Genomic DNA, 72,089 nt, shown 5'->3' with positions numbered 1-72,089 from the left:
CCTAGAATGTGCATTTACCCTTTGACCCTGAAATCTTACTTTTATGAATTTATCCCTTGTATGTACTTACAAGGGGTATGAAATTATGTTATATAAGACTGTATTCAATGCAGTATTGTCTTTACTAACCTAAACTTGGGGAAACCATAAGTAAACATCCATAAAGGACTAGCTAACTGAAAGAGAGCACATCCATATACCATGCAGTTGTTGAAAAAAATAGAACATTATTTAGCTTAGTGTTGAACTATACAGTCTGGAGCTACACTGCATGGATCCAAATCTTTGTTCTTCCTCTTTTAGCCACATTAAACTTTGGTAAGTTTTTAAAAGTTTATATTCTCTGGTCTCCTCATATATAAAATGAGGATAACAACTGCTTCATTGGGGTAAAATGAGAATCAATTTAATAGGTTTAAAGCATTTGAAACAATGGCATGACAAGCACTCCATAACATTTGCTCTTATATTATTTCACAGAAAATACTTCCAGTACACTTTGAAAGGAAAAAAAATAAGGTCCACAATACTGTTTGATACTTAAACATTTATATAAGAGAAGAAGTGTTTGGAACACAGGTATACGCTTGCATATGAATGATGTACCTCTGGAAGGGTATAGAAGAGACTTGCAGAAGAGTGGTAGTCTTAGGGGAGGAATTCTGAGTGGTTCCACAATAGGGATGGGAGAAACCCTTTGTATATTTTTTAACTTTTCAATTTTATATCAAGAGTATATATACATTACCTGTTCAATTGCTTCCCCTTTATTAAAGGAAAGAAGAGAAAAAGAAATGAAACCAGATTTGCAGTTCTGCAGTTCTGACTTTGTGGCCCTCCTCTACCATGCAGTTCAAGCTATGTAATTGTGCACAATGAAAATGTGGAGTTCTTTATTCAAAATCAGGAAAATTTTGTCTCACTTTCTTCCTCAGTTGATCTCTGAACCTGTCATAGTGTTTCTATTTGCTGTTGAATGCTGTTCTCTTTCAGAAAGGGACATCAATAAGGCTAGCAAAGGTGCTCACAGGTGTCCAGGAGCTCTGCCCTACAAGTTAGAATCTCAGACCTGCCCTTCCCTGTTCCTATACCAAGACCCTACCCAGAAGAGGAAATACAGCAATAGTTACATAGGAGGGCAGAAGAGGGGCATTCTGGGGGTGAGTAGGCAGCAGAGAACTTGTCTCAGGGAGGCAAGGAAGTGGCAGAAGCTAGAATACATATCACGAATTATAGACACTCAGGACATACTGCACTATTCCATCAGACCTGACCTACAAAATACAAATTCATTGACAAATAAGTAAGAATTTGAAGATGATAGGATTAACTCACAAGACCAAGGCCCCATTTTGAATATGGGCCCTGTAGGACTACAGGGGTTACAGATCTATGAAGCTTTCCCTGCTACCCCATACTACCTATGTACCATCATTTAACTTCTCTGGGACCTCAGTTTTCTCATCAGTAATGTAGAGAATGAAAAAAAAACTCATGGTTTTTGTGAGTGCTTATTATAGTAACTGGCACAGTGCAAGAAATCAGTACATGTTAAATATAATTATTAAATGATTAATGAGACTAATTGATAGTGTATTATCAATTAACTAGTAAATATGTATATACATGAAAATAGTACAAAGGTGATAAAATGAACACATATAAATATCACTATACAATGGAGCAAAACAGATTAAGTAGGGTTATTCCTCCTACAGTTTTGGAGGAAGGGTCATATGCCTGCCCTAAAGCCCAATAAGCTACTTGCTCACCCATCTAAAGATAATATTAGCAAGTTCAGAACAAAGTATCTGACTGTTAAAAATCCAATTTGGAAAAAGTGGTTCACAAAAGAGAGATCAATTACCTGAGTTCCCATGGAAATCAAATACTTCAGGGAGTACCATCTCCCGTAGTAAGTGCAAGATAAGACTTTCTTGATGAGACAGGCCTGGATGTTGGCAGTGTTAGAATATCAGGGTGCTGCAAGAATCAAATAGTGCTCAGAAGTTACTTGGAAGGCAAAATTCACTTCTGCAGAAGGTTGTGTCACCGTCCAGAGTTAGTCAAGCTAGCACACTGGCTGAGAAGTCTGCCCTAATGTAGCACTGCCCCTTGCTCTAGGAGGAGTTTGGGTTACAATCTACTCGACTGACTAATTTAAATTGGGGAGGGCAAGGGCAAGGGCTATAGTTACAACTGGATCACCTACTACACTATTACATTATGATTGGAAGAATGAGGATAAAGGGAGATGTGTTGGGGAGGCACAAAATGGCTACCTTTTTACCACATGGTTTTGTAACTTAAAAATAGCTCCAACTATTTGGGTGCTCTAGTGCATGCCTGTAATATCAACGGCTCTGGAGGCTGAGGTAGGAGGATTGCAAGTTCAAGTCAGCCTCAGCGCTTATGATTACCTAAGCAATTTAGTGAGATGCTCTCTCAAAATTTTTAAAAAGGACAGTACTGGGGATGTGGCTCAGTGATAAAGTACCCCAGGTTCAATCCCTAGTACAAAAAAAAAAAAAAAAAGCTCCATCTAACTACACACTGTGAAACTTAAGTTTTAGATTACATCAACAGTTTTTTCATTACATATTAGGAAATTAAGACTACAGGTTTAAGTTCAACCAGAAAAGAGAACATTAATCTTAGAGTGGGAAAGGTTGGAGCCTTTTCTGTGTTACTGGCCTCTTTGCACCAGATCTCTATGCTGCCTGCACACATCACCCCTTGGGGATGGGCATTTTCATGATTCCATGAAGCACTAATGCCTATAGGTTCAAGCGTTTCCATGTCACCAGCCCAAACATCACCATTTTTTCTCCCGCTGTCCTTCCTTCCTCGTGAGGTTGGGAGCTCTTCTTTTCTTTTATCGAAGTATCATTATACTTGTACCTTCTCTTTTCATTGGAGTCATCCCAGGCTATGCTATGTTTTCTCTCACCATTAGTAGGGTGGCAGAGACGGGGCAGTAGCTGGAGAGGAATGTGGGCACCCAGGAGAAATTATACATGCTTGTGACCTGATGGGAATTGTTCATATATAGCATACGGCAGCAATTCAGGGCTAGGTTTTCTTGATGTAATGAGCCAGACTTCCAAATCTTAATCTTTATAAACACAGTGTTGGGAAAGTAAATCCACCATGGGCCCTGAACATCCCTTCATGTTTTTGCTAGGTAGGCCAAGAATTCAAAGACCCAATCAGTCCTTTTTTTAAAATATTTTTGTAGTTTCAGGTAGACACAAAACCTTTATTTATTTTTATGCGGCCTGAGGATCAAACCTAACGCCTCACATGTGCTAGGCAAGCACTCTACCACTGAACTACAACCCCAGCCCCCCACACTCTTTAACCAGGGGAATTCTCAGGTCTCTCTGTAGTGAGCAACCCTGAGGATTGAGGTAACAGCTCCCACAAATAGCAGGATTGCTTCTGCTCATTCTAAAGGCATTAGCTCTCCCCAAGCTCAGTATCCCAACCTTCTGCATGTGAAAGCATCCAGGTAAGTTCACCCTAATTTTCCCAGCGGGTTTAGAGGACATGTACATCCTGTAAAGTAACAAGTTCTAGCAACAACTTTTGGGCTATATTTTTTTTCCAGTAGTGAAGATTGAACCCAGGGCCTCACACATGCTAGGTAAGAGGTCTACCACTGAGCTTATCCCCAGCCCTTTGACAACAATTTTACTGCAAGAAAAAAAAGCCCATTGTTTCTGACCCAGACGTCATGTGTTCTATCAGAGTCCATCAATGTATGGCAAAAGAACTTGAAAATTAACAAATAAAGGAAAAAATCTGATCCTCTACCATCCTTGACACATGAATTGAAGTGCATCATTTCTCTTTGCTATCAGGATGAAGTTGGTTTCCAGAAAATGATCTTTCAGGCCCTGCACAACCCAACTCTGCCTTCCTCTTCAGGTTCTTGCATCACTCTTCTCCAAATTCTCTACTCTTGAGTCATATGAGGGAAAATTTACTTCTGACATTTGGTACAGGCCTTACACAACTAGGCTTCCATGTTGTTAATATTATGAACTATTACTCACAGTGAGGCCAAGTATTTCCCTTGGTAATCATAAATACCAGAATCAGCTAACCAAAACCCCAAATACTAGATTCTTTCTAATGTGGTCTTTCTGAAACATTCCACTATTCCTCATATCATGCATTCTCTTCACTACAATGAGTAATAAGCCCAATTAACTATTTTTGTATTCTGGTGCTCTTAAACTGTGGGGTATTGACACAGATATAGGCCATTCTTCTTTCAATTTATCAAGAATGCTGAATTCTTTCTTTTTTTGCCACATAGACATTGCAAATATTTACCACATAACAAGCACTGTGCTAGATCCAGAGAATTTATTGGTAATATCAGGCATGATACAATATTTCCTTTTGCTCATAGGTAAGAAGATAATCTAAATTAATCAGTAAGACATTAATAAAAATATACTTCTGTATGGAGTGCTCTGATGATAAGAAGCACATTTCTATGTGGATCACAATAAGAGGACTATATGCTAGACTTTGTAGAAGGAAGAACTGAGTGTCAATAGAGCTGAAATCTGAAGGACTATGGCACATACACTAATTGTAATGGTCAGTCAGTCTTGACAGAAGGCACAGCATGTACAAGGTCCAGTGGTCACAGTTATTGCAACAGACTTGAGGAACTGAATATATTTTATATGACTAAATTAAAAAGCACAAGGAGATGAGTGGTGTGATGCGGGCAGGCAATGAAAGATAATGAATGTCAGGCAGTCTCATTACTTGGTCTATAACCAGATGACCTGCACTTGACCCTCAGCCACTTAATAGATATATGGACAGCAGCAAGTATAGAACCTCTTTGGGTCTTACCTGTAGACAGCAGTGGTAGTATGATGATAAATAGCTGACTTAATAGGGCTATGCAAGAATTCAGTGACAGTGCCTGAAAAGCACAAAGGACAATAAAACTGATTACAAAAGATTGCAATGATTCATCGAATGCTAGCAATTATTTGATGAGGGTGAAAGTGAAAGGATGGCAGGGCTGAGATCAAGGCAAGATACCAGCAGAGGCAAGATTCCAGATTAAACAGACACTCATTCTCTATGGTCAATGTTCCACTTGTACAACTCTGAGCATGAGTATCCTTTAAATTCTGCATACTAAGTGCCTCCCCTTGTCCCAAACAGGCCCTGACCTTTAGGGAAGAGGACAGGAGAAGTTAATAGTTTTGATTTTACTTGTAACAGCAAGAAAAGACTTTTTAGACATGGAAACAGAGGGTACTACTCTGTATGTGTGTGTATGTTTGTACATGTGGGCATGCATACATCTGTTTAAGCATACATGTGTGTGCATTTTGTGTGTGACATTCTCTAACACTTGTTTTCAAAATATCCCTTAGAAATATGGACAGGGGCTGGGGTTGTAGCTCAGTGGTAGAGCACTTGCCTAGCACATGTGAGGTACTGGGTTCCATCTTCAGCACCACATAAAAATAAATAAAAATGAAGGTATTGTGTCCATCTACAACTAAAAGAAAAGAAAAAAAAGAAATATGTGGACTGCAGAGAAGTCCCATTGAATGTGGTTAATGGCAGTAGGAACAGTTGAAAATGAAATACAGAGTATGCCATGATGAAAATCTGGATACAGAAGCTGAGTGGGGATGGAAAAACAAACAACATGATAAATAACCAGAAGCAAAACCAATGGTCCTTGCTATGAATAGCACAAAAAAGGGAAGAGAGGAAAGAGGTGACACAGGCAATTTCCAGAGGAATACAGTATGTAAGTTCAGAGACTGTGATGAAATTGAGTGGTATGATAACATGAAAAGGAACTAAATTTGAGAGGAAAGGCATAGCTTTGTCCTTGCTCAGGTAGCATTCAAGGTGCCATTCAAATATTCAACTGAACATACTGGATAAAAACTGTGTTATTATGTTGTGGAGACCTGTGAAATGGTGTGGACTGAGGGGAATAAAGTATTTATGATTCATATGTTCTTCCTAACAAAGTCTTCTGGATACACTCTAAGATTCTTCATGGCATGCATTTTCCTTCCCTGCAACTAGTAAAACCCTAATTATTTTAACATTTTGTGTATTCTGATTCTCTTAAACTGCAGGGTATTAAAAAAGACATAGGACAAGATGTATGCCATTTGTTTACAATAAAAAAGATATATGTAATTAAGAGGAGGTATAAAAAGGTTGACGTAGAAAGAGCATGATGATGGCCAGCCTTAGCACCAAACTCAAGAAACTCAAATATTTCAAGTGTGGAGGAGGATGATGTAACAACAGGATTGGATGAATGGCCAGAAAAGTAAGGACATCAAGAGAATAGTGTCACAGAAGTCAAAAGGTAAGACAGTTTCCAGAAGGAAAGAGTGCTGCATGCCATCAGGGAGGAGGAAGAGCAAATAATTAAAGACCAGACAGTTTTGCACTGCGTTTGGCAATGCAGAGTTCAGTGCTGGCGATTTTAGGGTAATGAAAGCCTTCAGAGGGAGTGATGGAATGACAGTCAGTGGCAGGATGAGAGGTAAGAAGGAGGTGACAAAGGGCCACAGAGGACCTAAACTTCCCTCATGTCATCTGGCTCCGAATGGAGGGGCAGAGAGAAGACTCTCAGTAGGGGTTCCCAAGCTACACCAAGGGCAGGTTACAAAGGAATCATGTTTAAATTTTCAAGGTCTACTTAAGCATTTCCACGGGTGCCAGCCATTGCGCTGAACACTCATATACACCGTGACATCCGATCTTCACATCAATCCAGAGGCGTAAGTGGACATGCTCCCCATGCCACCTGGGAGCTTAAGTGGCTTGCCCGAAGCCGGGCACACTACAGCCAGGTGGCAAGTGAGGCAGTACCCTTGGGGGGGGGGGGCGGTGGTACCAGTGACAGCAGAGCCTGTGCAGGGAACCCCTGCGGGAGTCTGTCACGTTGGCCTTGACTTTTGGGCTGACCCTTCCATTCCGCCTGGGTCTCCTCTACCTTCGCTAAGCAAAGACCTCCGGCAGACGCAAAGGAACACCGACCAAAGGCCGACCTCCCGCATCCTAGAGGGACCCGGGAAGCTCCTGAAGGAGGCGGGGAGGAGGGCAGCGCTTTCCGGCGGTGCCCCGAGCTTTCTCTCCCGCCCTGCGGGAGAAATTGAGCGCCGACGCCTGCGGCCTCATTCAGGCTTGCGTTTGCAGGGGGACCGCGGGCGCGCGCCCGAAGCTTCCTCTGGCCGCCGTGCCTAACGCCTGCGGGGCGGCTCGCCAGCTGAGCTCGGGGACACGCTACACGCCCGCGGGAGTGCGGAGTCCCGCGCCCACGGCCCACGTCAAAGGGAGGAGCACGGGGAAACAGGGACCCCACCCTCCGGTCCCCAGCCCCCACCCAGCCCCGCCTTTTAGAGTCCGGGACAGAAGTGGTTCCGACCTGCTGGGGGCCTAGGTTCAAAGGTGGCTTCTGGGGGCGGGGTCGCGCCTCCTCCGTTCAGCCGCCACTAGGTGACGCTGGCTAGGCCCTGAGGACCTACAGGGAGCGCGGTCTGCCGGCCTCAGGTTATCTTACAGCCTCGAGGGGCACAGGGGCATCAATCTACTGATGACTTTGCTGTTCGGGCTTGACCTCCAACACATACAAAAGACCTCAGTGTAAAACTGAGGAAAGCAGTCGATAACGACGGGATTCTATGTTTAATTTGTAATAAAAGTGAGATTTGCTGAGTGATTACAGTGTTGTTAAGCACTGTTCTAAACTGAGGGCGGCGGGGGCACACACGTCTGTAATCCCCTCTACTGGGGAGACTGAGACAGGAGGATTGCAAGTTCGAGGCCAGCATTGGCAACTGAAGCAGGTCCCTGTCTCAAAATTTAATACAATAAATAAATGAATAGAGCTGGCGGTGTAGCACAGTGGCAGATGGGTCCAGGGTTCAATACCCAGTACTGCACAAACAGCACAGTGTACTACGCGTTTTCCATCTATTCATTGAGGGTTGCGCGTGACCTAAGGAAAGGCCCCTACAGACTCCAGAAGGTTAAGAGTTTGAGGGAGAGGAAAGAACTCCCTGAGAACATGTTATTTCTAATAATGTTGTAAGAACAACTACCATAATGTCTACACTCTTTACAAGGTGTATGTGTACCATACAGAGTTGTCAGCTGTGGCACAAAGTTATACAGTACATCTCCAGAAGTTCTTCCTCTGCTTAATTGAAACCTATGCCTGCCAACTAAGGAGACTTGTCCTTTCCCCTTGCCCCTAAGCCCCAGGCACCCACCACTCTTCTGTCTGATTCTATGAGTTTTCTATCTGAGATGACTTCCTATGTGAATCATGCAGTATTGCACCCCACACCTCAGGCGAGTGGCTAATTGCAGTACAATTCACAACAGCCAAAATGTACAAACAACCTAAATATTCATGGGCGGATGAACCGATAAAGAAAACGGGGCATCTACATGCAATTGTTTCCACCTTTAGAGAATGGAACTCTATACTGAGCTACCATATGGGTGAAACTAAAAAAGAACTGTTAGTGAAGTGAGCCAGGCACAAAAGGGCATGTATCATACTATTCCACATACAAGAAGATATGTAGAATCCAAAACTCACAGAAAGAGGATAGAATACAGGGGACTGAAGCCTGTGAGGAGGAGCAGGAAATAAGTTATGGTTCAATGGGCACACCAGGTCTGTTACTAAGAAAAATTGTTGGAAATTAATAGTGGCGAGACATCTGTACAATAATTTGAAGGTACATCTCTACCATGGAACTGTGTATTTAAAAGGGATTAACAGTCAATTTCATGTTATGTATATTTAAAATCCATCAAAATGTATCCAACCCAGAAAAATGAGAAACCACACTTCATTTACGTATGAATTATCAAAATGTATAAGCGCATTCTACTGTCATGTACAACTAATTAGAACAAATAAAAAATTGTAAAAAACAAAAAAAAAGTAACCAAGAGAAGAAAAGGTCAGAAAATTGTGCGGCATTTATCCTGGCTCTTGCTCTACACCCTCCCTGCCTTGGTGGAGCTCTAGAGTGGAGCAGTAGGTATCAGCAAGATGCACAGACTTGATAACTGATGCTAGGTGGATTGGAGCAGACCTTATTGACCAGTTAACTGCATTCATAGCCTTTACCTTTCTCTGAGCTCCCCCAAGAGCTCATGGAAATGCTCCACTCTATTGGGTCCAACGTGGAACTCACTCCAGGAAATAAAAAAGGGGATGCAATCTTCTAGAACACACTATTAGGCAGTAACAAATAAAAAAGAAACCTATAGCTGCCTGATGCTAAAGTTTGCAGTTGAGAGAAACAAAGGGCAGTGTAAATCCCAGGGTGAGGGGACAAGGTGAGAGGAGAGTTCTTTAGGACAGGAGAGCAGAGGAAAGCACCTCTGGGTGTTCAGGGATTTAAAAGGCGAGTGACATAACCCAGGAGGAGGCTTGCTCAGGAAACTTCCGAGAAGACCCTTGGATTTCCCTAAGGTTGACCCCTGTTCAGAGTACAAGCAGGAAGTGAGAGTATGGCAGATTTTTCTCAAAGTGCTATTTAAGTGTTGAAGGAATGCACCACCACACAGCCAATCCACAAAAGACTGACAGAAGAATTTTGTTGTGCCTTGGTTTGATTTTAGCTCCTGACACACAAGGAAATGGCTGCCAAAACACAAGCAAAGTGACAGCGACTTAAGTGACCACACACGATGAGACATGCAAGCTCTCACAAAAGAGTTGGCCAACGTATTGAAACACATGAAGGGCTGCTCCTCTGAGAAATGAAGAAAAGCCAATCTTTGGGGAGGGAGAGAATCTGATTCTCAATGTTACCGTTCAGTATATTCAGAGAGCATTTTCAACTTTGAGGACAAATTAAGAAAGCATCCCAGGAAACAGGAAAATGTGGCCCATTGGCAAGAAAACGATAAACTGAGAAAGGGATCTTCCATATTCCAGGGAAGAGAGTGTTCCATAGTTTTCATGCCCTTAATGAATTAGGTGATATGAGTGAAGTAGGGAGCTCTGGGTCGTGCTCTTTGTCTCGTGAATTGGAAGGATGAAATCCACAGACACAAGGGTGGGGGCACAGTATGGGGATTTATTAGAGTAATAGAAAGCAGAGCTCCAAAAGAGGGAGGGGTCCCAAGACAGGGATATCAAAGTGTGGCTACCACCTAGGGTTTATATAGATCTACAGGATCTGCCCAATCCTGGGTAAGGCATTCAGTGTCCATGAGGTATTCATGCACTTTTAGTCCAACCAAAATATCAGTCAGACATTTATCCTTCTTGGAGAGGCATGGACCCCAGTCACATAGGTCCTCATTTTAAAATAGACTGTTTATAAGTTTATAGCAAATAATTGCAGGTACTGTTTTGTGATCTCCTGCTGAGGAAGTTACCCAGGGGCCCATCTCCCTATCATTCCAGCCTTATCTCTTATTCCTGACGCCATGAGGACAGAATATTCCCTTTTGCTTTCTTGTCATGAGCACTGGGGTAATGCTAGGGAGAGCCTCTCATGGAACCTGCAGAGTAAAAGACTAGTATTGGATGAACAGGGAAAGAAGAGTGACCAGCGTAGCAAGCTGAAAGTGTCATTGGTGGTGTTCTGATAGTAATATGGGAAGGAGGGAAGAGGCTTTGACCTTTTTATTATCTATTTCATTTAGTGTGTTCACCTCGTTCTTAGAGCATGTTTTAGTGCTCATGGAAAAAGTAGGTTTGGAGCAGGAGAAGTTGACTACATGGGAGCAGAAAAGAGAAAAAAAATTCACAGTAGAAGGTGGCTGATAAGATAGCGGGGATGACATCCAAACACTGACTGAAAGGTGTTCCCTTAAACGTCAAGAGTGATATTTCTATCATAACTGGAAGGAAGATGACAGTCACAGATGCAGCTGCAGGCAGGTTTTATACTGGTGCTAGGAAACGTTGGAGTCCCCCGAGGACCGACATTTTCTCAGCAAGCTCTTAGGTATCACCAGCTTCCCAGAGACCAAAAAAAAAAAAAAAAAAAAAAAAAAAAAAAAAAGGTGTTTGAGGGTTTGTAAAGATTTAAAACTGACTGGTCATTAGAGCAAGTTGGAAGCGAGCCTTTTGGGAAAATACACTAAATGTCCTAGCCCCCTTCGAGGGCTTGGTCCAGATGGATGACATAGAGGGTAGTAGAGGCTCTTGTCTCTATACCCCCTTGATTTGTGACTAGTAGCCTGCTGCTTTTTGAAGCAGTACCCTGTGTCCATCCACATCCCACAGAGGAAGTTCTGAGTTGGATGAGTGAGGGATGTTTCTTGCAGAAAGGAAGAGGGGCCTGCACACACTTACAGGGCAGGACAGGACGCTGAGATGAGATCTGTGGAAAGAGCCAGGATGTCGAAGTGCAAGCTTAGCTGGACATTTTGGTGCTCAGGAATTGGCTCCAGACCTACAATCTGTACTTGGGAGGCATCTCAATACCTGAAGTAGATGAAGCCTCGAATTGAAATGAATGAATTCTGGGCTAGGAAGTAGAGCACGGAAAGTGTGGCCACAAATGGGACCCAGGGAAGACTAGCATTCACGTGAACAGGGAAGAGGAATCCTGGAAGCAGAGGGAGGAAGCAATCTAAGAGGAAGAGTAAAGTCACTGGAGAAAGGGCAGCATCACAGGCACAGAGGAAGGAGGGAGGGTGATGCCAGAGGGAGCTGAAGTCAGATGAGAACTGAGAGAAGAGTCCCCTGGGATTCATTAATTAGGGACATCCTTGTTACCTTACTGATACCTGTATCAGTTGGGACAGCTTGGGGCCCTTAGGGAATGAGGCCAGACAGACTTTAATTGAAAACTGTGAAGAAAAGGCTCTGCTGCATCCTTGCAGATTAAAGGAGGGAGAGGGTTTGGTACACAGACGGAGAAGGCAAAAGTTAAATAGGATGGGGGTTCCCGAGTACCTTTTTAGAAGGAGCCATTAAAAAGGAAGGAAGAGAAAGTTCAGGAGAGAGAGAATCAACGTTTTACCTTTCATCTCCTTGTGAAAAGAGCCCCTCAGGGAGATAGGCTCATGCCTGTTGCCTTGGGGGAAAGTTGGGCAGGATGGGCGCTCTGAAAGTGAGAAGTTCAGACTCCTGCCCGTGGTCGCACAGCTACAAAGTGGGAGAGCCAGGGCTTGAGCCCAGGTATCACTCCAGTGTGGCGACACCTGCCACTTACCATGATGCTGTGTCCCAAACAGGTCAATCATTGTCCTTTCTTAAGGAAAAGCAAATCCCAGAGCTTCAGTACATTTTTAGACATTTATTCTTTTCAGAATCCCATTCACAACAACCGCAAAAAAGTGTTGTGAAGTTGACCATTTGCAACGAGGATTAATGGCTGTTACTCACAGATTGTTTCACACTCCTCAATGCATTTTGTTTACCCGACATCACTGCACAGTTTACATACTTATCTGTGCTTGAGAATGAGGGATCCGGCGTTCATTCTGGTCACAGCTCTTGCCATCTACACCAAACGAACTGAGGTGTCTCTTATCCTGCTCCTATGGTCCAGGTTGCCAGCATTTCTCAATATCTCAAGTCATCAGTAGGTGTGAATGTTCCCTATGTCCATTCGGACATTAATGGATGTGAGTAGACATTCAGGGCACATATGTCCATGAAATCCAAATTAAATGGCACCTTTAGAAACACACCATGTTGAAATAGAATCCACATAAAATAACATTCACGCATGTCATTTGTACATTTCTTTCAGGTTTGGTAACGTACTCCCAGAGATATGCCACCATCACCAAGATTTCACTGTGGAATGTTAAACTCCTCAAAAGAGAGCCCCTACCCTCGAGCATCTATCTTCTGTTTACACTCCTTGCCCAGGCAAACTCAAATTATTCCTTCTGAGTGAAAGAAGCCAGGCTCAGCGAATCGAATTTAAACCTTTTCTCTCAAATGTGCAACCTAGAGAGAGATTGAGGCAAAAGGAATAATAGTTAAAAAAAAACCAGAATCATGAAATAGAAGGGAGAAGAAGAGAGTAGAGGAAGGGGATTGGGAGGGAAGGAGGGGAGGGCACGGGGCATGTACTGGGATAGCAAACTCATGAATCCATGCTATGTCCAGGGCTGTCGTGTAGCTCAGTAGCAGAGTGCTTTCGTAACATGGTCAGGCCCTGATTCTCATGCCCAGCCCGCTAAAATCCATAACCAACTAAATAATGCTCTGACCTGCTATCATTGTACTATAATGAATCCCACGTAATGTAACAATTAAAATGATAACAAGAGAAGGGAGAACTGTAGAGTAGAACAAGCAGAATAGAGAGAGAGAGGAGTGGAGAGAAAGGGAAAGTCCTCGGGAATGGGATTTATCAGATTATGTCATGTGCATGTTTGAATGCAGCATAATGAATCCCACTATGATGTATAATTATAATGCTGCAGTAAACGTATTTTTAAAATTTCTGACTCTACAAGTTTACCTGTTCTGTACATCACATTAAAGTGGAATCTTATCATGTGGTCTTTTGGTGTTGGCTTCTACTTGCATTAAAAATTTGTTTTGGCACCTTTGGTGCTTCATTCCTCTTGATTAGAAGGCAATCTTCAATTAAATGGTCATACCCCATTATGTCTACCCAGTCATCATCTCACAGGCACATGGGCCACTTCAAAACTTTGGCCTTTGTGAATATGATGCTCTCAACATTTGTGGACACAGTTTTGTTTGGACATATTTTCATTTCCTTTTGGTGGATACTTAAGATTTGACTTTGGGCCGGTTTCCCACTGAGTCACACGGAAACTCTCAGGTACTGAGGAAAAGCCAAACTACCCAAAGAGGCTGCACTATTTCAAAAATCTCCCAAAGCAATCTCTCTGGAGTCCCCTTCTCCAATACTTGCTGTCAATTTTTCTTGTCTGATTTTTTTTTCCATGTTGTCATCCAGGTTGTGCGAAGGAGCAGCACACTGTGGTTTAGATGTGGATTTCCATAATACATAGGTCTGTGAGTGTCTCCTCAGGTGTTTACAGGCCATTTGTACAAGTCTTTTGGCCGAAAGTCCCATCATGTGTTTTGCCCACTTTCAAATCAGAGATTTATTTTTCCTCGTGCTATTGAGTTACAGACGGTCTTTGTATGATTGGGATGTAACTCTCACTGAATACCTGACTTTGCAATAGTTCCATGAGTTCTTATTTACTTCTTTCATGTGGCCTTTGAAGGGCAAAGCCTTGCAATTTTGGTAAGAGCCTGTGCATCTATTATTCTCCTTCTATTGTTCGTGTCCTGGTATCGGATATAAAATGCCTTGGCCTAAAATAACATCAGGATTTAGTTTACATTGAGCCTTGGCTCTGACAGCCTATTCTACTCTTCATGCTCTCCCAAATGTACAGAGCTTGAGAGGACCAAGAGCCATGTGTCAGGTGGGTGGGTTTGACGTCATCCCTGTCTCTCACGATAACAGACATTAGGTGAGGCACCTCACTACTTTCTTTTGTTGCTTTGCTTGGAAGAGTAAATCTATTACTCTTTCCTTCCACTGAAGCCAGAAATAGAATCTCCTAGACATGGAATTCTATCTTTCTAGGATATGGATCTTCCATAGTTAGCAAGATATTCCTCAGACTCAGAGAGAGGAACTCGGAAGTAGAATTGGGATCAGAGTGTTTCTAGACAAATCTCTCCTAATACCCAAGGTGATAGATAGGGTGAGGAAAGGCAGTCAGTGCTTTTCTGTGGGACACTGATGTGCCTGGATCAGAGACCTGAAACACTCTCCACAGAGATGAGAATTCTAACTGACAATTACTCTATGCTGTTTTCATGAAGAAGTGACGAGTTTTGCTCTTCCGTGGAGGTCATTGATCCACTTGGAGTTAATTTTTGATGGAGTGAGAAAAAGGGATCCAGTTCATTCTTGTGGACGTGTGTATCCATTTGATTCTTATTGTGGTTTCTAATGTATTTATTTATTCAAATTGCCATTAAAAATGTATATATATGTATATATCAAATATATCTAGGAGTGTGCACCCATTTCATGTATATGTAAATGGTGAAAGCCTAAATCTAGGTAATGAGCATAAAAAACACCTCACATGTAATTATTAGTGGTTTCACATACTTAAAATGTACTATCTCAAGATTTTTTTAAATCAATATATGGTTATTCATTTTAGTCACCGTGAGATACAACTGTTTCTCCTGGGCTTATTCCTACATTCAACCTGAAGCTTTGCGTCACACGCCTCATAACACTCTCACCTTTATTCTATGAAGTCCACTTTTTTAAGATGCCAAACGTGAGTGAGGTGGCGTGGTATTTGCCTTTCTCTGCTGGCTCCCTTCACTTCATATCAGATCCTCCAACTTCTCTTTAAGTCCAACTAGTACCATCCCCTTCCCTTCACAAGCTGAGGAGACCACCAGGCTCTGCCTGGGTTCCCCCTGCTCCAGGTGAGCTGAGGCAGTCATGTTGCTCAATTGGTTTACTTCTCCTCTCAGACAGGTCACCCCATCCACTGCTTTATGTCCATCAACTTGGAAATCATTCTTTCATGTGTGTTGTACACTTACTTCTGTTGATGAACATAAAAAGGTAACTCTCACTTTTCCTTCCATTATAGCTCCAAAGACCAGGGCCTGGAAGAGGACTAGGATCTTCATAAAATACAGATCTTCCACTTGTAGCAAGGTCTTAGAGTGAGTCAGGAATAGAAAATTGGAAGTAGACTCTGGATCAGAGGGTTTTCAGAGAAAGTTTTCATAACCCCAGGAGGATAGGCTGAGGATCGAAGCCTGTTTTTTCCCATAGGACACTATGGTGCCTGGAGTGAGACCCAAAACACTTACCACAAAGGTGAGGATCCATCAGACATTGGGTACTTGCTCCCTGGGGCTGTTGGTGACAGGAAAGTGCCACGTTCTGTTGATGAGGGATTCTCCAGAGGTCACAAGTCTTCGCTTTGGGTTTCTCCAGCTGGGAAATTCTGCCCATTCTAGCCGTGTCCAGATCCCTCTCACGTCCACCTGTGAGCATGGTGCCACAGTCAGTTTCAACTTCTACAGCCTGATCCACGAAACCAATGTCACTCACTAAAGTCCATTATTGTAGGTGAGAGACACTGATGACATCAGCTCACCCAACTTTAACCTTGTCCTGGTCAGCATGCATTATACATTAGGGAGAGCACTAAGACTGTAATAGGATTTCAGAGCCACATCCTAGGTTTTGCCTGTGGAATCTCTAAATCTGTGTCCTACAGAGAAAAATCCCAATTTCTTTCCAGGTGTCGTAGGTCACATGTAGGGGGCAATGCCTTGACTTACATTCTTCTCGATCCAGCAGAAATGACAGGGTCTACTTACATTGGGTCCAAAGATCTTGCAATACTAATATAAGTTATCTTAATGGTGACAAATGGTTCATGCTGACCACTTGAAGCACCACAGAATGGAGTTCTTTGACCTGTATCACTTCACTTAAAATTCTGCCCTAGTTAGGAGCTATATCATTCTCTGATTCCTTTACAAAAGGGGAAATCACGGCCCAGAGTGTTTTTTTTTTTATTGTAAACAAATGGGATACATGTTGTTTCTCTGTCTGTACATGGCGTAAGGCATACCATTTGTGTAATCATAAATTTACATAGGGTAATGTTGTTTGATTCATTCTGCCATTTTTTTCCCTTCTCCCCCCACCCCTCCCACCCCTCCCCTCCATCTATACAGTCCTTCCTTCCTCCATTCCTGCCCCCTCCCTAAACCCAACTCCAACCCCCAACATTAACCCTTCCCACCTCCCATTATGTGTCATCATCCACTTATTAGCGATATCATTCGGCCTTGGTTTTTTGAGATTGGCTTATCTCACTTAGCATGATATTCTCCAATTCATCCATTTGCCTGCAAATGCCATAATTTATATCATTCTTTATGGCTGAGTAATATTCCATTGTATATAGTATCCACATTTTCTTTATCCATTCATCAATTGAAGGACATCTAGGTTGGTTCCACAATCTGGCTATTGTGAATTGAGCAGCTATGAACATTGATGTGGCTGTATCTCTGTAATATGCTGATTTTAAGTCCTTTGGGTATAGGCCAAGGAGTGGGGATAGCTGGTCAAATGGTGGTTCCATTCCAAGTTTTCTAAGGAATCTCCACACTGCTTTCCAGAGTGGCTGCACTAATTTGCAGCCCCACCAGGAATGTAAGAGTGTACCTTTCTCCCCACATCCTCGCCAGCACTTGTTTGTTGCTTGTATTCTTGATAATCGCCATTCTAATTGGGGTGAGATGGAATCTTAGGGTGGTTTTGATTTGCATTTCTCTATTACTAGAGATGTTGAACATTTTTCCATATGTTTGGTTGATTGCTTGTATATCTTCTTCTGTGAAGTGTCTATTCATTTCTTTAGCCCATTTGTCAATTGGATTATTTACATTCTTGGTGTAGAGTTTTTTGAGTTCTTTATAGATTCTGGAGATTAGCGCTCTATCTGAAGTATGATTGGCAAAGATTTCTCCCACTCTGTAGGCTCTTTCTTTGCATTGCTGATAGTTTCCTTTGCTGAGAGAAAGCTTTTAGTTTGAATCTATCCCAGTTATTGAATCTTGCTTTTATTTCTTGTGCTTTCTTTCTTATGGGAGTCCTGTTGAGGAGTCTGGTCCTAAGCCGACATGTTGAAGCTCTGGACCTACTTTTTCTTCTATAAGATGTAAGGTCTCTGGTCTGATTCCGAGGTCCTTGATCCAGTTTGAGTTTAGTTTCGTGCATGGTGAGAGATATGGGTTTAGTTTTCATTCTGTTGCATATGGATTTCCATTCTCCCAGCACCATTTGTTGAAGAGGCTATCTTTTCTCCATTGCATATTTTTTGGCCCCTTTGTCTAGTATGAGAAAATTGTATTTATTTGGGTTTGTGTCCGGGTCCTCTATTCTGTACCATTGATCCACCTTTCTATTATGGTACCAACACCATGCCGTTTTGTTACTATTGCTTTGTAGTAGAGTTGAAGATCTGGTATTGCGATCCCCCTGCTTCACTCTTTCTGCCAAGGATTGCTTTAGCTATTCTGGGTTTTTATTCTTCCAGATGAATTTCATAATTGCTTGCTCTATTTCTGTAAGGTACATCATTGGATTTTTAATTGGAAATTGCATTGACTCTGTATAGCACTTTTGGTAGTATGGCCATTTTGACAATATTAATGTCTGTCCTATCCAAGAACATGGGAGATCTTTCCATCTTCTAAGGTTTTCTTGAATTTCTTTCTTTAGTGTTCTGTAGTTCTATTGTAGAGGTCTTTCACCTCTTTTGGAGATTGATTCCCAAATACTTTATTTTTTTGAAGCTATTGTGAATGGGGTAGTTTCCTAATTTCTCTTCTGAAGATTCATCGCTTATGTATAAAATGCCTTAGATTTATGTGCATTGATCTTATATCCCGCTACTTTACTGAATTCACTTATGAGATCTAAAAGTTTTCTGGTGGAATTTCCTGGTTCCTCTAAGATATACCATCATATCAGCAGCAAATAGGGATAGTTTGAGTTCTTCTTTTCCTATTCGTATCCCTTTAATTTCTTTGGTCTGTCTAATTGCTCTGGCTAGAGTTCAAGGACGATATTGAATAGAAGTGGTGAAAGAGGGCATCCCTGCCTTGTTCCAGTTTTTAGAGGGAATGCTTTCAGTTTTTCAACCATTTAGAATGATATTAGCCATGGGTTTAGCGTAGATGGCCTTTACAATGTTAAGGAATGTTCCCACTATCCCTATTTTTCTAGTGTTTTGAGCATGAAGGGGTGGCTGTATTTTATCAAAATGCTTTTTCTGCATCTATCGAAATAATCATGTGATTCTTGACTTTAAATCTATTGATAGGGTGAATTACATTTTTGATTTACTGATGTTGAACCACCTTGCATCCGTGGGATGAAACCCACTTGATCATGGTGCACCATCTTTTTAATATGTTTTTGTATGCGATTTGCTAAAATTTTGTTGAGAATTTTGCGTCGATGTTCATTAAGGATATGGGTCTGAAATTTTCTTTCCTTGATGTGTCTCTGTCTGGTTTAGGAATCAGGGTAATATTGGCTTCATAGAATTAGTTTGGGAGGGTTCCCTCCTCTTCTATTTTCTGGAAATACTTTGAGAAGTATTGGAATGAGCTCTTCTTAAAAGTTTTGTAGAACTCGGCTGAGAACCCATCTGGTCCTGGACTTTTCTTTGTTGGAAGGCTTTTGATGACTTCTTCTATTTCATTACTTGAAAGTGGTCTATTTAAATTGTGTATGTCCTCCTCGTTCAGTTTAGGCAATTCATATGTCTCTAGAAACCTGTTGATGTCTTCGAAATTTTCTATTTTGTTGGAGTATAGAGTTTCAAATAACTTCTAATTATGTTGTTGTATTTCAGTCGTGTCTGTTGTGATATTCCTTGTTCATAGTCCGATTTAGTGATTTGGGTTTCTCTCGTCTTCTCTTGTTGAGTGTGGCTAAGAGGTTTATCAATTTTGTTTATTTTTCGAAGAATCAACTATTTAGTTTGTCAATTTTTTGTATTGTTCTTTTGTTTCAATTTCGTTGATTTCAGCTCTCAGTTTAACTATTTCCTGTCTTCTACTACTTTTGGTGTTGGTCTGTTCTTCTTTTTCTAGGGCTTTGAGCTGTAGTGTTAGGTCAGTTATTTTTTGAGTTTTACTTCTTTTATTAAAATGCGCTCCATGAAATAAATCTTCCTCTAAGTAACTCGCTTTCATAGTGTCCCAGAGATTTTGATATGATGTTTCTTTGTTCTCGTTTACCTCTAAGAATTTTTATTTCCTTCCTAATATCTTCTGTTATCCATTCATCATATAGTAGGCATATTGTTTAATCTCCAGGTGTTGGAGTAGTTTTCTGTTTTTTACTCTTTCATTAATTTGTACTTCAATCCATTATGATCTGATAGAATACAAGGTAGTGTCTCTATCTTCTTGTATTTGCTGACATTAGCTTTGTGGCTAATATATCGGGCTATTTTAGAGAAGGATCCATGTGCTGCTGAGAAGAAGTGTATTCGCTCTTGGTTGGATGGTATATTCTATAAATGTCTGTTAAGTCTAACTTATTGATTGTGTTATTGAATCTGTGGTTTCTTTGTTCAATTTTTGTTTGGAAGATCTGTCCAGTGGTGAAAGAGGCGTGTTAAAATCACCTAGTATTATTGTGTTATGGTCTATTGGTTTCTAAAATTGAGAAGGAGTTTGTTTAACATACATGGATGAGCCATTGTTTGGGGGCATAGATGTTTATGATTGGTTATATCTTGCTGATTTATCGGCCCTTAAGCAGTATGAAATATCCTTCTTTAGCCCTTCTGACTAACATTGGCTTGAAGTCCACATTATCTGAAAATGAGGATGGATACTCAGCTTTTTGCTGAGGTCCATGTGCATGGTATGTTTTTTCCCCATCCTTTCACCTTTAGTCTATGGGTATCTCTTTCTATGAGGTGAGTCTCTTGCAGGCAACATATTGTTGGATACTTTCTTTTAATCCAATCTGCCAGTCTATGTCTTTTGATTGATGAATTCAGGCCATTACATTCAGGGTTATTATTGAGATATGATTTGCATTCCCAGTCATTTGGTTCATATTTAAAATTTTTGACACATCTTGTTCCTCCTGTTATTTGACAGTTCCTTTAGGATAATTCCTCCCTTTGCTGATTGGCTTCTTTGTTTTCGTTATCTCTTCTCATGAATATTTTGCGAGAATGTTCTGTAATGCTGGCTTTCTTTTGTAAATTCTTTAGCGTTTGTTATCATGGATGATTTTATTTCATAGTCAAATTTGAAGGTAAGTTTTGCTGGGTATAAGATTCTTGGTTGGCATCCATTTTCTTTCAGAGCTTGAAAAATGTTGTTCCAGGCCCTTCTAGCTTTTAGGGTCTGGATTGAAAAATCTGCTGATATCCGTATTGGCTTCCCCCTGAATGTAATTTGGTTCTTTCTCTCACAGCCTTTAAAATTCTGTCTTTTATTTGTATGTTAGGTATTTTCATTATAATGTGCCTTGGTGTGGGTCTGTTGTAATTTTGTGTATTTGGAGTCCTATAAGCCTCTTGGACTTGATTTTCCATTTCATTCTTCAGATTTGGGAATTTTCGATATATTTCTTCAATAGATTGTTCATTCCTTTGTTTGTTTCTCTAAGCCTTCCTCAATCCCAATAATTCTCAAATTTGGCCTTTTCATGATATCCCATAGTTCTTGGAGATTCTGTTCATGATTTCTCACCATCTTCTCTGTTGTTCAACTTTGTTTTCGAGGTTAATATTTTGTCTTCAATATCTGAAGTTCTGTCTTCCAGCTGTTCTATCCTATTGGTTATGCTTTCTATGGAGTTCTTAATTTGGTTTATTGTTTCCTTCATTTCAAGGATTCTGTTTGGTTTTTTTTCAATATCTCTAACTCTTTATTGAAATGATCTTTTGCTTCCTGAATTTGCTCTGTTAACTGTCGATTGGTTGCGATCGTTCAATGCCTGCATTTGCTCTTTCATCTCATCGTTGCTTCCCTAATCATTTTAATTATGTACATTCTGAACTCCCTTTCTGACATTTCTTCTGCCATGCTGTCATTGGATTTTATTGATGTAACATCTAGATTTGTTTGGGGCATTTTCTTCCCTGTTTTCTCATATTGTTCAGGAATCAGTGGGTCATTAAGATATTGCAGATTTCCTCTATCAACTTATAATGTCCCTGAAGATTGCTAGTATATCCCCTCTTATCCTTCAGTAGCCTGAAGTCTTGGAGGAGGTGATAATAGCAGAGCTCCACGAAGAAGCTGCCTCTCTAGGGGTGGTGACCCTCAGGTGGCGTATATTCCTGCTAGTGGCAGAGGTGCCTCCACTTGTGACCAATGGTCATCCAATGGGGAACTAGACTGCGAGGCTGAGGCAAGGCTGTTTGTGCCTGTGTCTCTGGTTTTACCGTCCCTGGGGAAAACCTTCCCTGGCCGGGAAGACTCACTCGGTGGGGACGTCTCGCTGGCAGTTGCCCTCCTAGAGGTTCCCTCAATCTACAAACTACCACTGGGCTGGGCTGTCTTCCTCTGCAACGATCCCAGGGCCCGGACCTACGTCCTGGGCCTGGGAGCCTCACCCTCGCAGGCGAGTCTCCTTAGGCTGCCTCTCCCAGAGAATCTGCCCGCCAGCCCTGGAAACTTCGCTCCGCCCCTAGGCGTGTCTCTGTGCGGCCTCTTCCAGCAAGAAGCCACCTATCTCCTGGGACCTGCTCTGCACCAATCGCCGGGGGCTATGCAGCCCCTCCTCTGAGCCACCACCTGGAGCCCCGTACAATAGCTCCGAGACCCAGAGACCGCCACACCACCTCCTCCTCCGGACAGCCGACCCTGGTTTCCGACGCAGTCACTAGGAGTCCAAACAACTCACTTCGGGTCTCCTCCTCCGCCAACCACCCGTAGCCCTAGGCAGTCACTCCAAGTCCAAGTGACCCGCCCTGTTCCTCCTCCTCCTCCTTGGGGTAGCCCCCGGGTGTTCAGGAGCGGTGGCTCCGAGACAAGTGACTCACACACTCCTCCTCCAGGCAGGCAATGGTGTTCAGGAGCGGTCGCTTTTAGTCCAATAACTCACCACTCGCCTCCTACCTCTGGCAACCACCTGTGGCTCTGATGCATTCACTCCTAGACCAAGCGTCCATCGCCCTCTCTCCTCCAGGCAGGCCACCAGTGTTCTGGAGCAGTGTTCTGAGATCAAACAGCTCGCCACGCAAGCTCCACCTCTGGCAACTGCCTGTGGCTCTGATGCAGTCATCCTAGGCAAGCAACCCGCCGCACTCCTCCTCTTCCTCTGGGCAACCTCCCTGTGTTCAGGAGCGCTGGCTCTGAGTTCAAATAGTTCACCACGCAGCTCCTCTGGCAACTGCCTGTGGCTCTGATGCAGTCACTCCTAGACCAAGTGACCCACCGAGCTTCTCCTCTTCCTCCGGGCAAACCCCCGTGTTCAGAAGCGGTCGTTCTGGGTCTAAACAACTCGCCACGCAGCTCCTCCTCAGGCAGCTGCCAGGACCCCCAGTGGTTGCTCGAGTCCAAGCGCTGCGCTGAGCCGCCTCCTCTACAATGATCCCATTTGTCCGTGTTTACTGCTCCAGTGGGGAAGGGGCGTCTCGCCGAGCAACTCCACTTCACACAATTCCCTGGGTTCCGGGGCTACTGCCCCATCCGGGACGCCTCCCCAACGGGAGTGACTCACCCGGCGGCTTTGAGTTGGTCCCAAGTCTCTCACTATCTCCTCTTTTGAATCTTGCGTCCTTGAGCAACGTGAAATGCAGCCGCCCTCTACTCCGCCATCTTGGCCCCACCTCCAGAGTGGTTTATTGATGTGTTTCATACTATGTGCTCATTCCATGTGATCCCGAGGACCTGTGTTCATTTACCAATGCCCCCTGCAACTTATGTGGAATGCAAGATGCTGTCTAAGCCTCCCTCGTGCAAGAGATTGAGACATGAGAGGATATTGGAAAAGTGGGAACATAAGAGACAACCTAAAGGCCTGCGTTTTCCCCTTTGTATGATTTTATGCCTGCGTGCCAGTCCTTATCCTCTGAGCTACTACATGCTCAAGGTTTGGTTGTTGTTTTTCTTGGTCCCAGGAATTGAACCCAGAAGCAGTTAAGCACTGAGCAACAGGCCCACAGGATGCTGGTCCTTATTACTTCTTTACATGCATTGGGTCACTCAACTCTCACAGGGAAGATGAGCACAGGTGTGGGAAGATGGTCAACATTCAAGGAGCCAAAACCGGCAGACTTGGACATGAGCCCCTGGGGATGTGAGTTCAAAGTTTGGGAAAGCAGTACTTGAGAACTAACAGTCCTTAATCAATGTGATATGCAGTAGCCCTGGTTTTCCTTCTCTGTGCCACATACAAGCTTTGGATCCATGGACTTGGTACTTAATCGTCGGGTTGGTCACAGTTCCAAAGTCGATAAAGCCTGCTTTAAAATATGTGCTCTGATGCCACTGTGGTGGCACACACCTGTAATCCCAGCAGCTCTGGAGGCTGAGGCAGGAGGATCAAGAATGCAAAGCCAGCCTCAGCAACAACGAGATGCTAAGCAACACAGTGAGACAGCGAGGTGCTGTGCAACTCAGTGAGACCCTGTCTCTAAATAAAATACAAAGAGGGCTGGGGAGGTGGCTCAGAAGTTGATTGCCACTGAATTCAGTCACTGGTACCTCCCCCCAAAATAAATGTATGCTTAGATGCCAAGGGTGTTAGCTAGCAGGTGCACGGAATCCCAGCAGCTCCAGAGATTGAAAGAGGAGGTTCACACGTTCAAACTCAGCCTCAGCAAAAATGGGCTGAGGATGTGGCTTGGTGCTTGAGCACACCTGGGTTCCATTCCAGAAAAAAAAAAAGGGTGAGCTCTGAGAGGTTCGAGTGAGAATTGGAGAATTGATTAAGGGAAGAGATTTGAGGTACTTGTTAAAGTGAGAATCCTCAGACATGTTTCACCTTTTTTGTTTTCAAATGCTTCAAAACTGGGTGTAATGATCAACCTAATTTGTCTCATTTAATGAGTTTCTGCTATGACCAGTGGTATTGATTTCCATTTGGGTTCATGATATACATTTTGTTTCCCTCAAGCACACGTCAGTAGGAAAATTGTCCAGGGAAATTGAAGAAGGAAAGCTGGATTTTTCAGTCAAAGTCTCCCCATTTGCGACCGGGAAGTTTCTCAACTCAGATGGTCCCAGACACTTTCCAGAAACAAATCGCTCACTTTCTTCTGAAGCTCATTCTGTAGATGCCCTTGGTACGGGCACCAAGAGTTTGTCTCTGTGTCTCGCGTGCTGTGTGTGTTCTTCTAGTCTGCTGTGGGGGCCAGTACCGTTCCCTCTTCTGTGGCATGCCAGGAGACAGTCAAGCAAAGTTCTTGGGAAAGGACCTAGGACGTCTGTTCACATGTCTTGTCATGCACTCACCATTCACAGGTCTGATGCGGTGTGTGCTTTCTGGGGCACTCAGGCTGAGGAACTCCCATGACACCTCACGTGTGCACACCTAACTCCAAGTTGAACTTCTGTCCAAAACGTTGGCACTTCAGCATCTTTGCCTGACTGACTGCATAGCCCCGAGAACGTCTCCCATTATACTTGACCCAAGGCAAATCATCAGTGAAGTTTGTGGTATGAAAGAAGGAATGTATAGAGACTTAGAAGTGAGAGCAGAAGGGTGGTCGGTGCCACTGTGCAAAAGCACTCCAACATATGCTACTCCCAACAGGTAAAACCTCCCAGAGGGAAGAGCAATGCTTCATGGTCCTGGATGCAGCTTTTGGCATAGTGGACACTGTCTTTGGGCATCAGTAGGGGTGGCCCGAGACTGACTGGACAGCTTTTTCCTGACTGTCTTATTCTCTGTAGCAACAGTGACACATTTGGTTTGCTCTGGCTCAGAGGAGATAGGACCGTGCCTGTTTTTCCTTAGGACTTAAGTCATCCATAAATGGTGCATAAGCTATATGTGAACTCTGAAACAAAGTTAGGGGTGTAGCCCTGCAGCCACAATACAGGGAGTCAGAATGACATGCAACCAGCTACCTAGAAGCCCACAGGTGCAAGACTGTATTTTCCAAAAATATCCACAACAACTCTCATCTTGGGTTGTTATAAATAGCGCCACCTCTCCCACAGAGAAATGTAGTTCTGATTATCCCACTTGAATCTGAAAGGGCTTGTGACTCACTTCTAATCAATAGAGTATGACAGGAGTGACTCACCATGGGTTCTGAGGCTTGGTCATAGGAGCTGATGCAACGCTCACCTTGCTTATTGAAACCACCCCCCTTACTGGCTTGGGGTCTGAGTCATCAAGTAGGAGGCCTGAACCAGAGGCCTGCCATGCTCAGAAGAAAATGAATGCCACTGAGAGGTGACAATTAAGAACTCCCCTTGCCCACTCCATCCCAGTCCCTCAGTCCTCTCCACAATGCCATCAGGGCTGTCAGCGAAGGACCCTGTAGATGAATCCAGTCATAGCGGGTCAGGCTTTCTCAAAGCGGGTCACAGACATGATGTGAAAAACAGTCATTTCCACTGTGCCCTTTCTCAGTGCCTGAGTTTGAAAGTTCATGCATATAAGAAACAGTTGGTATGTTATGGACTCCCTTGGGGGTGGTTTGTTATGCAGGCCAGAGTCACAGGGTTGTGGGGGGTGGAGGGGCATAGGCCAGGCCTCTACTCCAGGCACAAAGCCATCTCTCCCTCCTGCACAGGGACAAACCCTAATCTCATCCTTCCCTGGGTTATTTCATTGACTTTCTCTATGACTTTTCCACCACCCTAGTATCATGAGGATAAACGGGAGATTTGTTTGGCCCGGGTGACTTGACAGGCATCCCCATCAGCAGAGAAGAGAAATGGGGTATTCCTGCACAAGGCAGTCAGTGCTAGGCACCAGCTTTGCCCTGAGTATGAGGATACTGGGACGTGTTCACATCACTTAGGGAAGGTGAATTTGAGGAATAGATTTTAGCCAACTGGACACGATGACCTATCCAGCAGGTGTCAGAGGCTGGATTCAAACACAGTCAGTGGTCCCCAGAGGCTAAATGTGTAAAGGCTCTGTAGATGCCCCCAACAAATGTTTCAGGGACCCTGGAGAATTGTGCCCTACTGCAAAGCAAGAGACACCACCATCCTTTGAAATTACCAGAGGCCAACTTTGTTCAACAGCCCCAGTTTCCCCATTGCCAAATCCTACTCTATGGATAGATGAACAAACACAATTTCACATTTGTAAGTATTTATTAATTTCTGAACACTTAACACATGTACAAGGTGGGTACTTGGAAAGATCCCAGGGAGTAGACATCCCTCTCAATCCTATCTCCCCATCCCCTCCCGGCAGTTAGTCACTAACAAAAACCAAGCAACACAGTAGCATCCTGGGACAACTCAGTGCCATGAGGTATGCAATATTGAATTTTAAAACATGCTATTTCGAACACACTAGGTAAGCAACGTGGCTGAAAACAACAGCTTTCCCTAAGTTGGAAATATGTCCACCTAAAGCACAAAAGCTCACGAAACCCGGGGAGAACTGTTCCCGTAACTGTTGACAAATCTGTTGGGATGTAGCCTCCCAGCACACCAAATGCACGTGTAGAACACAAGCCTGTTCACAATAGCACCGGAAACGTACGTACATAGGATTCCCACAGCGATGTGGGGACCCTTAGGGACGATGACTTGAATAAATGGAGACGCTACTGGCTGGTTGGATGTCAAGATGATCCGTGTACACAGACGAAGGCGTGTATGCTCAAGTTCTGGATCAGGAGCAAGTCCCTTGAACAGAACTGGAGGGGAAGGGGAAAGAGGGACAGGTAGCTTGCACTGACAGCACAGGTTGACCGTCCGGAAACAGACCTGGTTCACGGGAGAATGTCTATTTCCCCAAGTCCCGCACGGGCTGGCTGGAGGGCCCGCACGTTTGTCTGGGCGCGCTGGCGGCCTCAGTCACTGCTCCTCTTGGCCAGGACAGGCAGGGGCCGCCTCGCTGGGCGCGTTCTGCATGGCGTCGTTCTCCTCGGTGGCCTCCTGCGCCCAAGCGCCACCGTCGACCTCCTCGATGACCATGCTGCGCACCGTGCCCGCGTCCAGGCAGTGCGGGGCGACGCCGTACACGCGGGGATCGGACTCCGCGGCGTGGAAGCTCTGCACCCCACACCTGCTGCAGAAGCTGTGCAGCGCCGGGTGCGTGTTGGACGGGTAGGTGACCATGCTCTCGGCGCCCTGCAGCAGCGTGAAGCGCGCGGCCGGGACGAGGAAGTGGCGGTGCTGCTTCTTCTTGCACAGCCTGCAGCTGCACTCCACCACGCGCAGATCGGCGGGGGCCCAGGCCGCAAAGCGGATGGCACCGCAGTGGCAGCCCCCGGTGTGGTACACCATGCCCGGGTACTCGAAGGTGTCCAGCAGGAACTTGGCGGCACCCTCGCAGCTGAGGCCCCGCAGCTTGCGGAACGTCTCCCAGCGCTCTCGCTGCGCGCCCAGGTCCAGCTCACCCGGGGACGTGGCGGGTGCCGGTGGGGTGGGCGCGGACGCCCGCCGGTTCCGCGGCGGCGGCGGCGGGAGCAACAGATCCTTGGCGCCCGCCTCCCGGACCCGCCGCCACCAGCGCTTACGCCGCGCCTTTCCCGCCGCCGCTTGGCCGCCGCCCGTTCCCTGCCCGCCGCTTTGCTCCCGACCCCGACTTGGACAGGGTGGGCACCTCGCGCGGTTGGCGCCCATGAGGCGATGGCTGGCAGGCGGCAGGAGGATCCCCGGGCCGCTCTCGCCTCCGCCGCTGAGCGCTGGCTACTGTGCCTTGCTCTGCCCATGGCGCCTGCAGACCTTCTGAGTCGGTGCCCACCGCCCCTCATTCCCAGGCAGTCTCTGAGCAGCTCCTTGGCTGCACCTGCACGATTGGCCACTTGTTGAGTGTGATGTCAAGAGACCCTTCCCTTGACCCTATCAAAACAGTCTCCGCTCCCTTAGAAACTCAGTCAGAAGGAGGACATTCAGCAGACACGTGTCGGGTCCCCACTAGATACTGGGCACGTGGAGGTGTATTAAGCTCTCCAAACTCTCCACTCTCTTAGAGGCAGTTACACCCACGCTAATAAACAAACCTACTGCCATGTTTTCTCTCCCACAGGGACAAGACGGGCGCCCTAGGTAGCCACAGATGGGCCCAAGCACACCAGTTGGGGTGGGTGGGAAGGCCAGGTGGGGAAAGACTTTTGGTGTCTTCCTGCAGGATGGTTTTTTTCTGCCTCTACTAGGTGTCCTTGCGATGGAGCCTGTTTTCATATGACTCTACCACTGCTGCTTTTGATTGTTTTTATTTTATTTTTGTTTTTATTTATTTTCGGAGGGGGGTGTCCTGGGGATTGAACTCAGGGGCGGTGTACCACCGAGCCACATCCCCAGCCCTATTTCGCATTTTATTTAGCGACAGGGTCTCACTGAGTTGCTTAGCCCCTCCCTGTTTCTGAGGCTGGCTTTGAACTTGGCAATCCTCCTGTCTCAGCCTCCCAAGCTGCTGGGATTACAGGCATGTGCCTCCTTGCCCCAAGCATTTCTGCTTTTTAAATTCATGTTTCCAGGATGTGACTGTTTTCAATTCTCTTGCATTTCATTGACCTGTATCAGTTGGAATGCAAGTGAGCTTCATGTAATCATGACGTGAAATTAGGTCGTGTTCCACAGGCTTTGCCCACATCTGCCTTAATTTTAAGGGTGAATTTAGCTCAGTCACTGCCGGTGTGCTCCAATGCCAGTGTAAATCCCTCCGTTGTTTTCTTTGCTTTCCTCTGAATATCATCCCTCTTCGTCCCACCCCTCCTGTTTTTCTGTGGTTAACTTGAACACTTGATGGTATTGGTCTTAGTTTTTGAATCATGTTGAGTAACTGCTCAGCAGTTGCTGTGGCCTCCGGAGCATACATATGAGTCTGGCAGAGTTCTCAGGCCACAGTCAGTTGAATGGTGTAAATATCAGGTCCATTGGGGACTTCTGCCTTCCTCACTGGTGAATGAAATTGTCTCAGGCATGGGATGGGTTCATCACCTGTTTTTGAGTCATTCACAATTCACAAGGAAAGCATCACCTGAGGTGTGTCCTTTGGGGCTGCTTTTCTGCTGCTCTTTCTTCCTTTCTGATACGCTACCCTGCCTCCTTTCATGCTTTCCTTTCCATTTTCAGCTCTCCACATCAGTCCCTCTTTCTGCAGATCTCTTTGTTTTCCTCTACCTGTAAGGCTTGAAAGAGTATCTCTGGATGGGAAATTCTCCTTCAAGAGTACTGTATTCCAACAGGTGAAAACAGTGTTGTCACTATCTAATAGACACCAGGGATCCATGAGAAGTTTGCAGTCCTTCAGTGCAGTGTGCCCCTCCCTATTCATGCATCATTTTCTTCTTGTCCCTTTCAATGTTTGTAGGAGTCTCAAAAGATCAAGTTTGATGTATCCCAGCATGGATTCGTCTACACTTGTCCCATTTGTAGATCGTTTTGTGCGATGTGTACACACACGTATGTTCTTCATGAAATTTTGGATATTTCAGCTGATATTTCTTTGTGTCTGTCGTGTTTGAAATCAACAGTAGAAATTTTTCTAATTGGATGTAGGCCAACGCTATCACTTTCATATGTTGCCAACATGAAATAAATGATGGGAGTAAGTCTCATATTTTGGCATGAACGCTGCCAACATCTCTCTGTGTTTTAAGTCTCAGTTCTAACCAGCTCCGTTCCAGGTACTCAGTAGCCTCCTGTGGCAAAGGGCTGCCAAATGTGAAAGCATCTCTCAGGGCTCCACTGCCCCCGACCCCAGGGAGGTCAAGACCTGAACCTCCTTTTCTGTCACAGGCCTACCAGCACCTCTACTTGGGCCCAGGAGGGGAAGGGATGACAGCAGGAGAGAAGACAGCAGGGTGGCAGCAGGAAGTGTCCTGAGCAGCCTGTGGTTCATACAATGCTCTTTCAGCTGCACCTCCTTCTCTGGGATTTAATCATGGGATGTGAGAACTCAGTTGCCATCCAATCCTCTGAGGGTCTGCTCAGTTGTTCCTTCAGTCCATATCTCTCCAGCTCAGGCAGAGGAACTGTACTGATTGGTCCGCAGGTATAGCACGTGACCTCTTTGTTCATCTCCATTCCACTGTCGTGCCCTTCCAGCAATGTTTCAAAATTCATGACCACATTTCTTCTCTTTCCACAATTTCTACTTAAAAGTAACTTCTCTTAAATGCTGAGATTCTTAGGTTCCGGCCACATCCTCAGGACCTTTTGTAATTGACTCAGGAAGTGTTTTTAGTGGGTGTTTTAACATGTTTGTCAGGTCATTGCACCTCTGATGCGGCTCTATGTTGGTAGCACCAGATCACCTTTTCTGTTTTGAATCTCCACGTCCCTTATTCTTGATGTGTTGAGTCGTTTCCTCTTCCGTTCAAGATGTATCAGCCACTGTATCAGGAGTCTTTGGATCCTCATTGGATCTCTTAATTTTGAAGCCAGACGCCTTCTTTACTATTAGCATTCCGGTACAGGTCTCCTCTTTAGGTTTAGGTTCCTTAGAAAGGTAGGGTTCTGAGATGTTGCAAAGGCATTCTCATCTGGTTGCTTTATGTGGTGGCTCTGGGGCTCCAACTCTTCCCTGCTGGTGGTTGCTGAGAGGCAGAAGAAGAACCCAAAGCACATGCATTATTCATGTTCTCTTAGCTCTTACCTATGACCCTTTTTCCTGTTCCAGGAACCCGGCCAGACCACCACAACACATTTAGTCTTCCTGTCTCTTTCGACCTACTCTTGGCTGTGACCCTTGCCCAGATGTTGCTCATTTTGCTATGCATGAGTGTATTGAGGGTGACTGCTAAGGTCCTTTGTAGCATATGCCTCCATGAGGATATTCTGAAGTTTGCTCATGAGTGGACGAACTGATGTGAGTTGTGGGAGAAACAGCACAAAAACAAAAAGCCATTGCTGTCTGATCCTACAAGGGTGCATAATAACCTCATACATTTTAAATTTTGAACTTGACTTTGATCACCGGGCTGAAGTAGAGTTTGCCAGATGTGTCCGATGTGCAACTTTTCTTTAACCTTTCCACACTGGGCTCTGGAGAGGAAGTCTTTGAGAACACACCACAGGTACCTCGTATGGACCTGGTACATGAATTCTTTGGAATTGTGCTGCATTGAAGATCTAACCCTGCTCCTCCATTCACGATTCTTATTTTATTAATTCATTCATTTATACCACAGTCACTATCCCGAGGGATATTTATTCTATCCTCTTAAGGTTACAGTCCAATCCCTGAATTTTGCTCCTTTGCTGACATTTTCCAGTCATGGCCCACAGGAGCCCTCTCAGTTGCCTCCCTGCTTGTGTGGATATGTTCCACGATTGTGGTACCATTTCAGGTCATTCCTCACTCTTTGGATTATCCTGTGCATCTCCACCTATTATACGTGTTCCGGGCTCCACTGATCACTGTGTCCCAGTTTCCTTCCTTTCTTCATTCCTTTCTTCCTTCCTTTCTTCTTTCATTCTTTTTTCTATGGTCCTTTCTTTTTTTCATTCTTCCTTTCTCTTTCTTACTTCCTTTTTTCGTTTTCTTCCATTCTTTTTCTTGTTTCTTTCTTTCTTTCTCTCTTTCTTTCTTCCTTTCTTCATTTCTTTCTTTCTCCTTCCTTCCCTCTATTCCTTCCTTCCTTCCTTCAATCCTTCCTTCCTTCCTCTACTCCTTCCCTTCCTCCCTTCTTTCCTTTTTCTTTCTCTTTCGTAGTTTTAGATGGACAGAATGCCTTTACTTTGTTTTTCTTTTCATACAGTGCTAACGATCGAACCCAGTGCCTCACACGTGCTGGACAAGCACTCAGCAACTGAGCCACAGCCCCATGCCTGTCCTACTTTCTTGACTCAGACATTCCTTCATGCGGTTCTCTTAATAGTCACAAGAAAGTGGTGTTAGAATCCCAAGAGTTGAGCATCAGCTGGGCGTGTTCTAACTTGGGTGTAGTGTTTTCTAGGTTCTCTGCTGAAAGAAGGAAATCACTGTGGGCATATTAACCCATGGGTACACATGGTTATAAATATCATATTATATGTTACCACTGGTGTCTTTAATAAGCAAAATGGAATTCCAAGCCCATCTCCCCAGTGCTACTCCATGATGACTTATGGAATTCTTGCTTCTGCCTCTTTATTATCGGTACCTCCCTCCAGCAGTGAGAACTCTGCCTCTCCCCGTCCACCGTGCATTTCCCTAGTTGTTTCATTCCCGTATACACGTGCAAGTGCATGGATTTGTTCACCCATATTCCCATGGGCAACCAGTTAGTTCACTGGAGTACAACAGCTTTATTATGATGCTTCTGATGGTGATGATGATTTGACACTGGGGATTGAATCCAGGGGCGCTTTATCACTGAGCCTCATTCCCAGCTCGTCGTCTGGACATAGGTTCTCACTCTGTGGCTTCAGACCTCCCTAAGTTGCTGAGGCTGGCCTCAAACTTGTGATGCTACTGCCACAGCCTCCTGCATCGCTGGGATTACAGGTGTGCACCCCATGCCTGGCACAACAGCTTCTTTGCCCTTAGCCTTACAAACTAATTTCATCTCTGAAGTTACTTAGATGGGCCCTGTTTCACACAACAGTTCTCTGTGAGTTCTCTCTCTCTCTCTCTCTCTCTCTCTCTCTCTCTTCATGTGCATTTGTAATTTGACTAGGTTCCTCTGGAACATGGTGCTTTCCAACCTCATCCGCCAAATCTTCTTAACGCTGTCTGAAACTTTCAGATTAAAAACGCATTTATTATGGTTTCTGTTCCTTTACATGGGTGAAAGTGAGATTTTCTGCCTGAGAATATGCTCTACCTTTGTGAGTGCTCCACGTGAGCGTGAGAGGACGTCCTTCCCACTGTTGCTGCGTGGAGTTTTCTATCCAAGGAGATCGACTCGGCTGACACTGCTGTTCAGATTTTGCGTGTCTTTTTTGGTCAGCTGCCTGCTCGATTTGCCAATTACTGATAGAGTCGTGTTGAAATCTCACAGTTCCCTGGTGGGTTTCTCCTTGGCTGTCTTTCAGATTTTGCCTCCCCTATGTTGACACTGTGTTGCCAGGGGCATACACATTTAGGATGGCTATATCCCCTTGGAGGATTGATCTCCTAAATCACTATGCAGTGCCCCTGGCCACTTCCCCTTCTCCAATGTCTGCTTTGTCTGAAGCTGACACTGTGTCTTTCTTTGGATTAGCCTTAACAGTGTAATCCTTTCTCCATCCCTTAACATCTAAGCCATCTGAATCTTTCTGTCGAATGTGACTGCCATGAGCAACAATTATAGGTGATTTTTTCCAATCCACTCTGAACATCTCTGTCGTTAATGGGACATATTAGGCCATCTCCATTTGAAATGACTGTGTCGTGCACATCCACAAGCCTGGGAACCTAATTGGAATAAGAAATGTTCCTTGTTTGTATAAATATAGCAGAAGAGATTCTACTGTCATGTGTAACTAAAAAGAACAAACACACACAAAAAAAACATTTCACAAACTCTCAAAATAAAGATAAAGTGCCTGTTGATGCAATTGGGTTCGTATCGGTCATATTTATTTGCAATTATCTTGTGTATTCCCTGCATTTCTTCTTTGCTTCTTTTTAGTCTGACCCTTCTGGTTTTAACTGAGCTTCACTTTTGGTTCCATCATCTCCCTCCCCTAGCCCACTGCTTTGACTGCTCTCAAACTTGTTTCTTACGGTATCCCACAGATTTTCCAATACACCAGTGGACCCAAGTCACCCTCCAGTAACACTCTATGGTCTGATGCACAGTGTTGCTGCTCCCAGCCCTGCATCTGCTCCTGACATTCACTTTCCATAGTCCATGCTACAACCAAATCATATTGTGTTAATAGTACACTAACAATTCTTCTTTTAGCCCTTGCTAGGTTGAGGAATATAAACTATGTCGTTGACCTCCACTTGTTCCTTTGCTGACTGTCGTCCTTCTTCCTGTAAATGCAAGTTTCTGGTTTGTTTCTTTTCCCCTGTCTTTGTATGATTCTGCCAGAGTGACATTGCTGAAGATCAGTTTGCTCAGTATTTTCTTCTCTGAGAAAGTGTTTCATTTTCTTATTCACTTTTTCAATGATAACTTTGCCAGACGTAGAATTTTAAGTAGGGGACTTTTTTTTTCCCTGAATGAACACTAGATATTTCAGCCTACTCTGTTTCTTTACATGGATCCTTATGAGAAATCTTCTGCAATTCTGTTCCATGTTCCTGTGTAAGTAAGGCGATTTTAAGCCCTGGAATGTTCTTTCAAGATTTTCCTTCTGTCTGTAGTTTTCTGCAGCCTGAATATCATGTGCCTAGATGGGGTTTTGTGAGGTTGCATGTGTGCCTGCACATACACCTCCGTGAGTATTTCCTATGTCTGCTGCTTGATCTTTGCCGACATTTCTGAGTCTACAGTTTGGAGTCCCTTGTAAATTTTGACAGTTCCAAGCCCTTTGCTTCTAATGTTTCTTCTTCTCTATTGTCTGCCTTCTTTCTCTTCCTGCTCTTCAGACGAATATGTCAAAACTTTTGTAGGATTTGTTTCATTTTCTGTGCTGGGGACAGAACCAGGGCCTCAAAGCGTGTTAGGTAAATGCTCTCCACTAAACCACACCTGCAGGTCCAGGATGTGCAGGTTTCACGTGGTGGGATGCACGGCTACATTTCCCCCATCTTTTTCTCTTCCAGCTACAGCTTTGGTAGTTTCTGTGGGTCTGTGAACTACCCTTAAGCTCCCTGATCTTTTCCTTGGTTGGGCTGTGTCTCCTGGAGAGCCCCTGTCAGACATCATTCACGAGCTTTACACCAGGTTCGAGTTCTACTATTTCCTATTACGTCTTTCTCGGAATTTCCGTTTCTCTCCTTATATCACCCACCTGCTCTGGCATGTTGACTGTTTTTCCATTAGGGCCCTTAGCATGATAGCCATCGTTATTTCAGTCTCCCTCTTTGACCATTTTGGTGCCTGTGTGCCTGGTTAGATGGGTTCCAGCGCTTCTTTTGTCTCCTCATTCTCTATATTTACTTGATTTTGACAGGCCTCCTTTGTTTTCCATCTTGTTTGTGGTTGTTGTTTTGTTTTCTTCTGTTTGTGTGGGGACAGAAGGTGACCCATTCTACTGGGTAATAGGACCTGAATGAAACGGTGAATTGCTGGGAATGGATACGTTTCTCTTGCAGGGAGATGGGCCACCTTTGATGGTTGCTAAAGCTATAAGTACCAGAGGCTCCCAACTTCCTCCCTTTTATTCTGCCCCTCTTGAGTGTGGTCTGCCCAAAGTACTGCTGCTCAGAATCTTTGTTTTGCAGCTCTTCAGGCAACAATTCACTGGAACAATTCACTGCAATTTCCTGGTCACCATGATGGTGTGGAGGTAGGGTGTGGGGAGGGAGGGAGCATTACAACTGTGTGACTGAATGTCTGGCATTTGGTGGGACTGTGGCTCTGGGCTGTGTCCTTCAAGGTTGTTTCTCTGGTGGCATTTCCTTCACCTCTTGTCCTCTGTCCCTTCCCTCCCCTGGCTGCAGTGTTCCCAATCATTTCAGATGGCTTGGCTACTTTTCCCTTAGTTGGACCACAAGTCCGCAAGTGACTGAGGTGGGCAGAGTACCTAGGCGAAGGCTCTGGCAAAGTTATTTCCCCCTGGAGAGTTAACCAGTGTGTTGAAGATGAAGCTCCAGGAGTATTTGGCAGTGATGACTATGCCTGTCTCCTTGGGTGGGTGGCAGGTGGTGTGGGGACTAGAACATGTTTGCCAGGTCTTCCGCATGGAAACCCAGCTCTTCAGCTAACACCCCTGAACGTGTGTATGTTGAGCCTAAAGCAATTCTTTCCTGTTTACCATTTAAGTGTCCCTGTCAATTTCTGAGAGCACAGGTCTGTGATCTGATCCAAGTGTGCAGCTCTCGACTCTGACACTCTGGCCATGAAAACATCTCAGGATCCAGGAGTGGTCTGGCCTGTCACCTCAGTTCCCTGATGAGTCCAAACATGGCATAGACCCAGTTTCTCCTGGTAAGGACAGGATTGCTGTTTTCTTGCCTCTCTGAATGTTGGAGGTGAACTAGACTTCTCATCTGTGCTCATTCTGCAGCATACCTAAATCAGCCCACGACTCACAAAGGTCATGGTCAGTACCGAAAAAGATTAAGCTTCTAAGAGCTGAAACTCACTGTCTTGGGGATCCTGGACATGGGAGTTTGGAAGGGGGGATTGAGATCAAGTGCCGTTTTTACTGAATTCTAGTATTGATCTTGAAAATTACAAATTATGTATTTATGCTTTTAGAAATTTAAATAATAAGTGATGCATTCTATGCAGTAACCATCTAGGAATTTTATGTAGTCAAAATCACCAAGGTGCTGAGCACAATTTGTAGATGAAATAATGTTCTAAAATACATAATTGCTGAAAAGTTATTACCTATTGTGTGTGGCTATCAGTTGTCACAGTGAGTTCATCGGTATGCATGTGTGGCCCGTGATCAAAGCAGGTTTGCACACTGATTGGCTGGGGTGCTAATGTGAGCATTGCCCGCTGCTAAATCATGGGCAATAAAAGAAAGAGGGGCACCGCATTTCCATTTCACAGACGAAGAAACTAAAGCTTAAAGAAATGGAGGGAGTTGCTGAAAATCATACAGGAAGCATGGAGTTGAGCGGGGAGAGCCTCCCAAGGCTCTCTGGTATAGGCATCCATGTTCTTTCCCATACGCTTCTCTGTCTTTTCCTAGAATGCAGTTTTGAGTAGTCAGACCTTTCTCTGAAAACGGTGTTATATTTTTCTGCCAGGCTTGGGTGGTGAATTCCCAGAGGAAAGAGCAAGCAGGGGTGAATGAACTCAAGCAACCCATTCTCTTCAGAAGTCACAAATTCTTGAGCCGTATTCTTTTACTGACTCAGGAGCTTGAAAGAGAATAGAAATCCCCAAATTCGTGTGGTGAAGGCTTTCTGAACTTGACATTAACACCTGGGAAAGAGAGTACACACACAAAAGCCCAGAAACACACACACGTTCATGCAGGTGTGAACATGTTCACGTGCATTCACACGTGTATACGCACATGGATATCAGAATCTATCTCACACAGGTACATAGATTAATTTCTTATCCAAAAGGTTTGAGTGCATAAATAACCAAATACAGAAAGTCTCAGCATCAGGGTAATGTTATTTTTTGTTCCTGTGTTTTTTTTTTTTTTTTAGTTAGGAGCACATGGTGTCACATTGTGGAATATCTTAATATTTCAATAATCTATCACATCCGTAGGTCAAAGGTGACAAGCCATCTCATCTGAAGTGGTAGGGGGGAATTCAATCCATCCTCGATAGATTGTCTTCATTCCTTGTTCTTTTCAACTTAATTCGTCGTTGGCTGGTAGAATGGTGTTAAAAATCCTTGAGTTCCAGCTACCCACAACCCCTTATCTGAAACTCCTGTCATCACATGTTTTGGGATTTATCTAGCACACTTTACAGGAGAAACAGCAGCAGGGTATGGAGTAGAATTGCTAAATCTAATAAAGCAGTGTTTCTGCAGCAAAATGTAACTATCTATGCCAGAAAGATAAGTACGCGCTACAAACAGAATCATGGCAGTTCAGGTCAGGTGTTACAGAAAAATGACTCCAGAGAAATAATTGCTGTTCACAGCATACATGATTTTGAGTGTGAGGAGTATTTCTGTCCACCGTTTTTGAGTTTCATACCATTTTTCTGTTTTCATTAAAATGTATTTCACTGACGTATAACCACACACAAAGAGAGGAGTGCGCAAATACAAAGGGACAATAAATTGATGGCGTTTCACTAAGCAGACACATGCCCGCAGGCTTGCAAAGCAAACACACACATGCAGTCACCACCATGACCAAGATATAGAAAAGTCCTGGCACACCACTCACCTATGATAGCCCTTAACTGGTCATTATCCCTGAAACTGAGCTGCTTTGCTGACCTGGGTCACTGTAGATATTTTGCCATTTTTTAAGCTTCACAGAAACAGAATTCTACACCATGGACATTTTTGCACCCGGCTTCTCCTGCTCAGTACTCTGATTTTGAGATCTACCCACGTCACTGCATGTTGGCTTGTTTCATTACTCTCTAGCATTCTGTTCCATGGATATTCCACAATGATTTCAACTGTTGGTAGACATTCACGTGATTTCCAGGTCGTGACCCTCATCACCACGATGCCATGAATGTCTGTTAATGGCTTTCAGACACGTGTTGATGCAGTTCTATTGTATGTACACCAGATTGTGTGATAGCCAGAATTCTGTGATGATCCCAAGTGACTGTGGTCTTCGTATAGTGCCCTCCCATTGAGTTGACCTTGAAGCCACACATGTGGCCAGTTATCACACCTGTGAAGACATTACTTATGGAAAACAGGATGTCGCAGGTGTAAGTAAGGTCACAGAGCAGTTGCCCTAAAGAGAGGGATATTTAATGGGTGCAGGCCAGACTAATGGGATGAGCACTTAGAAGGGCCTAGGTCCTAGCTGAGGGAGAGAGAGGGAGTGATGAGAGAGAGAGAGAGAGAGAAAGAGAGAGAGACAGAGAGAGAGACAGAGAGAGAGAGACAGAGAGAGAGAGACAGAGACAGAGACACATATTTAGATCATAAGAGGATATTAGCTGGGACCATATGGCAAGGAATTATAGGTGGCTTCCAGGAGAGGAGTGCCACCCCTTTTTACAGCCTGCTAGAGCATGGGGGCCTCGGTCCTCCAGCTGCAGCGACTTGAATTCAGCTAAAGATGTCGACGAGTCTAGTAGGGCTTCTTTCCCAGAGCCTCCAGGAAGGAACACAACCAGTCCAACACCATCCCGTACCCTGCGTCTCCAGACATGAAGCCAGGCAGGCTGCATGCTGGAGTGTGACCGACGTGACTGTGTGCTGGTGAATGAGTGGCTGATTCAGCTGCTGAGTGCTGTAGTCTATTCCACACCCAGTGGAAACCAGTGGAGATCCTGGTCCCTGGGTTGGGGTGCTGCCATGGTGGACACCTAGAAATGAGGGAGGGGAGGACTCTGAAACCAGGTATTGGGTGAAGCCTGGAAGAATTTTGAGGTGCATGATAGAGAAAGCCTGAGTTGCCTAGAGCAAGAGGGAATATTTTAGGGGCACCCCCAAACTGCCTCAGAGAAACCAAACCAACTGTTAATGGACTGTTGGTACACATCTGCACTGGGGGGCTCCTGAGGGTGGGGTGCCAGCAGAAGCTAGAAAGATGTTATTGGAATCCATAGAAGGAAGACCTTCGGTATACCCTGGCAGAACGCTTAACAGGACTGCATCCCCAGATGGGTGGACAGCTCAACCTGGACATGGTGAGCCTGGCTAAATGGCTGAGGAGACTTCCAAGCAAGGTGTTGAAGGAGTACCTGGTTTCTTCTTGTGGCGACAGAACAACGTGAGAGGGGAAAGATAAACTGTGAAACGAAAGGAACCCGGACTTGGTGGTTTGCACAATTCTCGGCCTATCTAGATGCAGGGGAACACTACAATGAAGAGTTTGCTTCTGAAAGTGTGGCACAGGGGGAAAGCAGAGGGTTTGGCTGTGCAAACTTTTGCTGAAAACTCAGAAAGACCAGACGTTCAGAGTATCCAGTCCCACAACACCTCTCTTAAGAGACTAAACGTGTGTCACACAGATGTTCTTAACTATACCGAATGCCCCTGGGAAGCTTAGAGTTGTTGTTCCTCGGCCATCTCAGCAGGACCCCAAGTTTAGAAGGGATTACCATTGACAAATTTGTGGTTGGGACTTCTGAGTAACAGACTGAATGCCAGCAAAACCCACCCAAATTCCCACAATATTCTTGAGAAACTTCAAGCAGCAGAAATGCTGCCAGGTTTGCCTTTAAGGGAAAGCCAGAGTACAACATGCGTACAAGTATTGTACCATCAATTGATCCATGAATCTAGTATAAATCATGTTTTTAATTCTTTTGTGCTCATGCATTTCCTGCTATACATATACATTCAAGCATCTAGAAACACCCATACACTCACCTTCATATACCTGCTAATATATTAGTTCATAATTTTGTTTTACAGTGGAATTACTTGCTATCTTATCTTTCCACATACATAACTATTTCCAATGTCCATCATTTACTTTTTATCACCCCCAGTCCTCTACCCCTTCTGACTTCAAGAACCCATGTTCCTTCTGTAAAGAAACTGATAACTTTTCCCTCAGGGCCCTGACCTTTGCTAATTTTCCCTTCCTGTTCCAGAGTCTTCCTTCAAATCCCCCCTCCCCACATATATTTGATTATCCCCTGCATGTTTTTTCACCCAATATATCTTCTTTGCTGCTCCTTTCCTTCAGCCACCTTGAGTTAAACTGTGAACCATTTTCTTCTTCAATTCCATATCAGCAATGTTAAATGCAAACTTTGTGGATAGAACTCCATTTCAGAGGCAATAATGTTTGATAGGGCATCACTTTACAGCAGTTCATTCCTAAAAAATTATCTAGTATGCCCACTACTTTTATTTTAATGCTCCAAATATGACAGGGAATTAACTATTTTTGCCATTAAAAAACATCATTCTATGGCACTTTGATATAGCTCAGTTGTGCAGTGTGTTTAGCATGTGTGAGGCCCTGTGTTCAGTCTGCTGCACCCAAAAAACTTCATTCTACTTTCAAAAAAATAAAGCTAACATTTAATTTTATTTATTAAACTGTAGGTTATAAGAGGCATTTGGAAATGGAAATCTCATCCCGTGGTAAATGCAGACCCTTTTAATGGAGAAGGGTCTGAAATCTAGGACCAAGAGCAAGTAAGTATTGGGTGATGGATTTATTGGATGAGGAATTCTCAGCATGGTTGCTGGCTTACAGACTTTTGGAGACTTTACAGGTAACCATGTAGCTGGCAGCCTATTAGCACTGTAGGCAGATGCTGGTTCCTTTTGGGGTTCTTGGAGAATGCTCACAGAGGGTCAGAGCACAGGTGGTGAAGGAGGAGGGGGAAGGGGAAGCATGCTCCCTATTTCAGCTCTTCTAGAAAGTCAGGCCTCAGGGCTCCTAGGTCAAGGAGCTTAAGACTAGCAGGGCTAGGATATAGAGTCCACACCACAAAACCCATGCAAGGAGGAAAATGAACTCACAATAGAACACCCAGAAGGGGAGGAAGTGGAGCTCAAACCAGAGAACTTAGAAGAGGAGGAGGAGGAGGAAGAGGAGGAATTATCATTATGAGAAATAATTTTGCCAAGAAAGGAGAGTGAAGAAGCGGTTGTGTGGATATCATGATCAGACTGGGAGGCAAAATGGATGACCTCATGATCAGATGAGCTTGACCTGCTCTGGAAGGCAACCCTTCATAAGGCAAACCAAGGGGCAGAAGGACTCTGGGAAGCCAGCCCCAACAGAGAGGGGAGTTTGCAGAGGGCTGATCTTTGCTGTTTGAAATGTCTGTAGAGGACATGACCTGGTCCTGAGATGTTGCTGCAGAAAGCAGGGCCTAATGAGGTAGAGTTGCTGTGGAGAGTAGGTCCTGGAGAAATGGCACCGCACTAAGGGGAGAACCTGATCTGGCTTGGGGGGGTTGGAGGGGCAGGATCTGTTGGGTTAGTATGGCTTGTGAGAGCAGAGATTGGCGAGTAGTGCTCTTCTGTGAAGAGCAGAACTTTGACAGAAACACTGGCCTGGGTGCAGGACTTTGGGGAACATGGTCTGGCAAGGGTAGCATGTTTGTGGACAACAGGGGCTAAACAGGATGTGTTAGTGCCAATAACAGAATCTGATTGGGATTCTGGACTGCACAGAATCTGAGCAAGAACCTGGCAAGTAGGGCCTGGCAAGTTGTCATGTTGGGCAGAGTCTGGTTTCCTCTGACTGTGGAGGGCAGGGCCTGTTCTGACTGCTTCACTGCAAAGTGGTTTAGCCTGGCTGCAGAGGATGGAGCCCAGGGATTGACCTGGTTGTGGGGGGTGGAGCTGCTGGTTTGGCCTGGCTTTGGAGAGCGGGGACTATCCTGACTGCTTGATCATGGGGAGCAGTGCCTGCTGAAGTTGCACGGCAGTGGAGAGCAGGGCCAGGCCCAAATGCACTACAATATTGAACTGGGCCTGGTGGGATGGTGTGGCTGGGTGCATGGAGTTAGAGATCACAGCCAGGCCAGGTGGGGCGGATGCTGGGATCAGTGTCTGGTGCACATACTGGCCAAAGGAGAGCAGAGCCAGGCCTCAGCACACTATGGTGGAGAACAGGGCCTGGCAGGGTGGCTCGACGGTGGAGATCAGGGCCAGGTTCAGATGCATCACTGTGAAGAACAGGGGCTGGTGCTTTGGTGTGGCTGCAGGAATCAGGGCTATTGCAGATGCTGGGAGTGGAAAGTAGGGCCAGGCCTGTATGCACTGCTGGGAAGAACTGTGCCTGGTGGGGTGGGGTGGCTGTAGAGATCAGGATGTGGCAGAATGTTTAGGCTTGGCATATCAGGGCTGGCTCTCTGGATTGGCTTTGGTGAGCAGGACCTGGTGCAGATGCATTGCATTGGAGAGTGCGACCCAGATGTGTGGTGCCACTGTAGAGGGAAGGACCTGTCCTGAAGGCTTGGCTGCAGAGGGCAGGCCCTGGATGGGATGCATGATTCCACTTAAAAGTTTGAGAATGGCAGTGGTGGCTGCCAGATTGAGACCTCAGAAAGATGGTGGCAGAGGCACTGATGACTGTGGAGACCATGGCATGGAGCCCCAGAAAGCACGTGGCACCCTGGAGGCTTTGCAGCCTGGCAGCCTGGTTGTGGCAGGTCTGCCCTCCTTCAGTGATTGTTCCTGGGGGCACTTGGTCTGGCCTAAGGTTGTCCTGGCTGCTAGTCTCAGATCCCTTACATCTAAAGTCTGCATGGGGACTACCGCCTCCCCAAAAGAGGACACACTACTGTGCTGGCACACAGCTTATGGAGGGTGGCACTGTGCCTTCACAGGTGTTGGAAACAACTGCACAGTTGGTGGGACCTGCTGTGCTGCTCTGCAGGGTGTTTCCAGATAGAGCCACATTGCTGGAGGCTGTGGGGACAAACACAATAGGATATCGATAGCTAGTCCTGTAAGAATGGCCAGAAGCTACCCTGGCTTCATCCTTCTGATCTCTGGGTACCTCGTCCTGCTGATGCTTCTGCTTCTTCTCTACAGGTGCCTGGGTGGCTATCACATCAGGTTCTTGCTCAGAGATACCACACAGTCCTCAGAGACAAAATATCATGTCTACTAGCACCCACCTGGGTTAGCACCAGAACTGGTAGAGGAAGAGGATGGGTAGAGCCAGCTAAATCTCCACCTCTAACTGGTGAGCTGTATGTCACATGAGATTTTCCATCTTCCTGAAGCCTTCTAACCCCTTCCTTGAGGCATCGGACAGGGAGGTTTTTTCCCACCCTTCCTTTGAGAGGTGTCTGGTTATGAACTGGAGGTTGTGTGGTAACCCTTCTGGATCCTTCCCTCTCTAAAATAGTGTGAATTTCTCCAGTCTCAAACCCAGCCACTAAGAGAGTGTGTGTTTCAGGGGAGGAGTTTGGGATATTGAGTCTGTCAATATGAACCATTTGAGGTACCCTGAATCAGCTTAATAGCAACACTCCCATGGTTCAACCTCAACAATCAATTGCTTGAAAGATATACTCAATGGTCAATAGGCTATATCCCCAAGCCTGGTGTAACCCCATATGGGACTGTCCTGGAACGTTTCCAGGCATCTGGATGACTCCAGGTGGGTCTGGTGGTTTTAAGATTGGTGAGAGGACTAAAGGCAAGAAAAGGATGGAGGCACGCTGTCCCTCGCTTGGAATGTTCTGCACTGGATGTGCTACCTTCCACAGGCTTCAAACAGCAGATTATGATTTAGAATTTTCCAGTAAGATGAAAAACAGGCTGGGATTTCCTTGGATTCAGGGTAATTTGTCTTTACATTTATTAGGCTGCAAAGGAATCCACTGATGAATTACATTAATTTATTTTGAGTAGACTCTAGTTTCTTTTAAATGTGCTGAGATGCACAGATTGAAGTTTCATATTTGGACACTCATTTTTAGTCTTTACAAAAGGGCTTCCTCTTTCATGCCCAAAGCAGAAAAGCAAATATGAGAAAATCACCAACAAAGTTCTCACACACCCACAGGCAAATACTGGAAATGCTTAGTATATCCTTATAAAATGGCCATTCATGCATGTGTCATAGTATTGTTTTATGAAAATGATATATTTATGCATTCAAACTTTTTGTAAGCTGCTTTTGGGCTCCACGCCAATAAATAAATTTCCACAAGAGAGTTTTTAACTACAAATGTTCCATTTTTTAGAAGCTTGTATTTTCAAATATTCCAATATTAACTAATATTTATAAAGTTTCAAATTTTCACTATCACATGCCACTGTGAGGCCTATCCTTCTTGCTAAAAGTTTTTAGTCATGCCCCTATTACAGATAAATTTCTGGGAGAGAAAGTTCTGAATATAAGCTACGAACTTTTGTAATTTTTAATCAAAATATCATCTCTAGTAATAAGAGAAATGCAAATCAAAACTACCCATATGATTCCATCTCACCCCAATTAGAATGGCGATTATCAAGAACACAAGCAACAATAGGTGTTGGTGAGGATGTGAGGAAAAGGTACACTCATACATTGCTGGTGGAATTGCAAATTAGTTCAGCCACTCTGGAAAGCAGTATGGAGATTCCTTAGAAACTTGGAATGGAACCACCATTTGACCCAGCTATCCCACTCCTTGGCCTATACCCAAAGGACTTAAAATCAGCATACTACAGAGATACAGCCATATCAATGTTGATTGCTGCTCAATTCACCATAGCCAGATTGTGGAACCAACCTAGATGCCCTCAGTTGATGAATGGATAAAGAAACTGTGGCATATATATACAATGGAATATTACTCAGCCATGAAGAATGATAAAATTATGGCATTTGCAGGCAAATGGATGAAATTGGAGAATATCATGCTAAGTGAGATAAGCCAATCTCAAAAAACTAAAGGACAATGATCTCGCTGATAAGTGGATGAGGACATATAATGGGGGGTGAGAGGGGTTAGCGTTAGGGTTAGGGTTAGATTTAGGGTTAGGGATAAGGAGGGTGGTAAGAATGGAGGAAGGAAGGACTGTATAGAGGGAAAGAGAGGTGGGATGGGTGGGGGGGAAGGGAAAAAATAACTGAATGAATCAAACAACATTACCCTATGTAAACGTATGATTACACAAATGGTATGCCTTGACTCCATGTACAAATAGAGAAACAATATGTATCCCATTTGTTTACAATAATAAAAAAAAAGATTAAAAAATATATTAGCAAAATGTCCTCCTGAATGTCACTGGGTGAAATGGAGTAGGATGTTTACTGGACCAAAGGGGGCAGCTGCGGAGAAATATGAAGCGAAATAGAATAGGATTATTTTTGGAGGTTAAATTATATGAAATATAAAATCGATTTGAAATGGAATGCAGAATGCAATGGGAACTGGAGGGAAACAGGGAATGTAATATGGATTTTAATAGTGTATGGAATGCAAAATTGAATGGGATAGAAATTCAGTAGAATATAATGGGAGTAAGGAATGGATATATATATCTAATGTTAAATAGAATAAAATATATAAACACTGTTATATAAGATAAGGAATGCAACATACAGTGAAATAAAATATTAACAAAAAGAGGAGTATCAAATAAAAATAGAAAGGACTAGGGAATGGATATAATATGCAAGGTCATGAAATCAATAGACTACAAAATATACACTATAGATTTTAAGTAATAGAATGAATAGAAGTGAATGAGATGACATTTGAAATGATATATAAAATAGAAAGTTATGAAGTATTCAACAATGAGTAAAAATGAGATTTTAAAGACTAAGGAAAATGAAATAATGATGAAATATAGTATTCACTTATGAAGAATAAATGAATAATTGTGTTCCATTCATCAATTACTCCACAATTTAGTGTCACACAACAATGACTTTTAATTAAGATCAAGAAAGTTTTGACAGCTAGAATTCACACAGGGCAGGAGAAAGGATGGCTGCTCCACAATGTTGATTATCTGTGGACTCAACTGGGAAAAATTTCAATGGCTATGAATTCCAGAGTGAAGGGCAGCAATCTTTGATGATGCTTATATAGTGGCCATATTATCTGGGTAGATGAGGATGCTGCTACCTGGAATGGGGAAGACTTGCAAAGTTGAAAAGTACATTACAAAGACACTGAAATTTGTGATTCTGCTGCAGAATTAAGATAGAGTGATGAAACAGATAAGAAATCAGGTAGGAAAACACCAGTTAGAATTGTCTGATAAAGTTTCCAAGGCTGGAATAATACTCAGTGGTGATTCTGTAAAATTTGGGGTTATTAGTTCTTATGTTCAAGTCATCCATCCATTTTATGAAAGACAAGAAGTTATACCAGTGAGCATACTATCAAAATACTCCCGGCCAGTACATCTAAGGGGTCCTATACTAATACAAGTATAGGACATTGCATGTTGTACTCTGGCTGTTCCCTTAAAGGCAAACCTGGCAGCATTTCTGCTGCATGAAGTTTCTCAAGAATATTGTGGGAATTTGGGTGGGTTTTGCTGGCATTCAGTCTGTTACTCAGAAGTCCCAACCACAAATTTGTCAATGGTAATCCCTTCTAAACTTGGGGTCCTGCTGAGATGGCCGAGGAACAACAACTCTAAGCTTCCCAGGGGCATTCGGTATAGTTAAGAACATCTGTGTGACACACGTTTAGTCTCTTAAGAGAGGTGTTGTGGGACTGGATACTCTGAACGTCTGGTCTTTCTGAGTTTTCAGCAAAAGTTTGCACAGCCAAACCCTCTGCTTTCCCCCTGTGCCACACTTTCAGAAGCAAACTCTTCATTGTAGTGTTCCCCTGCATCTAGATAGGCCGAGAATTGTGCAAACCACCAAGTCCGGGTTCCTTTCGTTTCACAGTTTATCTTTCCCCTCTCACGTTGTTCTGTCGCCACAAGAAGAAACCAGGTACTCCTTCAACACCTTGCTTGGAAGTCTCCTCAGCCATTTAGCCAGGCTCACCATGTCCAGGTTGAGCTGTCCACCCATCTGGGGATGCAGTCCTGTTAAGCGTTCTGCCAGGGTATACCGAAGGTCTTCCTTCTATGGATTCCAATAACATCTTTCTAGCTTCTGCTGGCACCCCCACCCTCAGGAGCCCCCCAGTGCAGATGTGTACCAACAGTCCATTAACAGTTGGTTTGGTTTTCTCTGAGGCAGTTTGGGGGGTGTCCCTAAAATATTCCCTCTTGCTCTAGGCAACTCAGGCTTTCTCTATCATGCACCTCAAAATTCTTCCAGGCTTCACCCAATACCTGGTTTCAGAGTCCTCCCCTCCCTCATTTCTAGGTGTCCACCATGGCAGCACCCCAACCCAGGGACCAGGATCTCCACTGGTTTCCACTGGTGTGGAATAGACTACAGCACTCAGCAGCTGAATCAGCCACTCATTCACCAGCACACAGTCACGTCGGTCACACTCCAGCATGCAGCCTGCCTGGCTTCATGTCTGGAGACGCAGGGTACGGGATGGTGTTGGACTGGTTGTGTTCCTTCCTGGAGGCTCTGGGAAAGAAGCCCTACTAGACTCGTCGACATCTTTAGCTGAATTCAAGTCGCTGCAGCTGGAGGACCGAGGCCCCCATGCTCTAGCAGGCTGTAAAAAGGGGTGGCACTCCTCTCCTGGAAGCCACCTATAATTCCTTGCCATATGGTCCCAGCTAATATCCTCTTATGATCTAAATATGTGTCTCTGTCTCTGTCTCTCTCTCTCTGTCTCTCTCTCTCTGTCTCTCTCTCTGTCTCTCTCTCTTTCTCTCTCTCTCTCTCTCTCTCACTCCCTCTCTCTCCCTCAGCTAGGACCTAGGCCCTTCTAAGTGCTCATCCCATTAGGTCTGGCCTGCACCCATTAATATCCCTCTCTTTAGGGCAACTGCTCTGTGACCTTACTTACACCTGCGACATCCTGTTTTCCATAAGTAATGTCTTCACAGGTGTGATAACTGGCCACATGTGTGGCTTCAAGGTCAACTCAATGGGAGGGCACTATACGAAGACCACAGTCACTTGGGATCATCACAGAATTCTGGCTATCACACAATCTGGTGTACATACAATAGAACTGCATCAACACGTGTCTGAAAGCCATTAACAGACATTCATGGCATCGTTGGTGATGAGGGTCACGACCTGGAAATCACGTGAATGTCTACCAACAGTTGAAATACATTGTGGAATATCCATGGAACAGAATGCTAGAGAGTAATGAAACAAGCCAACATGCAGTGACGTGGGTAGATCTCAAAATCAGAGTACTGAGCAGGAGAAGCCGGGTGCAAAAATGTCCATGGTGTAGAATTCTGTTTCTGTGAAGCTTAAAAAATGGCAAAATATCTACAGTGACCCAGGTCAGCAAAGCAGCTCAGTTTCAGGGATAATGACCAGTTAAGGGCTATCATAGGTGAGTGGTGTGCCAGGACTTTTCTATATCTTGGTCATGGTGGTGACTGCATGTGTGTGTTTGCTTTGCAAGCCTGCGGGCATGTGTCTGCTTAGTGAAACGCCATCAATTTATTGTCCCTTTGTATTTGCGCACTCCTCTCTTTGTGTGTGTTATACGTCAGTGAAATACATTTTAATGAAAACAGAAAAATGGTATGAAACTCAAAAACGGTGGACAGAAATACTCCTCACACTCAAAATCATGTATGCTGTGAACAGCAATTATTTCTCTGGAGTCATTTTTCTGTAACACCTGACCTGAACTGCCATGATTCTGTTTGTAGCGCGTACTTATCTTTCTGGCATAGATAGTTACATTTTGCTGCAGAAACACTGCTTTATTAGATTTAGCAATTCTACTCCATACCCTGCTGCTGTTTCTCCTGTAAAGTGTGCTATATAAATCCCAAAACATGTGATGACAGGAGTTTCAGATAAGGGGTTGTGGGTAGCTGGAACTCAAGGATTTTTAACACCATTCTACCAGCCAACGACGAATTAAGTTGAAAAGAACAAGGAATGAAGACAATCTATCGAGGATGGATTGAATTCCCCCCTACCACTTCAGATGAGATGGCTTGTCACCTTTGACCTACGGATGTGATAGATTATTGAAATATTAAGATATTCCACAATGTGACACCATGTGCTCCTAACTAAAAAAAAAAAAAAACACAGGAACAAAAAATAACATTACCCTGATGCTGAGACTTTCTGTATTTGGTTATTTATGCACTCAAACCTTTTGGATAAGAAATTAAATCTATGTACCTGTGTGAGATAGATTCTGATATCCATGTGCGTATACACGTGTGAATGCACGTGAACATGTTCACACCTGCATGAACGTGTGTGTGTTTCTGGGCTTTTGTGTGTGTACTCTCTTTCCCAGGTGTTAATGTCAAGTTCAGAAAGCCTTCACCACACGAATTTGGGGATTTCTATTCTCTTTCAAGCTCCTGAGTCAGTAAAAGAATACGGCTCAAGAATTTGTGACTTCTGAAGAGAATGGGTTGCTTGAGTTCATTCACCCCTGCTTGCTCTTTCCTCTGGGAATTCACCACCCAAGCCTGGCAGAAAAATATAACACCGTTTTCAGAGAAAGGTCTGACTACTCAAAACTGCATTCTAGGAAAAGACAGAGAAGCGTATGGGAAAGAACATGGATGCCTATACCAGAGAGCCTTGGGAGGCTCTCCCCGCTCAACTCCATGCTTCCTGTATGATTTTCAGCAACTCCCTCCATTTCTTTAAGCTTTAGTTTCTTCGTCTGTGAAATGGAAATGCGGTGCCCCTCTTTCTTTTATTGCCCATGATTTAGCAGCGGGCAATGCTCACATTAGCACCCCAGCCAATCAGTGTGCAAACCTGCTTTGATCACGGGCCACACATGCATACCGATGAACTCACTGTGACAACTGATAGCCACACACAATAGGTAATAACTTTTCAGCAATTATGTATTTTAGAACATTATTTCATCTACAAATTGTGCTCAGCACCTTGGTGATTTTGACTACATAAAATTCCTAGATGGTTACTGCATAGAATGCATCACTTATTATTTAAATTTCTAAAAGCATAAATACATAATTTGTAATTTTCAAGATCAATACTAGAATTCAGTAAAAACGGCACTTGATCTCAATCCCCCCTTCCAAACTCCCATGTCCAGGATCCCCAAGACAGTGAGTTTCAGCTCTTAGAAGCTTAATCTTTTTCGGTACTGACCATGACCTTTGTGAGTCGTGGGCTGATTTAGGTATGCTGCAGAATGAGCACAGATGAGAAGTCTAGTTCACCTCCAACATTCAGAGAGGCAAGAAAACAGCAATCCTGTCCTTACCAGGAGAAACTGGGTCTATGCCATGTTTGGACTCATCAGGGAACTGAGGTGACAGGCCAGACCACTCCTGGATCCTGAGATGTTTTCATGGCCAGAGTGTCAGAGTCGAGAGCTGCACACTTGGATCAGATCACAGACCTGTGCTCTCAGAAATTGACAGGGACACTTAAATGGTAAACAGGAAGAATTGCTTTAGGCTCAACATACACACGTTCAGGGGTGTTAGCTGAAGAGCTGGGTTTCCATGCGGAAGACCTGGCAAACATGTTCTAGTCCCCACACCACCTGCCACCCACCCAAGGAGACAGGCATAGTCATCACTGCCAAATACTCCTGGAGCTTCATCTTCAACACACTGGTTAACTCTCCAGGGGGAAATAACTTTGCCAGAGCCTTCGCCTAGGTACTCTGCCCACCTCAGTCACTTGCGGACTTGTGGTCCAACTAAGGGAAAAGTAGCCAAGCCATCTGAAATGATTGGGAACACTGCAGCCAGGGGAGGGAAGGGACAGAGGACAAGAGGTGAAGGAAATGCCACCAGAGAAACAACCTTGAAGGACACAGCCCAGAGCCACAGTCCCACCAAATGCCAGACATTCAGTCACACAGTTGTAATGCTCCCTCCCTCCCCACACCCTACCTCCACACCATCATGGTGACCAGGAAATTGCAGTGAATTGTTCCAGTGAATTGTTGCCTGAAGAGCTGCAAAACAAAGATTCTGAGCAGCAGTACTTTGGGCAGACCACACTCAAGAGGGGCAGAATAAAAGGGAGGAAGTTGGGAGCCTCTGGTACTTATAGCTTTAGCAACCATCAAAGGTGGCCCATCTCCCTGCAAGAGAAACGTATCCATTCCCAGCAATTCACCGTTTCATTCAGGTCCTATTACCCAGTAGAATGGGTCACCTTCTGTCCCCACACAAACAGAAGAAAACAAAACAACAACCACAAACAAGATGGAAAACAAAGGAGGCCTGTCAAAATCAAGTAAATATAGAGAATGAGGAGACAAAAGAAGCGCTGGAACCCATCTAACCAGGCACACAGGCACCAAAATGGTCAAAGAGGGAGACTGAAATAACGATGGCTATCATGCTAAGGGCCCTAATGGAAAAACAGTCAACATGCCAGAGCAGGTGGGTGATATAAGGAGAGAAACGGAAATTCCGAGAAAGACGTAATAGGAAATAGTAGAACTCGAACCTGGTGTAAAGCTCGTGAATGATGTCTGACAGGGGCTCTCCAGGAGACACAGCCCAACCAAGGAAAAGATCAGGGAGCTTAAGGGTAGTTCACAGACCCACAGAAACTACCAAAGCTGTAGCTGGAAGAGAAAAAGATGGGGAAATGTAGCCGTGCATCCCACCACGTGAAACCTGCACATCCTGGACCTGCAGGTGTGGTTTAGTGGAGAGCATTTACCTAACACGCTTTGAGGCCCTGGTTCTGTCCCCAGCACAGAAAATGAAAACAAATCCTACAAAAGTTTTGACATATTCGTCTGAAGAGCAGGAAGAGAAAGAAGGCAGACAATAGAGAAGAAGAAACATTAGAAGCAAAGGGCTTGGAACTGTCAAAATTTACAAGGGACTCCAAACTGTAGACTCAGAAATGTCGGCAAAGATCAAGCAGCAGACATAGGAAATACTCACGGAGGTGTATGTGCAGGCACACATGCAACCTCACAAAACCCCATCTAGGCACATGATATTCAGGCTGCAGAAAACTACAGACAGAAGGAAAATCTTGAAAGAACATTCCAGGGCTTAAAATCGCCTTACTTACACAGGAACATGGAACAGAATTGCAGAAGATTTCTCATAAGGATCCATGTAAAGAAACAGAGTAGGCTGAAATATCTAGTGTTCATTCAGGGAAAAAAAAAGTCCCCTACTTAAAATTCTACGTCTGGCAAAGTTATCATTGAAAAGTGAATAAGAAAATGAAACACTTTCTCAGAGAAGAAAATACTGAGCAAACTGATCTTCAGCAATGTCACTCTGGCAGAATCATACAAAGACAGGGGAAAAGAAACAAACCAGAAACTTGCATTTACAGGAAGAAGGACGACAGTCAGCAAAGGAACAAGTGGAGGTCAACGACATAGTTTATATTCCTCAACCTAGCAAGGGCTAAAAGAAGAATTGTTAGTGTACTATTAACACAATATGATTTGGTTGTAGCATGGACTATGGAAAGTGAATGTCAGGAGCAGATGCAGGGCTGGGAGCAGCAACACTGTGCATCAGACCATAGAGTGTTACTGGAGGGTGGACTTGGGTCCACTGGTGTATTGGAAAATCTGTGGATACCGTAAGAAACAAGTTTGAGAGCAGTCAAAGCAGTGGGCTAGGGGAGGAGATGATGGAACCAAAAGTGAAGCTCAGTTAAAACCAGAAGGGTCAGACTAAAAAGAAGCAAAGAAGAAATGCAGGGAATACACAAGATAATTGCAAATAAATATGACCGATACGAACCCAATTGCATCAACAGGCACTTTATCTTTATTTTGAGAGTTTGTGAAATGTTTTTTTTGTGTGTGTTTGTTCTTTTTAGTTACACATGACAGTAGAATCTCTTCTGCTATATTTATACAAACAAGGAACATTTCTTATTCCAATTAGGTTCCCAGGCTTGTGGATGTGCACGACACAGTCATTTCAAATGGAGATGGCCTAATATGTCCCATTAACGACAGAGATGTTCAGAGTGGATTGGAAAAATCACCTATAATTGTTGCTCATGGCAGTCACATTCGACAGAAAGATTCAGATGGCTTAGATGTTAAGGGATGGAGAAAGGATTACACTGTTAAGGCTAATCCAAAGAAAGACACAGTGTCAGCTTCAGACAAAGCAGACATTGGAGAAGGGGAAGTGGCCAGGGGCACTGCATAGTGATTTAGGAGATCAATCCTCCAAGGGGATATAGCCATCCTAAATGTGTATGCCCCTGGCAACACAGTGTCAACATAGGGGAGGCAAAATCTGAAAGACAGCCAAGGAGAAACCCACCAGGGAACTGTGAGATTTCAACACGACTCTATCAGTAATTGGCAAATCGAGCAGGCAGCTGACCAAAAAAGACACGCAAAATCTGAACAGCAGTGTCAGCCGAGTCGATCTCCTTGGATAGAAAACTCCACGCAGCAACAGTGGGAAGGACGTCCTCTCACGCTCACGTGGAGCACTCACAAAGGTAGAGCATATTCTCAGGCAGAAATCTCACTTTCACCCATGTAAAGGAACAGAAACCATAATAAATGCGTTTTTAATCTGAAAGTTTCAGACAGCGTTAAGAAGATTTGGCGGATGAGGTTGGAAAGCACCATGTTCCAGAGGAACCTAGTCAAATTACAAATGCACATGAAGAGAGAGAGAGAGAGAGAGAGAGAGAGAACCTCACAGAGAACTGTGTGTGAAACAGGGCCCATCTAAGTAACTTCAGAGATGAAATTAGTTTGTAAGGCTAAGGGCAAAGAAGCTGTTGTGCCAGGCATGGGGTGCACACCTGTAATCCCAGCGATGCAGGAGGCTGTGGCAGTAGCATCACAAGTTTGAGGCCAGCCTCAGCAACTTAGGGAGGTCTGAAGCCACAGAGTGAGAACCTATGTCCAGACGACGAGCTGGGAATGAGGCTCAGTGATAAAGCGCCCCTGGATTCAATCCCCAGTGTCAAAATCATCATCACCATCAGAAGCATCATAATAAAGCTGTTGTACTCCAGTGAACTAAACTGTTGCCCATGGGAATATGGGTGAACAAATCCATGCACTTGCACGTGTATACGGGAATGAAACAACTAGGGAAATGCACGGTGGACGGGGAGAGGCAGAGTTCTCACTGCTGGAGGGAGGTACCGATAATAAAGAGGCAGAAGCAAGAATTCCATAAGTCATCATGGAGTAGCACTGGGGAGATGGGCTTGGAATTCCATTTTGCTTATTAAAGACACCAGTGGTAACATATAATATGATATTATAACCATGTGTACCCATGGGTTAATATGCCCACAGTGATTTCCTTCTTTCAGCAGAGAACCTAGAAAACACTACACCCAAGTTAGAACACGCCCAGCTGATGCTCACTCTTGGGATTCTAACACCACTTTCTTGTGACTATTAAGAGAACCGCATGAAGGAATGTCTGAGTCAAGAAAGTAGGACAGGCATGGGGCTGTGGCTCAGTTGCTGAGTGCTTGTCCAGCACGTGTGAGGCACTGGGTTCGATCGTTAGCACTGTATGAAAAGAAAACAAAGTAAAGGCATTCTGTCCATCTAAAACTACGAAAGAGAAAGAAAAAGGAAAGAAGGGAGGAAGGAAGGAGTAGAGGAAGGAAGGAAGGATTGAAGGAAGGAAGGAAGGAATAGAGGAAGGAAGGAGAAAGAAAGAAATGAAGAAAGGAAGAAAGAAAGAGAGAAAGAAAGAAAGAAACAAGAAAAGAGAATGGAAGAAAACGAAAAAAGGAAGTAAGAAAGAGAAAGGAAGAATGAAAAAAAAGAAAGGACCATAGAAAAAAGAATGAAAGAAGAAAGGAAGGAAGAAAGGAATGAAGAAAGGAAGGAAACTGGGACACATGGATCAGTGGAGCCCGGAACACGTATAAAGGGTGAGATGCACAGGATAAGCCAAAGAGTGAGGAATGACCTGAAATGGTACCACAATCGTGGGAACATATCCACACAAGCAGGGAGGCAACTGAGAGGGCTCCTGTGGGCCATGACTGGAAAATGTCAGCAAAGGAGCAAAATTCAGGGATTGGACTGTAACCTTTAAGAGGATAGAATAAATATCCCTCGGGATAGTGACTGTGGTATAAATGAATGAATTAATAAAATAAAGAATCGTGAATGGAGGAGCAGGGTTAGATCTTCAATGCAGCACAATTCCAAAGAATTCATGTACCAGGTCCATACGAGGTACCTGTGGTGTGTTCTCAAAGACTTCCTCTCCAAGAGCCCAGTGTGGAAAGGTTAAAGAAAAGTTGCACATCGGACACATCTGGCAAACTCTACTTCAGCCCGGTGATCAAAGTCAAGTTCAAAATTTAAAATGTATGAGGTTATTATGCACCCTTGTAGGATCAGACAGCAATGGCTTTTTGTTTTTGTGCTGTTTCTCCCACAACTCACATCAGTTCGTCCACTCATGAGCAAAACTTCAGAATATCCTCATGGAGGCATATGCTACAAAGGACCTTAGCAGTCACCCTCAATACACTCATGCATAGCAAAATGAGCAACATCTGGGCAAGGGTCACAGCCAAGAGTAGTCGAAAGAGACAGGAAGACTAAATGTGTTGTGGTGGTCTGGCCGGGTTCCTGGAACAGAAAAAGGGTCATAGGTAAGAGCTAAGAGAACATGAATAATGCATGTGCTTTGGTTTCTTCTGCCTCTCAGCAACCACCAGCAGGGAAGAGTTGGAGCCCCAGAGCCACCACATAAAGCAACCAGATGAGAATGCCTTTGCAACATCTCAGAACCCTACCTTTCTAAGGAACCTAAACCTAAAAGAGGAGACCTGTACCGGAATGCTAATAGTAAAGAAGGCGTCTGGCTTCAAAATTAAGAGATCCAATGAGGATCCAAAGACTCCTGATACAGTGGCTGATACATCTTGAACGGAAGAGGAAACGACTCAACACATCAAGAATAAGGGACGTGGAGATTCAAAACAGAAAAGGTGATCTGGTGCTACCAACATAGAGCCGCATCAGAGGTGGCAATGACCTGACAAACATGTTAAAACACCCATCTAAAAACACTTCCTGAGTCAATTACAAAAGGTCCTGAGGGATGTGGCCGGAACCTAAGAATCTCAGCATTTAAGAGAAGTTACTTTTAAGTAGAAATTGTGGAAGAGAAGAAATGTGGTCATGAAATTTTGAAACATTGCTGGAAGGGCACGACAGTGGAATGGAGATGAACAAAGAGGTCACTGCTATACCTGCGGACCAATCAGTACAGTTCCTCTGCCTGAGCTGGAGAGATATGGACTGAAGGAACAACTGAGCAGACCCTCAGAGGATTTGGATGGCAACTGAGTTCTCACATCCCATGATTAAAATCCCAGAGAAGGAGGTGCAGCTGAAAGAGCATTGTATGAACCACAGGCTGCTCAGGACACTTCCTGCTGCCACCCTGCTGTCTTCTCTCCTGCTGTCATCCCTTCCCCTCCTGGGCCCAAGTAGAGGTGCTGGTAGGCCTGTGACAGAAAAGGAGGTTTCAGGTCTTGACCTCCCTGGGGTCGGGGGCAGTGGAGCCCTGAGAGATGCTTTCACATTTGGCAGCCCTTTGCCACAGGAGGCTACTGAGTACCTGGAACGGAGCTGGTTAGAACTGAGACCTTAAAACACAGAGAGATGTTGGCAGCGTTCATGCCAAAATATGAAGACTTACTCCATCATTTATTTCATGTTGGCAACATATGAAAGTGATAGCGTTGGCCTACATCCAATTAGAAAAATTTCTACTGTTGATTTCAAACACGACAGACACAAAGAAATATCAGCTGAAAATATCCAAAATTTCATGAAGAACATACGTGTGTGTACACATCGCACAAAACGATCTACAAATGGGACAAGTGTAGACGAATCCATGCTGGGATACATCAAACTTGATCTTTTGAGACTCCTACAAACATTGAAAGGGACAAGAAGAAAATGATGCATGAATAGGGAGGGGCACACTGCACTGAAGGACTGCAAACTTCTCATGGATCCCTGGTGTCTATTAGATAGTGACAACACTGTTTTCACCTGTTGGAATACAGTACTCTTGAAGGAGAATTTCCCATCCAGAGATACTCTTTCAAGCCTGACAGGTAGAGGAAACAAAGAGATCTGCAGAAAGAGGGACTGAGTGGAGAGCTGAAAATGGAAAGGAAAGCATGAAAGGAGGCAGGTAAGCGTATCAGAAAGGAAGAAAGAGCAGCAGAAAAGCATCCCCAAAGGACACACCTCAGGTGATGCTTTTCCTTGTGAATTGTGAATGACTCAAAAACAGGTGATGAACCCATCCCATGCCTGAGACAATTTCATTCACCAGTGAGGAAGGCAGAAGTCCCCAATGGACCTGATATTTACACCATTCAACTGACTGTGGCCTGAGAACTCTGCCAAGACTCATATGTATGCTCCGGAGGCCACAGCAACTGCTGAGCAGTTACTCAACATGATTCAAAAACTAAGACCAATACCATCAAGTGTTCAAGTTAACCACAGAAAAACAGGAGGGGTGGGGACGAAGAGGGATGAGATTCAGAGGAAAGCAAAGAAAACCAACGGAGGGATTTTACACTGGCATTGGAGCAAACACCGTCAGGTGACTGAGCTAAATTCATCCCTTAAAATTAAGGCAGATGTGGGCAAAGCCTGTGGAACACGACCTAATTTCACGTCATGATTACATGAAGCTCACTTGCATTCCAACTGATACAGGTCAATGAAATGCAAGAGAATTGAAAACAGTCACATCCTGGAAACATGAATTTAAAAAGCAGAAATGCTTGGGGCAAGGAGGCACATGCCTGTAATCCCAGCAGCTTGGGAGGCTGAGACAGGAGGATTGCCAAGTTCAAAGCCAGCCTCAGAAACAGGGAGGGGCTAAGCAACTCAGTGAGACCCTGTCGCTAAATAAAATGCGAAATAGGGCTGGGGATGTGGCTCGGTGGTACACCGCCCCTGAGTTCAATCCCCAGGACACCCCCCCTCCGAAAATAAATAAAAACAAAAATAAAATAAAAACAATCAAAAGCAGAAGTGGTAGAGTCATATGAAAACAGGCTCCATCGCAAGGACACCTAGTAGAGGCAGAAAAAACCCATCCTGCAGGAAGACACCAAAAGTCTTTCCCCACCTGGCCCTTCCCACCCACCCAACTGGCGTGCTTGGGCCCATCTGTGGCTACCTAGGGCGCCCCGTCTTGTCCCTGTGGGAGAAAACATGGCAGTAGTTTGTTTATTAGCGTGGTGTAACTGCCTCTAAGAGAGTGTGAGAGTTTGGAGAGCTTAATACACCTCCACGTGCCCAGAATCTAGTGGGGACCCGACACGTGTCTGCTGAATGTCCTCCTTCTGACTGAGTTTCTAAGGGAGCGGAGGCTGTTTTGATAGGGTCAAGGGAAGGGTCTCTTGACATCACACTCAACAAGTGGCCAATCGTGCAGGTGCAGCCAAGGAGGCTGCTCAGAGACTGCCTGGGAAATGAGGGGCGGTGGGCACCGACTCAGAAGTCTGCAGGCGCCATGGGCAGAGCAAGGCACAGAGCCAGCGCTCAGCGGCGGAGGCGAGAGCGGCCCGGGGATCCTCCTGCCGCCTGCGCAGCCATCGCCGTCATGGGCGCCAACCGCGCGAGGTGCCCACCTGTCCAAGTCGGGGTCGGGAGCAAAGCGGCAGGCAGGGAGCGGGCGGCGGCCAAGCGGCGGCGGGGAAAGGCGCGGCGTAAGCGCTGGTGGCGGCGGGTCCGGGAGGCGGGCGCTAAGGATCTGGTGCTCCCGCCGCCGCCGCCGCGGAACCGGCGGGCGTCCGCGCCCACCCCACCGGCACCCGCCACGTCCCCGGGTGAGCTGGACCTGGGCGCGCAGCGAGAGCGCTGGGAGACGTTCCGCAAGCTGCGGGGCCTCAGCTGCGAGGGTGCCGCCAAGTTCCTGCTGGACACCTTCGAGTACCCGGGCATGGTGTACCACACCGGGGGCTGCCACTGCGGTGCCATCCGCTTTGCGGCCTGGGCCCCCGCCGATCTGCGCGTGGTGGAGTGCAGCTGCAGGCTGTGCAAGAAGAAGCAGCACCGCCACTTCCTCGTCCCGGCCGCGCGCTTCACGCTGCTGCAGGGCGCCGAGAGCATGGTCACCTACCCGTCCAACACGCACCCGGCGCTGCACAGCTTCTGCAGCAGGTGCGGGGTGCAGAGCTTCCACGCCGCGGAGTCCGATCCCCGCGTGTACGGCGTCGCCCCGCACTGCCTGGACGCGGGCACGGTGCGCAGCATGGTCATCGAGGAGGTCGACGGTGGCGTTTGGGCGCAGGAGGCCACCGAGGAGAACGACGCCATGCAGAACGCGCCCAGCGAGGCGGTCCCTGCCTGTCCTGGCCAAGAGGAGCAGTGACTGAGGCCGCCAGCGCGCCCAGACAAACGTGCGGGCCCCTCCAGCCAGCCCGTGCGGGACTTGGGGAAATAGACATTCTCCCGTGAACCAGGTCTGTTTCCGGACTGGTCAACCTGTGCTGTCAGTGCAAGCTACCTGTCCCTCTTTCCCCTTCCCCTCCAGTTCTGTTCAAGGGACTTGCTCCTGATCCAGAACTTGAGCACACACGCCTTCGTCTGTGTACACGGATCATCTTGACATCCAACCAGCCAGTAGCGTCTCCATTTATTCAAGTCATCGTCCCTAAGGGTCCCCACATCGCTGGTGGGAATCCTATGTACCGTACGTTTCCGGTGCTATTGTGAACAGGCTTGTGTTCTACACGTGCATTTGGTGTGCTGGGAGGCTACATCCCAACAGATTTGTCAACAGTTACGGGAACAGTTCTCCCCGGGTTTCGTGAGCTTTTGTGCTTTAGGTGGACATATTTCCACTACTTAGGGAAAGCTGTTGTTTTCAGCCACGTTGCTTACCTAGTGTGTTCGAAATAGCATGTTTTAAAATTCAATATTGCATACCTCATGGCACTGAGTTGTCCCACGATGCTACTGTGTTGCTTGGTTTTGTGTTAGTGACTAACTGCTGGGAGGGGATGGGGAGATAGGATTGAGAGGGATGTCTACTCCCTGGGATCTTTCCAAGTACCCACCTTGTACATGTGTTAAGTGTTCAGAAATTAATAAATACTTACAAATGTGAAATTGTGTTTGTTCATCTATCCATAGAGTAGGATTTGGCAATGGGGAAACTGGGGCTGTTGAACAAAGTTGGCCTCTGGTAATTTCAAAGGATGGTGGTGTCTCTTGCTTTGCAGTAGGGCACAATTCTCCAGGGTCCCTGAAACATTTGTTGGGGGCATCTACAGAGCCTTTACACATTTAGCCTCTGGGGACACACTGACTGTGTTTGAATCCAGCCTCTGACACCTGCTGGATAGGTCACTCGTGTCCAGTTGGCTAAAATCTATTCCTCAAATTCACCTTCCCTAAGTGATGTGAACACGTCCCAGTATCCTCATACTCAGGGCAAAGCTGGTGCCTAGCACTGACTGCCTTGTGCAGGAATACCCCATTTCTCTTCTCTGCTGATGGGGATGCCTGTCAAGTCACCCGGGCCAAACAAATCTCCCGTTTATCCTCATGATACTAGGGTGGTGGAAAAGTCATAGAGAAAGTCAATGAAATAACCCAGGGAAGGATGAGATTAGGGTTTGTCCCTGTGCAGGAGGGACAGATGGCTTTGTGCCTGGAGTAGAGGCCTGGCCTATGCCCCTCCACCCCCCACAACCCTGTGACTCTGGCCTGCATAACAAACCACCCCCAAGGGAGTCCATAACATACCAACTGTTTCTTATATGCATGAACTTTCAAACTCAGGCACTGAGAAAGGGCACAGTGGAAATGACTGTTTTTCACATCATGTCTGTGACCCGCTTTGAGAAAGCCTGACCCGCTATGACTGGATTCATCTACAGGGTCCTTCGCTGACAGCCCTGATGGCATTGTGGAGAGGACTGAGGGACTGGGATGGAGTGGGCAAGGGGAGTTCTTAATTGTCACCTCTCAGTGGCATTCATTTTCTTCTGAGCATGGCAGGCCTCTGTGTTCAGGCCTCCTACTTGATGACTCAGACCCCAAGCCAGTAAGGGGGGTGGTTTCAATAAGCAAGGTGAGCGTTGCATCAGCTCCTATGACCAAGCCTCAGAACCCATGGTGAGTCACTCCTGTCATACTCTATTGATTAGAAGTGAGTCACAAACCCTTTCAGATTCAAGTGGGATAATCAGAACTACATTTCTCTGTGGGGGAGGTGGCGCTATTTATAACAACCCAAGATGAGAGTTGTTGTGGATATTTTTGGAAAATACAGTCTTGCACCTGTGGGCTTCTAGGTAGCTGGTTGCGTGTCATTCTGACTCCCTGTATTGTGGCTGCAGGGCTACACCCCTAACTTTGTTTCAGAGTTCACATATAGCTTATGCACCATTTATGGATGACTTAAGTCCTAAGGAAAAACAGGCACGGTCCTATCTCCTCTGAGCCAGAGCAAACCAAATGTGTCACTGTTGCTACAGAGAATAAGACAGTCAGGAAAAAGCTGTCCAGTCAGTCTCGGGCCACCCCTACTGATGCCCAAAGACAGTGTGCCCTATGCCAAAAGCTGCATCCAGGACCATGAAGCATTGCTCTTCCCTCTGGGAGGTTTTACCTGTTGGGAGTAGCATATGTTGGAGTGCTTTTGCACAGTGGCACCGACCACCCTTCTGCTCTCACTTCTAAGTCTCTATACATTCCTTCTTTCATACCACAAACCTTCACTGATGATTTGCCTTGGGTCAAGTACAATGGGAGACGTTCTCGGGGCTATGCAGTCAGTCAGGCAAAGATGCTGAAGTGCCAACGTTTTGGACAGAAGTTCAACTTGGAGTTAGGTGTGCACACGTGAGGTGTCATGGGAGTTCCTCAGCCTGAGTGCCCCAGAAAGCACACACCGCATCAGACCTGTGAGTGGTGAGTGCATGACAAGACATGTGAACAGACGTCCTAGGTCCTTTCCCAAGAACTTTGCTTGACTGTCTCCTGGCATGCCACAGAAGAGGGAACGGTACTGGCCCCCACAGCAGACTAGAAGAACACACACAGCACGCGAGACACAGAGACAAACTCTTGGTGCCCGTACCAAGGGCATCTACAGAATGAGCTTCAGAAGAAAGTGAGCGATTTGTTTCTGGAAAGTGTCTGGGACCATCTGAGTTGAGAAACTTCCCATGCGTCGCAAATGGGGAGACTTTGACTGAAAAATCCAGCTTTCCTTCTTCAATTTCCCTGGACAATTTTCCTACTGACGTGTGCTTGAGGGAAACAAAATGTATATCATGAACCCAAATGGAAATCAATACCACTGGTCATAGCAGAAACTCATTAAATGAGACAAATTAGGTTGATCATTACACCCAGTTTTGAAGCATTTGAAAACAAAAAAGGTGAAACATGTCTGAGGATTCTCACTTTAACAAGTACCTCAAATCTCTTCCCTTAATCAATTCTCCAATTCTCACTCGAACCTCTCAGAGCTCACCCTTTTTTTTTTTTCTGGAATGGAACCCAGGTGTGCTAAAGCACCAAGCCACATCCTCAGCCCATTTTTGCTGAGGCTGAGTTTGAACGTGTGAACCTGCTGTTTCAATCTCTGGAGCTGCTGGGATTCCGTGCACCTGCTAGCTAACACCCTTGGCATCTAAGCATACATTTATTTTGGGGGGAGGTACCAGTGACTGAATTCAGTGGCAATCAACTTCTGAGCCACCTCCCCAGCCCTCTTTTGTATTTTATTTAGAGACAGGGTCTCACTGAGTTGCACAGCACCTCGCTGTCTCACTGTGTTGCTTAGCATCTCGCTGTTGCTGAGGCTGGCTTTGCATTCTTGATCCTCCTGCCTCAGCCTCCAGAGCTGCTGGGATTACAGGTGTGTGCTACCACAGTGGCATCAGAGCACATATTTTAAAGCAGGCTTTATCGACTTTGGAACTGTGACCAACCCGACATTAGAAGTACCAAGTCCATGGATCCAAAGCTTGTATGTGGCACAGAGAAGGAAAACCAGGGCTACTGCATATCACATTGATTAAGGACTGTTAGTTCTCAAGTACTGCTTTCCCAAACTTTGAACTCACATCCCCAGGGGCTCATGTCCAAGTCTGCCGGTTTTGGCTCCTTGAATGTTGACCATTTTCCCACACCTGTGCTCATCTTCCCTGTGAGAGTTGAGTGACCCAATGCATGTAAAGAAGTAATAGGGCCCAGCATCCTGTGGGCCTGTTGCTCAGTGCTTAACTGCTTCTGGGTTCAATTCCTGGGACCAAGAAAAACAACAACCAAACCTTGAGCATGTAGTAGCTCAGAGGATAAGGACTGGCACGCAGGCATAAAATCATACAAAGGGGAAAACGCAGGCCTTTAGGTTGTCTCTTATGTTCCCACTTTTCCAATATCCTCTCATGTCTCAATCTCTTGCACGAGGGAGGCTTAGACAGAACCTTGCATTCCACATAAGTTGCAGGGGGCATTGGTAAATGAACACAGGTCCTCGGGGATCACATGGAATGAGCACATAGTATGAAACACATCAATAAACCACTCTGGGCCATGTTTTCCCCTTTTGTAAAGGAATCAGAGAATGATATAGCTCCTAACTAGGGCAGAATTTTAAGTGAAGTGATACAGGTCAAAGAACTCCATTCTGTGGTGCTTCAAGTGGTCAGCATGAACCATTTGTCACCATTAAGATAACTTATATTAGTATTGCAAGATCTTTGCACCCAATGTAAGTAGACCCTGTCATTTCTGCTGGATCGAGAAGAAAGTAAGTCAAGGCATTGCCCCCTACATGTGACCTACGACACCTGGAAAGAAATTGGGATTTTTCTCTGTAGGACACAGATTTAGAGATTCCACAGGCAAAACCTAGGATGTGGCTCTGAAATCCTATTACAGTCTTAGTGCTCTCCCTAATGTATAATGCATGCTGACCAGGACAAGGTAAAGTTGGGTGAGCTGATGTCATCAGTGTCTCTCACTTATAATAATGGACTTTAGTGAGTGACATTGGTTTCTGTGGCTCAGGCTGTAGAAGTTGGAACTGACTGTGGCACCATGCTCACAGGTGGACGTGAGAGGATCTGGACACGGCTGGAATGGGCAGAATTTCCCAGCTGGAGAAACCCAAAGCGAAGACTTGTGGCCTCTGGGAGAATCCCTCATCAACAGAACGTGGCACTTTCCTGTCACCAACCGCCCCAGGGAGCAAGTATCCAACGTCTGATGGATCCTCACCTTTGTGGTAAGTGTTTTGGGTCTCACCGCCAGGCACCACAGTGTCCCATGGGAAAAAACAGGCTTCGATCCTCAGCCTATCCTCCTGGGGTTATGAAAACTTTCTCTGAAAACCCTCTGATCCAGAGTCTACTTCCAATTTTCTATTCCTGACTCACTCTAAGACCTTGCTACAAGTGGAAGATCTGTATTTTATGAAGATCCTAGTCCTCTTCCAGGCCCTCGTCTTTGGAGCTATAATGGAAGGAAAAGTGAGAGTTACCTTTTTATGTTCATCAACAAAAGTAAGTGTACAACACACATGAAAGAATGATTTCCAAGTTGATGGACATAAAGCAGTGGATGGGGTGACCTGTCTGAGAGGAGAAGTAAACCAATTGAGCAACATGACTGCCTCAGCTCACCTGGAGCAGGGGGAACCCAGGCAGAGCCTGGTGGTCTCCTCAGCTTGTGAAGGGAAGGGGATGGTACTAGTTGGATTTAAAGAGAAGTTGGAGGATCTGATATGAAGTGAAGGGAGCCAGCAGAGAAAGGCAAATACCACGCCACCTCACTCACGTTTGGCATCTTAAAAAAGTGGACTTCATAGAATAAAGGTGAGAGTGTTATGAGGCGTGTGACGCAAAGCTTCAGGTTGAATGTAGGAATAAGCCCAGGAGAACAGTTGTATCTCACGGTGACTAAAATGAATAACCATATATTGATTTAAAAAAATCTTGAGATAGTACATTTTAAGTATGTGAAACCACTAATAATTACATGTGAGGTGTTTTTTATGCTCATTACCTAGATTTAGGCTTTCCACCATTTACATATACATGAAATGGGTGCACACTCCTAGATATATTTGAATATATACATATATATACATTTTAATGGCAATTTGAATAAATAAATACATTAGAAACCACAATAAGAATCAAATGGATACACACGTCCACAAGATGAACTGGATCCCTTTTTCTCACTCCATCAAAAAATTAACTCCAAGTGGATCAATGACCTCCACGGAAGAGCAAAACTCGTCACTTCTTCATGAAAACAGCATAGAGTAATTGTCAGTTAGAATTCTCATCTCTGTGGAGAGTGTTTCAGGTCTCTGATCCAGGCACATCAGTGTCCCACAGAAAAGCACTGACTGCCTTTCCTCACCCTATCTATCACCTTGGGTATTAGGAGAGATTTGTCTAGAAACACTCTGATCCCAATTCTACTTCCGAGTTCCTCTCTCTGAATCTGAGGAATATCTTGCTAACTATGGAAGATCCATATCCTAGAAAGATAGAATTCCATGTCTAGGAGATTCTATTTCTGGCTTCAGTGGAAGGAAAGAGTAATAGATTTACTCTTCCAAGCAAAGCAACAAAAGAAAGTAGTGAGGTGACTCACCTAATGTCTGTTATCGTGAGAGACAGGGATGACGTCAAACCCACCCACCTGACACATGGCTCTTGGTCCTCTCATGCTCTGTACATTTGGGAGAGCATGAAGAGTAAAATAGGCTGTCAGAGCCAATGCTCAATGTAAACTAAATCCTGATGTTATTTTAGGCCAAGGCATTTTATATCCGATACCAGGGCATGAACAACAGAAGGAGAATAATAGATGCACAGGCTCTTACCAAAATTGCAAGGCTTTGCCCTTCAAAGGCCACATGAAAGAAAGTAAATAAGAACTCATGGAACTATTGCAAAGTCAGGTATTCAGTGAGTGTTACATCCTGATCATACAAAGAACGTCTGTAACACAATAGCACGAGGAAAACTAAAATCTCTGATTTGAAAGTGGGCAAAACACATGATGGGACTTTCGGCCAAAAGACTTGTACAAATGGCCTGTAAACACCTTAGGAGACACTCACAGACCTATGTATTATGGAAATCCACATTTAAACCACAGTGTGCTGCTCCTTCGCACAACCTGGATGACAACATGGGAAAAAATCAGACAAGAAAAATTGACAGCAAGTATTGGAGAAAGGGGACTCCAGAGAGATTGCTTTGGGAGATTTTTGAAATAGTGCAGCCCCTTTGGGTAGTTTGGCTTTTCCTCAGTACCTGAGAGTTTCCGTGTGACTCAGTGGGAAACTGGCCCAAAGTCAAATCTTAAGTATCCACCAAAAGGAAATGAAAATATATGTCCAAACAAAACTATGTCCACAAATGTTGAGAGCATCGATATTCACAAAGGCCAAAGTTTCGAAGTGGCCCATGTGCCTGTGAGATGATGACTGGGTAGACATAATGGGGTATGACCATTTAATTGAAGATTGCCTTCTAATCAAGAGGAATGAAGCACCAAAGGTGCCAAAACAAATTTTTAATGCAAGTAGAAGCCAACACCAAAAGACCACATGATAAGATTCCACTTTAATGTGATGTACAGAACAGGTAAACTTGTAGAGTCAGAAATTTTAAAAATACGTTTACTGCAGCATTATAATTATACATGGTAGTGGGATTCATTATGCTGCATTCAAACATGCACATGACATAATCTGATAAATCTCATTCCCGAGGACTTTCCCTTTCTCTCCACTCCTCTCTCTCTCTATTCTGCTTGTTCTACTCTAGTTCTCCCTTCTCTTGTTATCATTTTAATTGTTACATTACGTGGGATTCATTATAGTACAATGATAGCAGGTCAGAGCATTATTTAGTTGGTTATGGATTTTAGCGGGGCTGGGCATGAGAATCAGGGCCTGACCATGTTACGAAAGCACTCTGCTACTGAGCTACACGACAGCCCTGGACATAGCATGGATTCATGAGTTTGCTATCCCAGTACATGCCCCGTGCCCTCCCCTCCTTCCCTCCCAATCCCCTTCCTCTACTCTCTTCTTCTCCCTTCTATTTCATGATTTCTGGTTTTTTTTTTTTAACTATTATTCCTTTTGCCTCAATCTCTCTCTAGGTTGCACATTTGAGAGAAAAGGTTTAAAATTCGATTTGCTGAGCCTGGCTTCTTTCACTCAGAAGGAATAATTTGAGTTTGCCTGGGCAAGGAGTGTAAACAGAAGATAGATGCTCGAGGGTATGGGCTCTCTTTTGAGGAGTTTAACATTCCACAGTGAAATCTTGGTGATGGTGGCATATCTCTGGGAGTACGTCACCAAACCCGAAAGAAATGTACAAATGACATGCGTGAATGTTATTTTATGTGGATTCTATTTCAACATGGTGTGTTTCTAAAGGTGCCATTTAATTTGGATTTCATGGACATATGTGCCCTGAATGTCTACTCACATCCATTAATGTCCGAATGGACATAGGGAACATTCACACCTACTGATGACTTGAGATATTGAGAAATGCTGGCAACCTGGACCATAGGAGCAGGATAAGAGACACCTCAGTTCGTGTGGTGTAGATGGCAAGAGCTGTGACCAGAATGAACGCCGGATCCCTCATTCTCAAGCACAGATAAGTATGTAAACTGTGCAGTGATGTCGGGTAAACAAAATGCATTGAGGAGTGTGAAACAATCTGTGAGTAACAGCCATTAATCCTCGTTGCAAACGGTCAACTTCACAACACTTTTTGCGGTTGTTGTGAATGGGATTCTTGAAAAGAATAAATGTCTAAAAATGTACTGAAGCTCTGGGATTTGCTTTTCCTTAAGAAAGGACAATGATTGACCTGTTTGGGACACAGCATCATGGTAAGTGGCAGGTGTCGCCACACTGGAGTGATACCTGGGCTCAAGCCCTGGCTCTCCCACTTTGTAGCTGTGCGACCACGGGCAGGAGTCTGAACTTCTCACTTTCAGAGCGCCCATCCTGCCCAACTTTCCCCCAAGGCAACAGGCATGAGCCTATCTCCCTGAGGGGCTCTTTTCACAAGGAGATGAAAGGTAAAACGTTGATTCTCTCTCTCCTGAACTTTCTCTTCCTTCCTTTTTTAATGGCTCCTTCTAAAAAGGTACTCGGGAACCCCATCCTATTTAACTTTTGCCTTCTCCGTCTGTGTACCAAACCCTCTCCCTCCTTTAATCTGCAAGGATGCAGCAGAGCCTTTTCTTCCACAGTTTTCAATTAAAGTCTGTCTGGCCTCATTCCCTAAGGGCCCCAAGCTGTCCCAACTGATACAGGTATCAGTAAGGTAACAAGGATGTCCTAATTAATGAATCCCAGGGGACTCTTCTCTCAGTTCTCATCTGACTTCAGCTCCCTCTGGCATCACCCTCCCTCCTTCCTCTGTGCCTGTGATGCTGCCCTTTCTCCAGTGACTTTACTCTTCCTCTTAGATTGCTTCCTCCCTCTGCTTCCAGGATTCCTCTTCCCTGTTCACGTGAATGCTAGTCTTCCCTGGGTCCCATTTGTGGCCACACTTTCCGTGCTCTACTTCCTAGCCCAGAATTCATTCATTTCAATTCGAGGCTTCATCTACTTCAGGTATTGAGATGCCTCCCAAGTACAGATTGTAGGTCTGGAGCCAATTCCTGAGCACCAAAATGTCCAGCTAAGCTTGCACTTCGACATCCTGGCTCTTTCCACAGATCTCATCTCAGCGTCCTGTCCTGCCCTGTAAGTGTGTGCAGGCCCCTCTTCCTTTCTGCAAGAAACATCCCTCACTCATCCAACTCAGAACTTCCTCTGTGGGATGTGGATGGACACAGGGTACTGCTTCAAAAAGCAGCAGGCTACTAGTCACAAATCAAGGGGGTATAGAGACAAGAGCCTCTACTACCCTCTATGTCATCCATCTGGACCAAGCCCTCGAAGGGGGCTAGGACATTTAGTGTATTTTCCCAAAAGGCTCGCTTCCAACTTGCTCTAATGACCAGTCAGTTTTAAATCTTTACAAACCCTCAAACACCTTTTTTTTTTTTTTTTTTTTTTTTTGGTCTCTGGGAAGCTGGTGATACCTAAGAGCTTGCTGAGAAAATGTCGGTCCTCGGGGGACTCCAACGTTTCCTAGCACCAGTATAAAAACCTGCCTGCAGCTGCATCTGTGACTGTCATCTTCCTTCCAGTTATGATAGAAATATCACTCTTGACGTTTAAGGGAACACCTTTCAGTCAGTGTTTTGGATGTCATCCCCGCTATCTTATCAGCCACCTTCTACTGTGAATTTTTTTTCTCTTTTCTGCTCCCATGTAGTCAACTTCTCCTGCTCCAACCTACTTTTTCCATGAGCACTAAAACATGCTCTAAGAACGAGTGAACACACTAAATGAAAATAGATAATAAAAAGGTCAAAGCCTCTTCCCTCCTTCCCATATTACTATCAGAACACCACCAATGACACTTTCAGCTTTCTACGCTGGTCACTCTTCTTTCCCTGTTCATCCAATACTAGTCTTTTACTCTGCAGGTTCCATGAGAGGCTCTCCCTAGCATTACCCCAGTGCTCATGACAAGAAAGCAAAAGGGAATATTCTGTCCTCATGGCGTCAGGAATAAGAGATAAGGCTGGAATGATAGGGAGATGGGCCCCTGGGTAACTTCCTCAGCAGGAGATCACAAACAGTACCTGCAATTATTTGCTATAAACTTATAAACAGTCTATTTTAAAATGAGGACCTATGTGACTGGGGTCCATGCCTCTCCAAAGAAGGATAAATGTCTGACTGATATTTTGGTTGGACTAAAAGTGCATGAATACCTCATGGACACTGAATGCCTTACCCAGGATTGGGCAGATCCTGTAGATCTACATAAACCCTAGGTGGTAGCCACACTTTGATATCCCTGTCTTGGGACCCCTCCCTCTTTTGGAGCTCTGCTTTCTATTACTCTAATAAATCCCCATACTGTGCCCCCACCCTTGTGTCTGTGGATTTCATCCTTCCAATTCACGAGACAAAGAGCACGACCCAGAGCTCCCTACTTCACTCATATCACCTAATTCATTAAGGGCATGAAAACTATGGAACACTCTCTTCCCTGGAATATGGAAGATCCCTTTCTCAGTTTATCGTTTTCTTGCCAATGGGCCACATTTTCCTGTTTCCTGGGATGCTTTCTTAATTTTTCCTCAAAGTTGAAAACTGGCTCTCTGAATATTACTGAATGGTAACATTGAGAATCAGATTCTCTCCCTCCCCAAAGATTGGCTTTTCTTCATTTCTCAGAGGAGCAGCCCTTCATGTGTTTCAATACGTTGGCCAACTCTTTTGTGAGAGCTTGCATGTCTCATCGTGTGTGGTCACTCAAGTCGCTGTCACTTTGCTTGTGTTTTGGCAGCCATTTCCTTGTGTGTCAGGAGCTAAAATCAAACCAAAGCACAACAAAAATTCTTCTGTCAGTCTTTGTGGATTGGCTGTGTGGTGGTGCATTCCTTCAACACTTAAATAGCACTTTGAGAAAAATCTGCCATACTCTCACTTCCTGCTTGTACTCTGAACAGGGGTCAACCTTGGTCAATTAATCCACTATTAATTTCCAACAATTTTTCCTTAGGGAAATCCAAGGGTCTTCTCGGAAGTTTCCTGAGCAAGCCTCCTCCTGGGTTATGCCCCTGGCCTTTTAAATCCCTGAACACCCAGAGGTGCTTTCCCCTGCTCTCCTGTCCTAAAGAAACTCTCCTCTCACCTTGTCCCCTCACCCTGGGATTTAGACTGCCCTTTGTTTCTCTCAACTGCAAACTTTAGCCTCAGGCAGCTATAGGTTTCTTTTTTATTTGTTTCTGCCTAATAGTGTGTTCTAGAAGATTGCATCCCCTTTTTTATTTCCTGGAGTGAGTTCCACGTTGGACCCAATAGAGTGGAGCATTTCCATGAGCTCTTGGGGGAGCTCAGAGAAAGGTAAAGGCTATGAATGCAGTTCAATAAGGTCTGCTCCAATCCACCTAGCATCAGGTATCAAGTCTGTGCATCTTGCTGATACCTACTGCTCCACTCTAGAGCTCCACCACGGCAGGGAGGGTGTAGAGCAAGAGCCAGGATAAATGCCACACAATTTTCTGACCTTTTCTTCTCTTGGCTACTTTTTTTTTGTTTTTTACAATTTTTTGTTTGTTCTAATTAGTTGTACATGACAGTAGAATGCGTTTATACATTTTGATAATTCATACGTAAATGAAGTGTGGTTTCTCATTTTTCTGGTTTGG

General features: G+C 44.9%; 2 protein-coding genes across 2 annotated transcripts; one reads left to right on the top strand and one right to left on the bottom strand.

The window, feature by feature from the left end:
• Positions 1 to 27,553: 27,553 nt before the first annotated feature.
• Positions 27,554 to 39,521, bottom strand: LOC124971454 (centromere protein V-like protein 3). Its single transcript, XM_047535222.1, is given in 4 exon segments — positions 27,554 to 28,337; positions 28,339 to 28,426; positions 39,014 to 39,079; positions 39,350 to 39,521. Coding segments are annotated over 4 exon segments (1,110 nt in total).
• A 19,783-nt stretch (positions 39,522 to 59,304) lies between these two features.
• LOC124971303 (centromere protein V-like protein 3) lies at positions 59,305 to 60,165 on the top strand. The gene has a single exon (XM_047535071.1). It carries the CDS (start codon positions 59,305 to 59,307, stop codon positions 60,163 to 60,165), a length of 861 nt encoding a protein of 286 aa, XP_047391027.1.
• The last annotated feature ends 11,924 nt before the right edge of the window (positions 60,166 to 72,089 follow it).

This window comes from Sciurus carolinensis, chromosome X (assembly GCF_902686445.1).
Source record: "Sciurus carolinensis chromosome X, mSciCar1.2, whole genome shotgun sequence".
In the NCBI taxonomy this organism is placed as follows: Eukaryota; Metazoa; Chordata; class Mammalia; order Rodentia; family Sciuridae; genus Sciurus; species Sciurus carolinensis.
This window is presented reverse-complemented; position numbering and strand designations above follow the sequence as displayed.

Bases quoted from the DNA above. Each gene is read 5' to 3' on its own strand.
- LOC124971303 (XM_047535071.1), top strand. From the start codon at position 59,305: ATGGGCAGAGCAAGGCACAGAGCCAGCGCTCAGCGGCGGAGGCGAGAG.